The sequence below is a fragment of the Micromys minutus genome, assembly GCF_963924665.1.
Source record: "Micromys minutus genome assembly, chromosome: X".
NCBI lineage: Eukaryota > Metazoa > Chordata > Mammalia > Rodentia > Muridae > Micromys > Micromys minutus.
The window spans coordinates 53,577,073-53,649,161 of NC_137970.1; the positions used below are offsets into that span (position 1 = coordinate 53,577,073).

General features: G+C 36.4%; 1 pseudogene across 1 annotated transcript; it reads right to left on the reverse strand.

Annotated features, from left to right (window-relative positions):
- Positions 1–6,847: 6,847 nt before the first annotated feature.
- LOC308415357 (nucleolar transcription factor 1-like) lies at positions 6,848–9,117 on the reverse strand (annotated as a pseudogene). Its single transcript has one exon. The product of its transcript is annotated as a nucleolar transcription factor 1-like (transcript).
- Positions 9,118–72,089: the final 62,972 nt, after the last annotated feature.

Genomic DNA, 72,089 nt, shown 5'->3' on the forward strand with positions numbered 1-72,089 from the left:
AATTACCTTCAGTTAAATATAACTTTTCTTTCTCATCTCAAAGTATCTCCTAATATAAAAGCTAGAAATGCCCAGTTTAAAAAAGGGGCTACAGAACTAAACAAAGAATTCTCAACTGAGGAATATGGAATTGCTGAGAAGCACCTAAAGAAATGTTCAACATCCTTAGTCATCAGGAAAATGCAAATCAAAACCACCCTATGATTCCACTTCAAAATTATTTATATTTCTGTACCTATGAATATGACCTAGGTAGATATTCTGCTTTACAGAGCATAAGTTGAATAAACACATATACACATAGGTCAGCATAATCCAATGATACCTTAATAATTATTAGTATTCAAAGATCATTAGGCTTAATCTATACTCATCAAAATACTGACGGTGTCCATGTTACATTCTGTCCTACATGTACTTTATGCTTATGGTAACTAGTGGGATTTCAATGCATGCTATCAAACCTCTAAAAGAATTATGTAGTGACAAAAATATATTCATATAATGTTATGCAAAAATTACTTTAAAAATCTGTATATGTATCCCTCTTTTTTAAAAATAAAGTTGCAAGAGAGGAAAAAAGGATGTCAACAGAAAAAATTCAGTATCTTTAATATTATAATCATTATTATTATTAATAGTAGTAGCAGTATAATCATTATTATTATTAATAGTCGTAGCAGTAGTGTATGTGTGTTTCTGTGTGTTTGTGTCTCTCTGTGTATAAAAGCCCATGTGTAAAGATCCACAGATGACATATGTTATGTTAGTTCTTTACTTTCACTATGGATTCTGGGAGTTGAACTCAGGTCATTCCACAAGTGACTGACTTCATAAACCATTTCACTGGCATGCCTCCTCCCTTTATATGCAGATGAAAAATAAGTTATGGGAAGAACATTGTGAACTTGCTGCTGCTGGATTTATTACCCATTATTTCAGCTAGCTACTGTCACTAAACTTATATATTAATGAAATGAGATTTATCTAATACTTAAAAAGTACAGTCAGTGCACAGACTGAAATTTGCCTTTCTTGGCTCAGGAAAGTCTCAAGCTCCATAGCATGTTGTTCTCTTGGCTCCACAATGCATTTTTGCCATTAATGTTTCCTTTTCTTTTGATCTGCCATTTGCTCCCTAGTGCTAGAACTCAGAGTCTTCCCTTTTCTATGTCATATTTTTATACAATATTTTTAATAGTTTAAATGATACCTGCTGAAGGTAAGAATCTACCTGCTTAATATTTATTCTCATTTCAGGATTTTTAAGCCTGGAATGCTCTCATTTTAGAAATATCTTCTTTTACCTTCTTGCACCTATCAGCAGACAACTAATTCTTGAATTCTTACATCTTTATTTCTGTGTTATGAATAATTTTTTCAGCTATATGAACTGATTGTTTGTTTCTTCTTTTTCTAGTTTTAGCATATTTCTTTGTATGCCAACATCTTTCCAATTTCATCACCAGATTAGTTTACAATTGGCCACTCATATACCATACTTTATCTTTGGCAGAGATATACAATTCTGTTAACATTATGATTAAGTGTAACTTTGATCTGAAGTTGTTCAGGAGGGTATTAGGAAATTTTATTGATCTGGAGAAGTCTACAAAGGATTTATGAAATTTTAACTGGAGTAAACTGTCCGAGAAATGTGTTTTCTTTCTTACTCTAATCCTCTCTACTTAAGTCTATTTCTCAGCAACCATTAAAAACTCTTGCCTCTTTTCGTTTGTGATAGTGCAGTTTCTATTAATACATTAGAAAAAATTACCTCCCAGAATCTTAATACCTGAAAACGAGGGGAGGGGCATCAGTATACATACCTTCAGGCTTCTTGTTATTTCCATCCCTGCAGTTTTTTATTTTTTTTTTTCAGACAGGAACAATTATGGCTCATAGTTTTGATTGTGGGATAGTGTCTTAGTCAGGGTTTCTATTCCTTCACAAAACATCATTACCAAGAAGCAAGTTGGAGAAGAAAAGGTTTATTCAGCTTACACTTCCTCATTGCTGTTTATTATCAGAGGAACTCAGGCCTGGAACTCAAGCAGGTCAGAAAGCAGGAGCAGATGCAGAGACCATGGAGTGATGTTAAATACTGGCTTACCTCCCCTGCATTGCTCAGCCTGCTTACTTATAGAACCCAGGACCACAATGGGCTGGGCCCTTTCCCTTGATTACTGGTGAAGAAAATGCATTACAGCTGGATCTCATGAAGACATTTCCTCAACTGAGGTTCCTTTCTCTCTGATCAACTTCAGTTTGTGTCAAGCTGACAACCAGAACCATCCAGTATAGACAACCACCCCATTTCTCACTTGATGCCCTGTCTTTCTGCTAAATGTGGGCTTTATAAGTTCCCTCTCCCCACTGTAGGTCATTACACGTATGGTACTCCCTTTGAGTCTCTTACCTTCTAGGTCTCTGCTATATTCTGGAGGGTCTTTCCAATATCCTAGCCCCTGAGATTGCCTATTTCAATCTTTTCTGCTGGCGGTCAGGGCTTCAGTCCTTTCTCCCCACCTAATACTAGCTCATGTTCCCCTACCTCATATCCTTTTTCTCCCAGGTCCCTCCCTGCCACCCCCTTATGGTTGCTTTCTTCTCCATCCTAAGTGTGACTGAGTCATCCTTACTTGGGCCCTTCAGTTTGTTGACATTTTTGAGTTCTATGGACTGTATTTTGAGTATTTTGTACTGTTTTGACTAATATCTACATATTAGTGAATACATACTGTGCATGTCCTTTTGGCTCCGAGTAACCTCACTCAGGATGATATTTTCTAGTTTCATCCATTTGCCTGCAAAATTCAGGATGTCCTCATTTATAATGGCTGGGTAGCATCCCATTGTGTAAATGAACCACATTTTCTTTATCCATTCTTCAGTCGTGGGACATCTGAGTTTTTTTCCATCTTCTGGCTATCACAAACACAACCCTGTGGTATGGTGGGGCTTTCTTTGGGTATTTTCCCAAGAGTAGTATTGCTGGGTCTTTAGATAGATCTATATTCTTAGCAACCTGCAAATTGATTTCCAGAGTGGTTGTACCAGTTTGCAATCCCACCAAAAATGGAGGAGTGTTCCTCTTTCTCCACATCTTCATCAATATGTGTTTTTATCTGAAGTTTTGATCTTAGCCATTATGATTGGTATAAGGTGGAATCTCATGGTCATTTTGATTTCCATTTCTCTCATCACTAAGGACTTTGAGCATTTCTATGGGTGCTTCTCAGCCATACTTTCATAATGGAAATTATGGATTTGTTTATCACCTTTAGAAGAACTCTTTCAATCAAATTTTGTTACACTATTTTGGCAGTCATGAATTCCACTAATTACTGCCTTTCTGTTAAGGTATTTATGATGGCTAATCTCAGGTATAAACCCAATTTCAGCTGGAGTTAACTGGTACTCAAGACATTTGGTACACCTTTTAGGGATTTTCTTAAAATGATTGTTTGAAGCAGGAATACTCTATGTAATTTACCCTAAATCTGGGCCAAACATCCTTGCAGCAGCCTGCATTAAAGGACATGGAAGAAAACTGGTTTTTGCCTCACACTTTCAGGCAAGTTTTTCTGTACTGTTGCTGTGACCAGTATTAAATCCAACATCTTCAGGCATTGTATACTGAACATCAGCAGCTTTCCATGAATCTTCCAGGATTCCAGCACTAGATTGACACTATTGAGGCATCCAGACTTGTGGACTTAACAATTCATGGATTGTTAGCCTTTTTGTAATGAGATACACATTGTTAGATTACATGGTCTTCATCCTGTAAAACAGTTTAATTCTCTGATATAATAAATATAAACAATTTATAAACAATATATAATACATTAACTATATACTAGTTAATATATGACATATATGTGATTATATATATGATACATAATATATATGTGATGACATATGATATGTGACATGAGACATAATATTTTATAATATACATAATCATTTTGTGTATTCTGACAGATTCAGCATTTAATTATGCCTTTATTTCTGTCAACTATAATAATCATAGGTGATATTTTTCTGGGACTTCTAATATGTCAAGTTTTTGTCTGGGCCTTTATGGTTTCTTCTGTTATATATGCTATAAGCATAAGGAGGAGAACTCTCAATAAGACTTTTTTTCTGCTGAACACTTCAATTTCATTCTTTGTTTTAGATATAATATGTCATCATAAAGATTTACACTCCTTATGACAATCTGGTATCCTATAAGTATTCTATGCATATATCTATCTATCTATCTATCTATCTATCAGTTTTTATCTATCTATCTTACCCAATATTTGGAGAGTTTTTTATTTTAATTCAATAAATTTTCTATGCAAATTCCTTTATTTTCTTAATATGATATTCAAAAATCTAAATGGCTCTAATTAATGGTATTCCACAGGCAGTTGATATTCTTGGCAAGATATTCTAGTATCAAAGGGCCACTCTTCTGAATTTAGCTATACTTTCTTATTCTTGATTCAATCTTTTCTTGAATCATTTAATTATATTTTCATTTAACTTACTGAACATTTTACATGGAAGGTCTCTGATGGGTAATTTTCTAAAAGTCTTTCTTTGTTAAATTTCACATTAATACACCGTCTTTCTGACTTGAGGTAATTTCACTCAGCTTTATCTGTTTTCCCTTAGATGTCATTATCATTTTTATAGTTTTTCTCTAAATTCTTTTTCAGGCATCTAATCCACATTGACTATCTTGAGTTTAGTTGCTTGAGACATTATTCTTTTTAAAGTATCATATTATGTTCTATTTATTGTTTCCCCTTTTTGGACACAGGGTGTCATATAACCCAGGCTGACTTTGCAATCACTGCCTGAGGATAATCTTGTACTTCATGATCCTCCTGCCTGCAGTTTCAAAGTGCTGAAATTTCAAGTGTATATCATCTTATGTGGTTTTAGGTCTCAAAACCAGCACTTCCTGAAGACTAAGCATGCACTTTACCAACTGAGCTCTATCTTTATTTTATAGTTTTTTTTTGTGTGTTCCTGTGTTTATATTTGAAGAACTGATATATTAATTATCTTTACAATTTGATGCTATAACTTTACTGTACAATTTATTTAAGTATATATGTGTTTCAGTTTAGTTTATAATACAATGTAGTAAATTTAATTCTAGATATGAAGCTGTACAGCATTCATATTTTTAGGTATATTTAATGAATTTTTGATTAGCGTGTAACATGGCAGGGTCAGAGACAAACATTTTTTTGGTCTGTGAGCCAGTTAAAAATAAAAGAAAAGCTTGACATTTAGTTTGGTTGTACCCCACAAAAGAGGATTGTGTATTCCATGCATACCCTCTTCCACAAGGGGAACAGTGGCTATGAGTGTTTGCTTATATACTATCTAATGTATTTTCTTTATTTTACACAAAGGCATTGGGATCCTGGTTGTAGAATTCAGTAACAGAACATTTTAGCTGGACCATAGGATCACAGGCTATTCAACTGTTCTTTCCTCAAACCATGTTTTCAAGGATGTCAGAAGTAAGGTAGGTCTTTGCATAACTATCTTAGTTTCTGAAGTATATTAATGCATGTAAGAAATCATGAACAAAACACTTATGAGATTATACATATACACACACACACACACACACACACACACAGAGAGAGAGAGAGAGAGAGAGAGAGAGAGAGAGAGAGGTCAATGCAAGAATGAAGTAAACACACTGTTCTATCTGTTCTATGTGCACATTGAAAACTCTGAGCCTCCATCAGCTTTCTTATTTTTGATAGCCACTTGAGAATCTGGCCTTTTTCTCTCCATCCCTACAATCAGCCATATTCAATTTCCTGCTTTTATTATACTATCAGATATTATACCTTTAATCAAAATCTCTGTGACTGAGAACTGGATAAGTATATAAAGTGCTTGCTATGAAAGCATCTATGTGAAAGCTAGACACAGACACATGCACCTATAACCCCAGCACTGGGGAAGAAGGACTGGCTGTTTCCTCTGATTCTCTGGCCATATAGTATAGCTGAAATGGCAAGCTTTGCTCTCAGTAAGTGATCCTATATCAAAAAATAAAGTAGAAAATGATAGGGGAAGAGATCCAAAGTCAACCTCTGGCTCACACACACACACACACACACACACACACACACACACACGTGTCCCCCAGATACACAGCTTACATCACACTAACACACTTAAAAATTTTTTTTTTCGGTAGGAAACGTCTCGTTGACAGCTCGGAGCTTAAAAAAATATATACACACACACATATAAAAAACACTCTGCCCCTCCCCCATGAACGGGTCCAGGAGGCTCCTTCCTGCAGGGGCAGGGAAGAAGGTCACGGACACTGCCTGCTTTCTTGAAGGCAGCACCCTTCTCTCCCTCCAGTTCAATGTGGGGGGCCCAGGTAGCAAGCCTGTCTGGGAAGGAAAGCCTCCCCCCCACTGAAAATCCACCTTCCTGCAGGCTGCAGATGTGAAGGGCCTTGCCAAACTTTTTAGGACACATCCCCACCCCCAAATTCCCCGGTCCATTGTCCATGTTCGAACTGCAAGTGCAGAAGAGGGGGCGGGGTAGGCTGGTCCAGTGCTGGCTCAGTCTGATGGTTGCTGTCCCTGGAGAACCTCTGAAGCTGAGACTCCAAGGCTACAGAGTCCTAGCCTAGGCTCATGCAGCCTCCTACCCCACTGAATTTTTTTTTAAAGGAAAGAAAGAAAGTGGGGGAGTCTGGGAGTTGGGGACAGAACATAGGAAGAGACAAAGGTTGTCAATTGGGGAGGTGAGCTCTGTAGTGCCTCTCCTTGACTGCCTGCCTGCCTGGGGTGGAGGGCGGGCCTCAGTTGGAGTCAGAATCTGAGGAGTCCCCTGAAGATGAAGAACTGGAGCTACTGCCCTCAGACTCATTGTCTTCATCCTCATCGTTGTCCTCGTCGTCATCCTCGTCCTCATCATCATCCTCATTCTCATCCCCATCTTTGTTTTCATCTTCACTGTTTGACTCGGAAGAATCCCCGCAGTCCTCAGATGGGTCACCATTGTCATAATCTTCCTCTTCCTCCTTGTCATCATCATCCTCATCTTCCTCATCATCGTCCTCTTCAGACTCCGACTTAGACTATAGGGTGGTCCGGCTAGACTAGGGGTTTGGACCTCAAAGCTTAGTCATGTTCTCGGAGATGCATTCTTTGTATGCTGCGCAGTCCTGGGAAGAAAGGCTCTTGACCCACAGGTCCAAGTGGACCTTGTTCTGCTTCTGCTGCTCCTCTGCCTGCTTCTTACAGTGCTCCTACTGGCTCTGGGAGATACGCTGCCAGCGGCTGCCAATCTCTACCATGCGGTCCTTCAGCGGCAGGTGATTTAGTTCTCCATTGGACAGCAGCTCCTGGCAGAACTTCTGGTAACCGTTCATAGGAGGTTTCTTGGGCTCCCCCTGGAACTTCATCTTCTTGGAAGAATTTGTAGCAGCTGGAGGGGCCCGCATCTCACTTGATTCCCTCTCATATCGTTTTTGTTCTTCTGCTTCTTTCTTAATCCACATCAGCTTCTCCTTCTTCTCCATGTTGTTCCAAGTCATCTCCATGGCTTTTAAGGCTTTCACTCGGTCATTCTTGAAGCGGGCCAGATAGTCTCCGATGACGCTCCGCTGCCAGATTTCCTCAGCTCTCTTGGGCGACCCAAGCAACTTGCCCCTATCTTCATGCTCCCCGCCGGGCTTCCTCTCAGACTGTGCCTTCAGTGCAGCCTCCCCGGCCTTATATTTAGCCTTCTTCTTCTCGGACAAGTAGTTCCACATGCGGGCCAGCAGGCGGGTCAGCTCGCTTTCTGAGAGCTCAGGTCGTTCCTCCTGTAGCTGCCTTCTCTTTTCCTCTGAGAAGAACATGGCAGACACAGGGCGCTTGGGCTTCTCGGAACCACCTTTGCCACCTTCCTGTGAAGTCTTCTTGGAAGCTGGACTGGTGGCTTGCTTCTTATTGATGTTCAACCCCAGGACCTGCTGCTGCTCTTCCTCGGGCAAGCTCTCAAGGAACCGTAGCAGCTCCACCTCATAATCTTTCTTTTTCTGGTTGCATTTCTCGTGATAAGCATCTTTTTCCTTCTGAGAAAGCAGCTTCCACTGCTGGCTGCATAGCACCATGCGCTCTGTGCTGGGCACATCCTTCATGTTGGCCATGAGCTCTGCACAGTACAGGGAGTAGCTGTTCGGAGGTGGCTTGGTGGGTCGTCCATCAAACTTGTCCTTGAGCTGGAGTTTGGCCTTGGTGAGGGTAGATTTGGTGATACCTTCCTCACTGATGTTTAGCTCAGGGTGCTTCTGGACATAATCCCGCATAATCTCCTCGTACTCCTTCCGCTGCTCCGGGGCCTTATGAATCCATTTCAGCCTCTTTTTTGTCCGAGAGCTGAGACCACTGCTTTCCCAGGGAGTCCTTCACCTCCTTCGTAGTGGCATCCGGCTGCACTTTGAGATACACCTTCTTCTCATGGGTATACCACAGTTGATGGGGAGTTTTTGGCTTCTTAGGGATGTCCGACTTCTTGGCATTCTGGATAAGGTCAGGGTGATCCTCCCTGAATCGGGCCAGGTTTCGCTCGAACTCCTGTTTCTCCCTCTGGAATTCCTGAATATATTTCATCTTCTTCTCTGGAAGTTCCTTGTATTTCTTAGACTGGATCTTAGTCAGGTCCAGGTTGCTCATCTCAGGGTGGAGTTTCACATAATTGGCCCGCTTCTCCATGAAGAAGCAGAAGTAAGGGGTGAGAGGCTTCTTTGGAAAATCCGGGTATTTCTTGAGCTTTTTGCCTTTGTAAGGGTTTTTAACATGTTCCTGAGTATCAAGGATCAATTCTGTCAATGTACGGAACTTCCTTACCTCATTAGAAATCTCCACCCATTTGAGCTTGCACATATCTCCTGAAAAATCCTTAAATGCAACTTTTTTCCCAGTCCATATGTGACTCTGTGGTTTTGAACTTGGAGCTGTCCTTGGATGGGAGGTTGTTCTTCATGCATTCCAGCAAAATCAGCATATCTTCCTGAGACCAGCGGTCTTGGCCTTTGGGGGTGGCCATTTCCAGGTCTGTAGGACAGTCTGATTCTCTGTTCATTCTCCAGCTGTCCAGTCACCTCCTCGGTTGCGCTGGCCTGGCAACCCGGGATCAAAGCCACTTCACCCTGCGGGGCGTGGGCAGGGCTGGGGGCAGGGACGCCCGGGGCTGGAGCCACCGGGTGCGGGTTGAAAGCTAGCTAGCCAAATGTGTACTTTTATTATTTGTGTTTATGGTGATTTATCACTCAGTTTACTGTGTGGCTCTTAACCATACTAGGCCCACTGAGGTTATCAGTATCTAAGATATCAAACTTCAATACCAAAAGACCTGGCTTATCTCTTTAAATTTACTGATGTCTGTAAATTAGACCTTCATCCGAGGAAATTTTTTTATCTGAGATTAAAATAAAGAGAAATAGAAATTGTCTTCAGGAGCAAGTTCTCTCTCATCAGTTTGAATCTCCTTGTCATTCAGGGGTGAATGAGTCAGTGGTATGAAAATCTCATAAATATAGTCAGCTAGACTGTCCTAAAGAAAAAGTGAGTGTCAAAGAGCATTATACATACATAATTATCAGTTAGTATAGACAGATTTCATAGTACATAATATATTTAGATGACCTATAGTAATATATGTCCTGCAAAAGAAAGACACACACACACACACACATACACACACACACACACACACACACACACATTTAAAGGGAACCTAGAAAAATTGTGGCAACTTGGTAATTATAAGAAATTTGTGAAAAATACATTTCGAATTATTAGCTAAATAAAGAATTTGCAATTTAGACAAACAGAATGAGCTAATATATCTTTTCCAAATTGAAAGACATTTTCCACAATAATACACTTTTATCAACCCATGTGACTGTTATTTGCATGAGAGTCATTTTATTCATATTAAGATAAAATATACATAAAACACAAATACTGCTTTCTAATTGAACCTGAAATTGAAAATTATCAGGATTCACACTGAAGTATAGATGTTTGTTTAAAACTTATGTTACATCTTTCATAAGCAATTTAATGTGCTATTTTCTATACTAATATCAGAAAGTGTTTTATTTACAAAAGACAAACAAATCTCTTAGGCTGTGTTTAATGCTAGGGAGGCCAACTAATGGCATATCTTCAGGGCAATAGTACAGATTGACCAAGGAAGGAAGAGTTTGTACAAGAGATAAGCCAAAGTACAAGTATACAAACAGAAGTAACTGAAGAAATGAACATTTTAAAAGGTGGCTTAGGTAAGCAAGCATTAGGAACACAGGTGTGAAAAACATCAGAAATATTGATGATATTAAGGATATTGCTGATTTTGTTGCCATATAGTGATGGACAAAACCCTAGGAAACCTCTCCACTGCTTTCATGTATCTTAGAATCTCTAACTCCTTTTGTTTTGACGTTCTAGCTCAAATCTTCTTGTTATTTTTCAGTCTCTAGTCATGTTAATTTTGTATATACTCAATCAGCTACCTTAGTTGTATAAATATTAATATTCACTTGGAAACTGCACAGGGAAATCTTGACTCATGATGTTAGATTTGTATTGATCTTGCCTTTAATATAATTCAACTCAATCACCTCTTTTAGTGCATGAATTTAACAAACCTTGCAATATTCAAGTTCATATTCTAGTTAGTTCGTATATTCAAAAGATTTTTGTATTTGCCATATTTATCTTATTGGTTTGTACCATATGTTGAAATTACAGTGACAAATAATGTAAACTCTGTTACCTCAGAGTTCTGGGCATACAATCACATGTATAATCTAAGAGGTGGGAACATAAATGAAGATGTTACTTTGATAAGAAGTACATTAGGATGCTACCCAAGTTGTTACAAAGAATGGCCTCAATTAGATGTACATTTTGTTACTTTTGATCAGAGAAGTTTCATATACAGAAGTCATACTGAGACAGATTAAAGAGATGAGAATGTAAAAGTGGAAAACAATCAAATGAAATTCTGAGGCCCAATTAAAAGTATAAATGTAAAAGACTATTACCATCATTTCAAATAAAACAACAAGAATTCTATAAATTATTGTAATAGTAACAAACCAGCATTGTTTTATTATACAATATATTTTCTGCCATTAATTCTTGAAGTAATGATTTTAGGAAATGGAGACATCTATAATCCGAATATTGATTTGGTTCAGCTTCTGGAGCTTTAGCAAGCATTGAATATTTGCATCCAAAATAAATATATATGAATAGACATATAGAATTTGAGTCCATTCTTATAAATAATCTACATTGTGTGACACATTGTAGATAAAACCAAAAGTATGTGTTGAGTCATTATATGACTTTAGTCTTTTACTTGCTTCATATCAGAAGTACTAGTTATAGATACCTTAGAACAATATAGGAAAATTATGGATTTGATTTAGCTTATTTTTCAGCTTTTAAATTTTTTATTCAGTCTTACTAGAAAGAGCAATAATATTAAATAGTTTCTGTGTTGTAGAGCTTTTATGTAAAGAAGATATATGCACTCAACACTTCATTTTAAACAATGAGCCATTTAATCTCATTAAATGTATTAAAATATGTAAAGAATAACGCCACAAAGCATAAACAAGAGGGCACAAGGTTAATATCTTACACTCAACGATTAACAATTTCTACATGATTAAATAGAAGAAAAGAAACTGTGTTGGCTATGGTTAAACAGCATGTTATTAGAAGTGTTTGGGCAAAACATCATGCATACCCTAGAAAGAATTGCTGCTGCCTTCTAAGTTACAGACCAGGAGGAAAATTTAAAATATTCACAAATGCCAAAATACTGTATGGCCTTATATGACACAGAAAATTTTCAAAGGCATTCATAGGTAATATGATACGGTTTTGCCAAAATTTTGAATCCATTAAGGAGATACCAGGCAACTCAAAGAATACATCAAAACAATCATCCACCATGGTCAAGTTAGCTTCATCCCAGGGATTCAGGAATGGATTAACATACAGAAATTTATCAACATAATTCATTATATAAATAATCTCAAAGGAAAAAAAAAACACCTAATAATCTCATTAGATGCTGAGAAAGCATTTGACAAAACTGAGCAAAAGATTTGGAAAATCAGGAATTCAAGACCCATACCTAAACATAGTAAAAGCAATGTTCAGTAAAGCAGTAGCCAAAATCAAACTATGCAGAGAGAAACTGGAAGCAATTCCACTAAAATCATGGACTAGACAACACTGTGTTGTCTCTCCATATCTATGTAATATAGTATTAGAAGTCCTGTCCAGAGCAATTAGACAGCAAAAGGAGGTCTAATGGACAGAAATTGCAAAGGAAGAAGTCAAAATATCACTATTTGCAGATGATATGATAATATACATAAGTGACACCAAAAATTCCACCAGAGAGTGCCTATAACTTCAGCAAAGTGGCTGGACATAAAATTAACTCAAACAAATCAGTAGCCTTTCTCTGATCAAAGGACAAACATGCTGAGAAAGAAATTAAGGAAAAGATACCCTTCATAATAGTCACAAACAATATGAAATACATTGGTATGACTCTAACTAAGCAAGTGAAGGACCTACATGACAAGAACTTCAAATCTCTGAAGAAGGAAATTGAGGAAGATCTCAGAAGATGGAAAGATCTCCCATGCTCATGGATTGGCAGAATTAATATAGCAAAAGTGGCCATCTTGCCAAAAGCAATTTATAGATTCAATGCAATCCCCATCAAAATTCCAACTCATGTCTTCACAGAGTTAGAAAGAACAATTTGCAAATTCATTTGGAATAAGAAAAAACCCAGGATAGCAAAGACTATTATCAACAAAAAAAACGAACTTCTGGTGGAATCACCATACCTATCCTCAAGCTATATTACAGAGCATTAGTGCTAAAAACTGTAAGGTATTGTTACAGAGACAGGAAGTTAGATCAATGGAATAGAATTGAAGGCCCAAATATGAATCCTCACACCTATGGTCATTTGATCTTTGACAAAGGAGCTAAGACCATACTGGCAAAAAAAGACGGCATTGTTAACAAATGGGTACAGTTCAACTAGCAGTCAACATGTAGAAAAATGCAGATCGATTCATTCTTATCACCATGTACAAACTCAAGTCCATGTGGATTAAGAACCTCCACATAAAACCAGGAAAATAATAGAATAGAAAAGAAAAGAAGAAAAAGTGGGCAAGAGCTTGGAACTTAAGGGCACAGGGGAAAATTTCCTTAACACAACATCAATGCCTTATATTCTAAACCATTTGGTATATGACAGGAAGTGGAATAGGTGGGTCTTCAGGGAGGACTACATCCAGTTTTCTGAGGAACCAACAGACTGATTTCCAGAGTAGATGGACCAGTGTACAACCCCACCAACAGAGGAGAAGCTTTCCTTTTTCTCCACATCCTGGCCAGCATCTGCTGTCATCTGAGTTTTTGATCTTAGCCATTCTGACTGGTGTGAGGTGGAATCTCTGATATCTCAGGGTTGTTTTGATTTACATTTCCCTGATTACTAGGGATGTTGAGCAATTCTTTAGGTGCTTCTCAGCCACTTGGTATTCCTCACTTGAGAATTGTTTAACTCTGCACCTCATTTTTAAATAGGATTGTTTGATTATCTGGAGACTAATTTCTTGAGTTCTTTGTATATATTAGATATTAGACCTCTGTCAGATATGAGATTGGTAAAGATCCTTTCCCAGTCTGTTGTCTGCCATTTTGTTTTTTTGAGAGTGTCCTTAGCCTTACAAAAACTTTGCAATTTCATGAATTCCCATGTATCGATTCTTGATCTTAGAGCATTGGACATTCATGTTCTGTTCAGGAAATTTTCCCTTGTGCCTATGTGTTCTAAAAATTTCCCCACTTTCTCTTTTAATAGTATCAGTGTACCAGGTTTTATATGGAGGTCTTTGATTTGCTTGCACTTGAGCTTTGAATATGGAGATAAGAAAGATCTATTTGCATTCTTCTGCATGATGACTACCATTTGACCAACACCATTTGTTGAAGAGACTATCCTTTTTCCATTGAATTTTTTAGCTCCTTTGTCAACGATCAAGTATCCAAAGTGGGGCTGTTGATTTCAGGATCTTCAATTCTCTTCCATTTATCTACCTGCTTATTTCTGTACCAATACCTTACGCTTTTAAACACAATTGCTTTGTAATATAGATTGAGGTCAGTGAAGGTGATCTCACAGGAAGTTTTCTTGTTGTTGAGAACAGATTTTGCTATCCTAGGTTTTTTGTTATTCCAGGTGAATTTGCAAATTTCTCTTTCGACCTCTATAAAGAATAGACTTGGAATTTTGATGGGGATTGCATTGAATCTGTAGATTGCTTTAGAAGAAGATGGCCATTATTATAATGTAGATCCTTCTAATCCATGAGCATGGGAGATCTTTCAGTCTTCTGAGATCTAATTCATTCTACTTCTTCACAAGTTTGAAGTTCTTGTCATACAGATATTTCACTTGATTAGTCAGTGTCATAGTAAAGTATTTCATATTGTTTGTGATTATTGTGAAGGGTATCTTTTCCATAATTTCATTCTCAGGCTGTTCATACTTTGAGTAGAGGAAGGCTACTGATTTTTTGAGATAAATTTATATCAAGCCACTTTGCTGAAGTTGTTTATCAGCTGTAAAAGTTCTCTGGTGAAATTTTTGGCGGCACTTAAGTATACTACTATGTCATTGGCAAATAGTGATATTTTAACTTCTTCCTTTCCAATTCCTGTCTGTTTGACTTCATTTTGTTGTCTAAGTGCTCTGACCAGGACTTCCAGTACTATACTGAATAAATAGGGTGAGAGTGAGCAGCCTTGTTTAGTCCCTGATTGTAGTGGGATTGCTTCAAGTTTCTCACTATTAAATTTGATGTTGGCTATTGGTTTGCTGGATATTGCTTTTATTATGTTTTATTATGTTTATTATTATGTAACTTGGATTCCTGTTCTTTCCAAGACTTTTAACATGAATGGGTGTTAAATTTTTTCAAATGCTTTCTGAACATCTAATGACATGACTATGTGATTTTTTACTTTGAGTTTTTTTATGGTGGATTATATTGATGGATTTTCATATGTAAAACCATCCCTGCATCCCATGGATAAAGCCTACTTGATCATGGTGAATGATGGTTTTGATTTGTTCTTGGATTTAGTTTACAAGAATTTTGTTGAGTACTTTTGCATCAATGTTCATAAGAGAGATTGGACTGAAGTTCTCTTTCCTTGTATGGTCTATGTGTGGTTTAGGAATGAGGGTTTTTATGCTCTCAAAAATGAGTTGGGTAGTGTTCCATCTGAATCTATTTTGTGGAATGATTTGGAGAGTATTGGTATTAGGTCATCAATCAATGTCTGAGAGAATTCTGCACTGAACCCATGTGGTCCTGGGCTTTTTTGGGTTGGGAGGCTTTTGATGACTGCTTCTATTTCTTTAGGTGTTATGGAATTATTTAGATGGTTGACCTGGTCCTGGTTTAACTTTGGTATCTGGTATCTATCAAGGAATTCATCCATTTCCTTCAGATTTTCCAGATTTGTTGAGTATGTACTTTTGTAGTAGGCTCTGATGATTTCTTGAATTTCTGTAGTTTCAGTTGTTATGTCTCCAATTTCATTTCTTATTTTGTTAATTTGGATACTCTCCCTTTCTCCTTAGTTATTCTGGCTAATAGTTTATCAATCTTGCTCATTTTCTCAAAGAACCAGCTCTTGGTTTTGTTTATTCTTTGAATAGTTCTTTTTGTTTCTATCTGGTTAATTTCTGCTCTGAGTTTAATTATTTCTTTCAGTATTATCCTCTTGGGTGTATTTGCTTCGTTTTGTTCTAGAGCTTTCAACTGTACTGTCAAGTTGCTAGTGTATACTCTCTCCAGTTTCTTTTTGGAAGCACTCAGAGCTCTGAGTTTTCCTCTCAGTACTGCTTTCATTGAATCTCATAGGTTTGGCTATGTTGTGTTTTCATTTTCATTAAATTCTAGAAAATTCTTAATTTCTTTCTTTCTTTCTTTTTTGACCATGCTATCATTGAGTAGAGCATTTTTCAACTTCCATGTATATATCGGCTTTTTTGTTGTTATTAAAGACCAGCATTAGTCCATGGTGATCTGATAGGATGCATGTGAGTATTTCAAACTTATTATATCTATTGAGGCTTGTATTGTCACTGACAATATGGTCAATTTTGTAGAAGGTGCTGTGAGGTGGTGAAGAAGGTGTGTTCTTTTGTTTTAGGATGAAATGTTCTGTAGATGTCTATTAATCCCAATTTGTTCATAACCTCTGTTAGTTTCTCTGCATCCTTGTTCATTTTCTGCTTCCATGATCTGTCTATTGATGAAAGTGAGGTGTTGAAGTTTCCCACTATTATTGTGTGTGGTGCAATGTATGTTTTGAGCTTTAGTAGGGTTTCTTATAAATATGGCTGCTCTTTTATTTGGAGTATATATATTAAGTATTCAGAATTCCTCCTGATAAATGTTCCCTGTAATGAATAAAAAGGGTCCTTTCTTATCTTTTTTGATAACTTTTGGTTGAAAATCTACTTTAGTTTATATTAGAATGGCTACTCCAGCTTGTTTCTTGGGGCCATTTCCTTGGAAGTATTTTTCCCAATCTTTTACTCTGAGGTAGTCTCCATCTTTGTCTCTGAGATGAGTTTCCTGTGTGCAGCAAAATGCTGGATTCTGTTTATATATTTAGTCTGATAGTCTATATATCTTTTGTGGGTATTTGAGTCCATTTATGTTAACAGATATTAAGGAATAACGATTGCTGTTTCCTGCTATTTTTGCTTTTAGAGATAGAATTATGTCTGTGTGTCATTCTTATTTTGGTTTTCTTCCTTAGCTATTTTCTTGCTTTTTCTAGGATGTAGTTTCTCTCCTTGTGTTGGATTTTCCATCTATTATTCTTTGTAGGGCTGGATTTGTGTTCAGATATTGTGTAAATTTAGATTTGTCTTGGAACATCTTGGTCTCTCCACTTATGGTGATTGAGAGTTTTCCTAGGTATAGTAGCCTGGGCTGACATTTGTGTTCTCTTAGGGTCGGTATGATGTCTTTCCAGGATCTTCTAGCTTTCATAGTCTCTGTTGATAAGTCGGGTGTACTTTGATTGGTCTGCCTTTATGTTACATGAGCTTTTTCCCTTACTGCTTTTAGTATTCTTTCTTTGCCTTGGGCACTTGGCGTTTTGACTATTATGTGTCGGGAGGAATTTCTTTTCTGTTCCAATCTATTTGGAGTTCTGTAGGCTTCTTTTATGCTCATGGTGTTCTCATTCTTAAGGCAGGGAAGTTTTCTTCTACAATTTTTTGAAGATATTTATTGTGCCTCTAGTTGATATTTTTGCCCACTTCAATTCCTCTTATCCTTTGGTTTGGTCTTCTCATTGTGTCCTGGATATCCTAGACATTTTAGGTTAGGAGCTTTTTGGTTTTTGCATCTTCTCTGAATGTTTTCTCTATGTTTTCAATGTTGTCTTTGGCTCCTGATATTCTCTCTTCCATCTCTTGTAGTGTGTTGGAGTTCTTGCATCTGTGACTCCTGATTTCTTTTGTAGGTTTTCCATCTCCATGGTTGTCTCTTTTGGTGTTTTCTTTCTTGTTTCTATTTCTATTTTTAACTCCATCATCACTTTGGTTGTGTTCCTGTAATTCTTTGAGATCTTTGAGTGATTTTTGTGTTTCCCCTTTAAAAGCTTTTATTTGTTTATGTTTGTCCTGTGATTGTTTAAGGGACTTACTCGTGCTCTTCTCAAAGATCTTCATCACCATCTTGAGGTATGTTTTCAGGTCTGAGTCTTCTTTTTATGGAATGTTTGGCAATCCACTGCTTGTAGTGGTGGGAGAGCTGGGTTCTGATGATGCCAAGTTGTCTTGGTTTCCATTGCATAAGTTCTTTTGTTTTCCTCTTGCCATCTTGTTGTCTATGATGATAAGTGGTCTTATTATCAGTGATAGGTACCCAACTCTTCTATAGTCATGAGGGCCCATGGGCTCAGGAAGAAAACTGCTTTTGAGTGTTCGGCTTTTAGTGGGCAAGCAGTGAGTTCTGGTAGCAGTGACTCTGCTCTGTTTTTGTGGGCTCAGTTGTGGGAGCTCTTGTGAGGCTGTTCTGGAAGCTCAGCCCTTGTCCATAGGTCCTGAATACTACTGGCAGGGACCTGGTTCTTTCTCTAGGCCAAAACAAACTTTTTTCCAGTTAGCAAAGTACTTTCTGCCCTCTGAGAACTTCCGGTGTGCTCTCCCTGGGCCTATGTGCCAGGTTCCCCTTTGGTCCAGGTGTAAGAGGGTCATTGTAACTAGTAAGATTTTAATGGATACTATCAAACCTTTAAAAAATCAAGTACTGACAAAAATGTATTCATAGACTTTTATGCAAAAATACTTTTAAAATCTGTACATTTATCTCAGTTTTTTTTAAAAAATAAATTTGTTCAATTAAAAAAAGTATGTCTGTAGAGTTGAACTTCAAACACTGCCTTTCCTGGGAAGACCTCAGCTCCCCCTGACAAGGGCCTGTGCCTTACTGTGGGCTTGTGCATCTAATCTGTGAGCCCCGGCTTTCCTGGAGTAGCCCGAGTCCCTATATCAGAGGTCCGGCCCCACCGTGGGTCGCAGGAGCACGTTTTTTGCATGATCTGCCTAACCCTCTCTGTGCTTTGGTTACTCATAGCACAGTATCACCAGGCCTGTGTCCCTAGGTCTCCACTCTTCCAGGTGGCAAGGGGCCCAAGTGTTTGGTCCATGCCTACGGGCTTTCTGGGCAGATCCCGAGTCCCTATACAAAAGGCTCAGCCTCACAGTGGGCTGCAGGGGCTTGTTTTCCACGTGTTCTGTCTATCCCTCTCTGTGCCTTGGTTACTCACAGCACAATATCAACAGGCTTGTGTCCCTGGACCTCTGCTGTTCCAGGTGGCAGATTTATTTCTTTAAATAAAGACCTCCTTAAAGACCTCTGTGTTTGACTTTATTTTCCTGTATTTCTTTAAATGCTTTATTTATTTCCTCTTTAAAAGTCTTTAGCATCTTTATAGTATTGTATTTCTGGTAATTTTATTGTGTTTCCATTGCATTAGTGTATGCTGTGCTTGCTGTAGTGGGTAGCTGTGCTTTGGAGGTATGATGTTGCTCTGGTTAGTATTGATTGTGTTCTTTTTGAGGACCTTAAGACATATGGATTGTTTTGGTCCCTTGATGTTCTTGTTGTAGTAGGTAATAGGAGGGGATTGATCCTCAATGTCCCTGGTATGACAGGCTTATGATGGATATCCTTGGGTCATATGGTTCCAGCCCTTCAGTTCTATGTGATTCAGGAGCCTCGGTCCTAATGAAGTGGGCAAAGAGGTGGCAGGAGATGGGATGGCAGGCTTGACACAGAGAGCTCAAAGAGATGAAAAGATGGATGGATAAATGAAGCTTACCTGTATAGTTTAGGAGTCTGATGGAGGTGGAGAGGCAGGAAGAGGATAAAGTTCCTCCTAGATACCAGGCCTCTCAGGGAAGCTAGGCTTGGCTCAGAGGGCTCAGAGAGCAGAAAAGTTGGGTGTAAGAAGGGAAGAGTTCCTGGATGGTTCAGGCCTTTGATGGAGGTGGAAACGGGGCAGAGGGAGAACTTACTTGCTGACTTTCATAGAATAGTACGGATGATAATGCAAATAATTTAAATTATGGCAGCAGAAATCATTCAAAATGTAACTAATGTGCTAATGATTATGGCCAAATGAAAAAAATTATGGTCTAAGTAGAAGCAACACAAAGAGAAAAATAAAAAAAAGCACACACACAAGAAGAACAAAATATCCCAGATATTTTGCATCTCTGAGAACAACTAAAAGATAAACAATTTGCAGCAGAGGCTAGTAGTAATTATCCCATAATATAAAATGCCTTTAAAAGAAATGGCTGCCAGAAAGCTTATTCATGCACAGAGGACTTTATGCCTAAAATCCTCAATCAATAACTCCAATATCACAGTTTTAACAGCACTTCCTTAGCTGATTTCTGCTGTATATTGTGGACATCAATTTAACGATGTTTTCTGTTTGCCTGCTGCTTGTCTCTGCTATCTGAACTCATTTACAGACAAAATCACAGCGATGACAGATCATTTTATTGACTCTATAGAGCACACAAAATATTTCAAGTTTTGTGAGCTTTCAATAAGGTATACTTTGGTTTTTTATAAACTCTCATATTAAAACAATATGTAGAGAGGTATTCCTAATTTATTACTTGATGTTATATATGTAGTAAATTTTCAATATTCTTTAGATTTTTTAAAAACTTTTTAGTTTATGTTTATAGGTGCATTGCATCTGTGTATGCCTATGTATCATGTGTGCCTATACTGCAGAGGCCAGAAGAGGATACATGATGCCATGGAACTAATTTTAGGATTGATGGTAAGCTACCATATGGGTGCTCGAAAACTAACCTGAGTCCTTTGAAAAAGCAGCAAGTACTCTTAGTTGTTTAACAGTGCTTCCAACCCCAAGAATGTAAACACATTTATATAGAAGAATTTACATGAAGTTAAGATGCTGGGAGAATTTTCCAAAATGGTAGAGAATGCAGAAAAGCAAGCTGTAAAAGTTCTGAATAAGTTATAAAAGATGAGAAATAGACATAATGCATATTATATTAAAATTTCTAAGGTTATAGTTCAGTCAAGATTCTATTTCAATTAATGTCTAAATATTTATACTGTAATTAAATGTACCAGACTGGTATGACTCAACTTCTGAAGGTCCCACAAGCATACTTTCTCACCTTTAATAATGTAGCCAAAGGGATTAAAAGGGAAAGCACTTTGTACCTTGCCCTCCAAGGTCTCTAAATAGCAGAGTAGCTCTGTTGCATCATCTATCCTTTTGTTTACGGAAGCCTTGAAGACCTCTGTAGTCTTATATATCCAGTGGAATAGAATATCCAAAGTGAAAATAATTAATAATAATATAAAACGAGTAAACAAACAATGAGGTATACTTTAGAAGACTGTATAATCTAGTGGAATGCCAGGTCACATGATTACAATCAGTCCAGATGTAATCAAAAGGCTTATGTTTTTCTTAGCCATGAACATACTGCTGTTGATACATATACTTCTGATAACTGAACTCATGTATTTTCGATTTTACAAAGTGTGGTGGTTTAGATCAGAATACCCCCCCCCACACAAACAGGCTTATATATTTGAAAGTCTATTTCCTAGTTGATAAACTGTTTAGGAGTGATTAGGAGGCATGGCCTTGTTGAAGGAGGTATGTTACTTAAGTACCTATGTCTTTCTACTGAGAGCTGTGAATAAAGATATGGGCTCTTAGCTACAACTATTGGTCCAGCACCATGCCTATCTGCCTGCCTGTTTCCACACACCCTGCCATAATGATTGTGTGCTAACTGTCTAAAATGGTAAACAATCCCCAAACTAAATGCTTTTGTGTATTTCGGTACCTTGGTCATAGTACCTTTTCACAACCATGGAACAGTAACTAAGACAAAAAGTCTACAAAATCAGGCCGAGTAGCATTAAAATGAATCTCTAGATCTCCATAGTTACAATAGTTTAAATCTATTATAATCATAATAGCTATGTTATTAATCTCTGGAGTTTGAGTACAAAACAACTCTCTTAATTTTATCTATTCTTATTTATAGTTGCTACACACTCAGATGGGTCTGTAACAATTTTGATATATTTAATTCTTTATCACACTCCCATGTTGCAATAAATGTTAAAAAAATAAAAAAAAATGGTTTATGTCTCTATCAGCCTATAGATCTCACTATTCAGGCCCAATTTTAGTTTGGAGCAGCAAGAACCTCTGGCACACAGTCTGAACCGTCAAAATGGCCCAACTTGTCCATGCAACTCCCTTCCCTGGTGGTTTACTACCACCTGTTCTCTGCCACTATCCTGGAGTGTTTCTCTACCCCAAAATCAACAAACTCAACTCCACAGCCCAATAGGTTTATATATTCATCTCTCAATCCACAAACCATCTATACAACAAGATTGCATCAAATAGACAATTATACAAACTGCCCTTCTATATGAGATACTAGACCTATAAAATCCTTAATGTTCATAGATATTCAATGCCAATTAATATCACCTGGGTCTAGCTGTTACTTAGGAAACTCTGTCTTGCCACAACCTCTCCTTTCTCTCCTCTGACCTCTCATCTTCTGACCTCTTAGACCTCCCCTCTCTCCACCTCCCTCACCTTGTCCAGTCACTGGCTTTCCTTTATTTTACTAATTAAAATGGAATGGTTCAGATGAAGTCACCTCTTGAGTATGTGACTTAGCAGCCTTGCTTGGGGAAGTAAAATTAACATTAAAATACAAACAGCTTCAGGAAAATTTACATTTTCTCCTTTTTATCCCATTAAAAAGCCTTTTTTTCCCAACATAAGACGAATATAACTGTTACTGTTTTATAATTTATAAGGTATAAGACAGCCTTAACATCTAGCCTATCAATTTTGTCTATTAAATAAAGCACCCTTTTATCTGTCTTGAAAGACTATAATTCTATAACTGACTTATATCTCGATTTTAGATTGTATGTCATCGAAAATCACCTTTTGAGATCTCCATTAACTTTCTTAATGCCAAACAGCTGGTTTGGCTATGAGCCTACCAGTATTATAAACAATGTCAGACATCTTAGAATGATATTACCTAATAATGAGAAGCACAAAACAGAGCTTCTAAAACTGCCAATATAGAGAGACTACTGCTGATCACTTGGACAGTCCCATATCTCTCAAAACTTTGGGGCACCAGTCTTCAGCTTTCTGGCCCAGGATAATATCTGACCAAACTTTTTAATGCAGAAATCTGAAGGACTGATAACTTTGGCTTGGCAAAGATTATCAGTCGACTATTTTGCAAACGTGTCCCTTTCTGGATAGTATTGTCTGTAGATTAGTGAGGCAATTCTTGCCAAGTCAATGACTTGCCACAACTAGAGCAACTCTTTTGATGCTCAATTTCTTCTTAGAATCTAAGAAGAGGTGCTGTCAGGAGCAGACAGGTCTCTAGTCAAATGATCTGTAATTTAAAATTTTTATAAATATCGCATTCTGTAGACTTCTGACACCTTTGAAGATTATCTATCTACATAAAGTATCTCTGAACTGTTAAGCCTTGACTAGTCTTGGCTATCTTAAATTGAAATTATCCTTTTCATAAAGCACCCTTTTAATGACTCAGAACTATGAGCTTGTTATCTAGCCCCCAACTAGTATTGTTTAACCAACTAAACACAATGTTTAAACTTTAAATCTGTATAAAATCAGTTTTTGGTACTGCAAGGATTATAACCTTAAGTCTATACCAATTAAATTCTTATCAATGAAGATATGACTTTATCTTAGTTACCAAAATAGGATTTTGACTGTATAATCAAATTTGGCTAATCTCTCCCTGTATGATTATGCCCATTTCTACATTTTTTTTAATAAAAATCAACCTTACAATAAACACTTTCACCCCTTCCAAAGTTCAGGGAATCAGGCGACAACTCATCTTAAGCTTCTTCAAGCTGAATATATGGGCACTGAGCATTTAGAAGTGGAGCAGGGAATGAAGAAGCCAGAGAGGCCTCAAGAGGATCAGCCACACTGATGGTTGTTGTGGTCTCTCATGTCTGGAATCAGGCTTGTTCAGCATTCTGATGACAAGCTTTATCATAATTGTACATTCTGAAACAAATATAAAACTCAAAAGAAAACATTTTAGTATCACGAGATGTTTTGTTTGATCTTTTAAAATTCAGTTTCTCAGGTGGTCTACCTCTATCAAATCTAATCCAAATAACTGTGGAAAGCACATATAGTCGAATCATGCTTTTTAAAGACACAAAAGACAAAACCTTTCTCCCAAATTAGCATGTCCTTTAGCTGGCAACTAGAGTATCTTGTATCTTGCATTCTCTCCCACAGAAACAATATGAACACAAAACTCAACATCATATATATATATATATATATATATATATATATATATATATATATATATATATATTGAAACAATATAAACAATTAAGATGATTATAAATCTGCACTAGCCGGCATCTGATGAGCCATATGACTTTAGCAGGACAATTCACACACACACACACATACACACACACACAATCAATTACAAATCAATAAGTAAGCAATGTGTAAAACCAAGACCTTGATTTATGTATTTTGATCTGTCTAGCTCTCAATCTGAAGTATCAGATCTTTAATTATTAATAACCTCCCTAATATATGTCTGTATATACACTCTCTGTGACACATATCTCCATCAATGAGAAACCTTTAACCTCAAAAATCACCACTCTTTCTCTTGGAGTCAGTGACTAACCTTATTTTTCTAATTCTGAACCAACTTCTTATACATTTACTAAACACTTCTGTAAATCTAGGACCTTAGCCCATAGTATTTCGATCTGTCTTTCCCTCAGTCTGGAATATCAGATATTCTTTATCAAACCCTAACTTAATATTCATCTGTATTCACTCTTTTGTTGTACAGACTTATCTTAGTTCTGAACAGCTGGTGAAAATTCCCATGTGATTTGTGTAAATTCTATACTCTATTCTTCTAACTAGAAAAACAAACTTGACTTGTATCTTAATTCTTTATACCATCTTAAAACAAACAATTGACCTTTTTAATTTTTGAAAACATTTTTTAAAGAATCAAATAGTTACTAATCTCTCTCTTTCTCTCAATCTCTCTCTCTATCTCTGTGTGTAAAGTTTTGCTAGCCGGTATCTGACAAGCCATGTGGCCATAGTGGAATAATTCACTTTAAATTTTGAAAACAATTTAAAAAAAATCAAATAGTTACCATCCCCCTTTTCCTCTTTCTCTCTATTTCTCTATCTCTCTTTCTCTCTTTTTTCTCTATTTCTCCATTTCTCTCTTTCTCTCTTTTTCCTTTTCTCTATCTCTGTGTATACCTGGGTCGCCTGACATTTTAGGCACAGGACACTGCAGCCTGTAGGCTGAAGACTGATGCTCCAACGTTTTGAGAGATATAGAACTGTCCAAGTGATCAGCAGCAGTCTCTATATATTGGCTAGTTTTGGAAGTTCTGTTTTGTGCTTCTCATTATCAGGTAATATTAGTCATTCTGAGATTTCTGACTGTTGAAGACTGGTAGCCTCTTAGCCAGACCAGGATTTGTCATTAAGAAAGTTAATATAGATCTCAAAAGGTGATTTTTCAGATGGTGTAGAATCTAAAACCGAGATATAAGTCAGATAAAGAATTTGCAAGAATCGGTTTGCAGGAATTTTATGAAGTATTTTTACAACAATGTTAATGAGGGAGATTGGTTTGAAGTACTCTTTACTTATAGGGTCTTTGTGTTTTAGAAATAAGAGTAATTGTGGCTTCGAAGAATGAGTTGTGTAGTTTTTCCTCTGTCTCTATTTTGTGGAATAGTTTGGGGAGTATTGGTATTAGGTCTTCTGTGTAGGTCTGAGAGAATTCTGCATTGAACCCATCTGATCCTTGTCTTTTTTTCGGGGGGTGGGCTTTTGATGACTACTTCTATTTCGTTAGTTGTTATGGGATTGTTTAGATGCTTAATCTGATCCTGATTTGACTCTGGTATCTGCTATCTGTCTAGAAATTTGTCCATTTACTCCACATTTTACAGTTTTATTGAACATAGACTTTTGTAGTAGGACCTGATGATTTCTTGAATTTCTTCATCTTCTGTTGTTAGTCTCTCCTTTCATATCTGATTTTGCTAATTGGGATACTCTCTCTGTGCTGTATAGTTAGTCTGGCTAAGGGCTTATCCATGTTTTAGATGTTCTCAAAGAACTAGATTCTGTTTTTGTTGAACTTTTTATTGTTTGTTGTTGATTTCAGATCCAAGTTTGATTATTTCCTGCTGTCTACACCTGCTTCTTTTTATTCTAGAGCTTCCAGGCATGGTGCCAACCTGTTAGTGTATGCTCTGAATTTTCCTCTTAGTACTGCTTTCATTGTTTCCCATAAGTTTGTGTATATTCTTCCTTCATTTTCATTAAATTCTAAAAAGTCTATAATTTCTTTCTTTATTTCTGTTTTGACCCAGTTTTCATTGAGTAGAGCATTGTTCAGTTTTCACATGTATATGGGCTTTTCATTGTTTTTTTTTTTTGTTGTTGTTGTTATTGTTTGCTTTCTTTTGATTTGTTTTATTTTGTTTTGTTTTTGTTATTGTAGACCAAACTTAGTATGTGGTGATCTGATAGGATACATGGGAGTATTTCATTGTTCTTGTATTCATTGAGGCCTGCTTTCTTACCGACTATATGGTCAGTTTTGGAGAAGTTTCCATGAGGTGCTAAGAAGAAGGTATATTCTTTTGTTTTTTTGGATGAAATATTCTATATATGTCTCTTAAATCCAGTTGTTTCATAACTTTTGGTGGTTTCACTGTGTCTCTATTTAGTTTCTGCTTCCATGGTCTTTCCATTGATGGGACTGGGGTGTTGAAGTCTCCCACTATTATTGTGTGTGTTTCAATATTTGCTTTGAGCTTTAGTAGAGTTTCATTTATGAATGTAGGTGCCCTTGTACTTGGAGCATAGATGTTCAGGACTGAGAATTCATCTTTATAGTTTTTAACTTCAATGAGTAAATGGTGTCCTTCCTGATCTTTTTTATGACTGTTAGTTGAAAGTCTATTTTATTCGATATTAGAATGGCTATTCTATATTGTTTCTTGAGACCATGTTCTTAGAAAATTTCCCCAACCTTTTACTGTTTCCTGTATGCAGCAAAATGCTGGATCCTATGTACATATCCAGTCTTTTAGTCTATGTACTCTTATTGGGGAATTGAGTCCATTGACATTAAGAAATATTAAGCAGTATAATTGTTGTTTCCCATTATTTTTGTTGTTAGAAGTAGAATTATTTTTGTGTTCCTTTCTTCTTTTGGTTTTGTTGCAAGAGGACCATTTTCTTGCTTTTCCTAGGCAGTAATTCCCCCTTCTTATATTGGAGATTTCTATTTATTATCCTTTGTAGAGCTAGATTTGTGGAAAGATATAAATTTTGTCTTGTCTGGGAATATCTTGTTTTCTCCATCTATAGTAACTGAGATTTTGGCTGGATATAGTAACCTAGGCTGACATTTGTGTTCTCTTTAGGTCTGTGTGATGTCTGTCTGGGATCTTCTAGCTTTCATAGTTTCTTTCAGAAGTGTGGTGTAATTCTGATAGGCCCCTAAGATTCTTTCTTCCATATCTTGTATTCTGTTAGTGATGCTGGCATCTGTGACTACTGACCTATTTCCTAGGTTTCCTATATCCACAGTTGTCTGTCTTTGTGTTTTCTTCATTGTTTCCCTTTCTGTTTTTTGATCCTGGATGGTTTTGTTAAATTCTTTCATCCATTTGCTTATTTCTCCCCATATTTCTCCATGGGTTTGTATTTGTTTTTGTTTGCTTCTCCTATATTTCTTCAAAGGAGTTATTTGTGTACTTCTGGAAGCCCTCTATCATCAGCATGAGGCACGATTTTAAGTCCAAATCTTGTTTTTTGGTGTGTAGTGATATATACTGCTTGCTGTGATGGGAGATCTGGGTTCTGATATTGCCAGGTTGCCTTGGTTTCTGTTGTTTAGATTCTTGTGCTTGCCTCCTGCCATCTTCTTATCTTTGATATTACTTGTTGTCTCTGAATGGAGCTTGTCTTTCCTGTGTGCCTGTGGGCCGTGAGCTGCAGATGGAGATTGGTCCTGGGTGTTCAGCACTCTATGGGCAGATTATGAGTTCTGATGGTGATGGTCCAGTTCTAGCTCTGGGTGCAGATGGAAGCCTGAAGGGCACAGATACAAGCAGTCAATGGATACCTGTGCCCTGAGAGTTCCCAGAGGTATCTTCCCAGATAAGCAGTGGAGAGACAGTGTGGGCTCACCCATGGGCTCAGTACGGGAGTACTCCTGCATCTTCCCTGGGTGCTCAATTCTCTGCCGGTATGTCTCTAGTTCTGATATCAGTCTGCCTGCTCTGTGTGTGGCTCTGGGCACGGGTGGATGATGGACCAGGATTATTTACTCTCATTTTTATGAGAACAACTTTTCTTATGCTTATATGTGATGAGAACATCTTATTATGAGTGTTTTTATCAATTAAAATACTATTTTTAATGTTAATCCTTTCTAACATATTTTATTCCTTTATTTCAAAGACACTATGCATTTTATTTGCAACTTTAATTTTATAATTTGATAATCCATGTGCAAAATTTTTTTGGAGATCTTAGTTTCTCTACTGGAATTTTGTTTTCTTTTTTTTGTTTATAAAATTTTGTGACTCAAAATAGTGAACAAAAATTTATGAAATTATAATTGAAGTTTGAGTATATCACACACTTTGGGGGGAGTGCTTATGGTACAGAAGTATGTTGAAGATTAAAGTGCAATTGTTAAAGAAGTAACCTAACACAAGGGTGGTAGTTGAATGGGTTTCACTACTGGCTAAACTGGTACTCATTCCATAGACCAGCTTGTCCTCCAATTTAAAGAGCTTCTAGGAACCCTAGCTCCTGAGGGCAGTACTACACATGCTGATATGTTTTTAAATAGACTATAGAGAGCCAGAATATGGTGTGTCAATTTAGATTCAAGATAGTGGAACAGATGTTGCATCATACGGTTTTCTTTCATTAAAAATTAAAAGGTAGCATGTTAAATTTATATTATTAATACCACTGGTTTAAACAATTAAGAAAATTACTTTTAACCAAAAACATACAGGTTTTGCTTTATTTTGCTGACCTACATTGTCTCAAATCATAGGTTGATTGCATTACTAAATTTTGCCAAAAAATTCATGCTAGTTTTGCTTAGCAACACTTTAAGTAACTGAAAAGAAACAAGAATTAGAAATAAACTCATAACCCAGAAATCTGGTCCAATTGCACTTATTTTTAACTTTATTTTAAAAAACAAAGATAAATGTACAGATTTTTAAGCATTTTTGCATAAAAGTATATGAATACATTTTATAATGTTGTAATTAAGTATTTGTGGGTACATATACATACACATATGTATATATGTAACAATAATATAATAAAAGAGGTTATTAATTTGAGGGGATAGGAGAGAAATTGGGAAGGGCTGTAGGAAGAAAAGGGGGATATGATACAGTTCTATTTTAATTAAAATATATTCTTTTTTTTTTTTGAACTTCACACAGTCTGTGAGTTGTTTCTGGGGTGTTCAGAGCTTTCTGGGGTTAGTATCCCATTATCAGTGACTGCATATTATGTCTGTTCTTTTGTGACTGGGTTATCTAACTCAGAATGATATTCTCTAGATGCATCCATTTTCTTAAGAATTTCGTTAAGCCATTGTTCTGATAGCTGAGTAGCACTCCATTGTGTAAATGTACCACAATTATTGTATCCATTCATCTACTGAAGGACATCTGGGTTCTTTCCAGCTTCTAGCTATTATAAATAGAGCTGCTATGAACATTGTGGTGCATGTGTCTTTGCTGTATGTTGGAGCATCTCTGGGGTAAATGCCCAGAAGTGGAATAACTGGGTCTTCAGGTAGTACTATGTCCAATTTTCTGAGGAAGTGCCAGACTGATTTCCAGAGTGGTTGTATCAGTTTACAACCCCACCAACAGTAGAGAAGTATCAGTTTACAATTGCAGTTTTAAGGTAATTAAATTTCGAAATCTACCTCAAGTTTGAATTTACACAACTAGAAACTTCAAGAGGGTAGAACTATAATATCTAATATGAGTTTTGCAAAATATAGACAAACATATCCATATATAGATGACACTACTATTAACAACATGTTTTAACGTCTTAAGGTCCTTTGTGTAAAAGTAATCATTATTTTCTAGTGAAATATTTTCTCCTGACACTCATTTCACATTAGAACCTGGGAACAAAGAGACAGACAATTCTTGAATTAATAAATCCACAGTAGCTAATACTTTATTTTCTAATGACTGTAAATGAATGGGGCATTTCAGTAATGACTATGTGCTCAGCAAGTAGGGAGGCTCATTGTTTTTTAATTGTATATATTTGGTAAATTAGTTTTAAAGGTCACATTGGTATTCATTAACAGCGGCTTCGATGCAGCTCTTCTGAATTATACTTTTATTAATAAAATCCAGTATTCTAACTTTGATCAAAGAAAGGATAAGTTATAATTGTCATCTTAGTTTCATATAAGTAGAAGCTAATTTATGTAAGCATTTTGCAAAAAAAAATTCTGTTTGCTATGTGTATTATTAGAATCCAAGCCTCATGGTATAAATTAACATTGCTTTTTCTCTTTTGATTATATCAATTTTGCCTAATAAGTGTATTTTTGGACATCGATATGGTTTTAAAGCCTACAAAGAACCTAATTATGTGTTTTGAATATATATGGCTGTCACAATGAATAACTACAGACTTGGTCACTTCAACCAAGAAAAAATTATTCTCTAGCTTCTGGGCACTAGATCGAAGTTTTTAGTTCTAAATAGTCATTCTGAGATTTTTAATGAGTACAGTTTTGAGAGCTATGTCATTTCACCCACTACTATGTTTATTTTTTAAACTCATTGCAGCTCTGTTCTAAAGAGGAGGTAACAGAAATCCCAGAGAGCTAACAGTTCTTTAAGTATACATCTAAGTACAACAGTTCAAGGACCAATACTGAGACTAGACAACACATGATGACATGTCCTTTTATACATACCATTATAGAAAATTGTGTACCCTATGGATTGTTGACAAAAATTGCTGTGTGCAAAATAATGTCTGAAAGTCATCTCTAATTATGTATCTCTCCTCTTTTGCTCCAGAGATGGTATTCTTCATCTCCCTATATTGTTGAATCCCATTTTAAAAGATAAAATAGAATAAAATAAATCCCACTAGATCACCTTCTGCCTCTTTAGTCAGGGTTTATATTGACACTCCTGCCCCCAATATTTCCCTCATCCTTGGTTGGTTATATATGATAGAATAAAGTGTTGGCCATTTGACTGGTAGAATTAAAAATAGTCCAGCTTGCCCACAATGATGAAATTTTACAAAATGATATAAAATTCTACTGCTAAAACAGTAGAAATCTTTGGCAAACTGCAGTTCTTTGTCACCCAGCTTAAGTAACACGTATGTTGGATGGGTAATGGAGACTTTTACACACTATTATCTAGTATTTTCATCAATAACTATTTGATCACTCTTGAAAGTATTTAAGAAACTTTGGTTTTCACCTGTACTCAGAAACCTCAAGGGTTTTTTGAGTTCTAAACATTATACAATGAAATTCCTTCTGAGTACTCAATTACACAAAGTACTAAAGACAAAACAGAAATAAAATTTTTGATAATTTCAACCTAATTATAAAACATTAATAGGACCTTGACTTAAGCCATCTTCAAAATAACTTTGGAATGAGACAAATTTATTTTCTTCAGATACCTCAAACACAGTCCAAAAAGGAGACTTGTGATGCAGTTTTCTTTTTTCTACATATAATGTAACACATGCACACAGTTGGTACCCAATAAATCATTTGTTGTTTCATTAATATCATTGTGTATCTTGAAATAATACTACCAGATTATAAAATATATCCAAATCTAGAGTGCCCAAGTATGAAGAAGTGATATTAGTATTTTATTGAAAGAAAAATATACTTAAGTTAATGAAAATTTATAAATATCCACTGACATTTAGGACATTCTGAAATTTTTTTTTAGCATTAAGATGTGGCTACACGAGACCTGGCCCATCCACAGCTGGACCGGCGGCCTGCCCACGCAGAGGTCCCTGGGAGCTAGAAAGAACAGAAGTAACACTTTCTATCCTAAGCAGAAGGATCCACAGGAAACAGGTTCCACACAGAGGCAACAAGATCACCTATAATCACAAATAACAAGATGGTAAGAGAACTTAAGCAATGGAAACCAAAAAAACCTGGCAACATCAGAACCCAACTCTCCCACCACATTGTCAAGCACACCAGAAAAACAAGACTCAGACTTAATATCATACTTCATGGTGATGATGGAGATCTTGGAGAAGCACATAAATAACTCCCTTAAACAATTACAGGAGAACCAGAAAAAAATTCACTAAGAGAATTACAGGAAAACACAACCAAACAGATAAAGGAATTGAAAACAGAAATAGAAACAATAAAGAAAATACAAAAAGAGACAACCCTGGAGATGGAAAACCAGAAAAAGAAATCAAGAGTTACTTGCACTCCCCCAGAAACAACTCACAGACTGTATGAAGTCCAAGAAATAAAGAAAACAAAACAAAACAAAAAAAAATTTACAAAACAAGAAAACTTTAACTATTTCCATGTTACATTTTGTTTTACATGTACTTTAGCTCATTGTAACTATTAAGTTTTCAAGGCATACTATCAAACCTTGAAAAAAATCAAGTACTGACTAAAAATATATTCATATAGTTTTATGTAAAAATTATGTTAAAATCTGAAAAAAAAGTACTGACAAAAATGTATAATTTTAAGCAAAAAATGTTTATAATCTGTACATTTATCTTTGTTTTGTAAAATAAAGTTGTTTTAAAAAAGATTTATTTTCATGCTTTTATTTTTATAATCAAGCATCAACAACAGACTACAAGAGACAGAAGATGGGATCTCAGGGGCCAAATACAACATAGAAAACATAGACAAAACAGTCAGAGAACATGAAAAACTGAAAAGCTCCTAATCCAAAATATCCAAGGGATCCAGGACACAATGAGAAGGCCAAACCTAAAGATAATAGGTGTAGAAGAGGGCAAAAAATATCACTGAAAGGCACAGTAAATGTCTTCAACAAAATCAAAGAAAACTTCCTTACCTTTAAGAATGAGATGACCATGAACATACAGGAAGCCTATAGAACTCCAAATAAATTGGACCAGAAAAGAAATTCCTCTGGACACATAATAGTCAAAACACTGAATATTTGAAACAAAGAAAGAATCTTAAAAGCTGTAAGGGAAAAAGGACAAGTAACATATAAAGGCAGACCAATCAGAATTACACCAGACTCCTCAACAGAGACTTTGAAAGCTAGAAAATCCTGGACAAATGTCATACAAACCCTAAGAGAACACAAATGCCAGTCCAGGTTACTATATCCAGCAAAACTCTCAATTACCATAGATGGAGAAATCTAGATATTCCAGGACAAAACCAAATTTACACAATATTTGTCCATAAATCCAGCCGTACAAAGGATGATAAATGGAAAAATCTAACACAAGAAAGGAAACTACACCCAACGAAAAGCAAAAAAAAAAAAAAAAAAAAAAAAAAAAAAACCAAAGGAGGAAAATGAGTCTACCTTTAACAACAAAAATAACAGGAAACAAAAATCACTATTCCCCATAAATAGAAATAGACTATCAGACTGGATAAGTAAACAAGAGCCAGCATTTTACTGCCAAAAGGAAACTAATCTCAGAGACAAAGACACACACTACCTCATAGTAAAAGGCTGGGAAAAAAGCCTTCTAAGCAAATGGGCCCAAGAAACAAGCTGGAGTAGCTATCTATTCTAATACCAAATAAAATACATTTTCTACCAAAAGTCATCAAAAAAGATAAGGAAGGACACTTTTTACTCATCACAGGAAAAATCAGTCAACATTAACTCTCAATCTGGCATATTTATGCTCAAAATACAAGGGCACTCACATTTATAAGAGAAATCCTATTTAACTTCAAAGCATGTATTACACCACACACAATACTAGTGGGGGACTTTCAAACTCCACTCTCATCAATGGATAGATCATGGAGACAAAAATTGAACAGAGACACAGTGAAACTAGCAGACGTTATTAACCAACTGGAATTAACAGAAATTTACAGGACATTTCATCCAAAAACATTAGAATATACTTTCTTCTCAACAGCTCAAGGTGCCTCTACCGAAAGTGACCATATAGTCGGTCACAAAACAGGCTTCAACAGATAAAAGAAGATCAAAATACTCCCATGAATCCTACCAGATCACCATGGACTGGTCTTTAATAACAACAAAAACAACAAAAAGCCCACATACACATGGAAGCTGAACAATACTCTGCTCAATGATAACTTGGTCAAGGAAGTAATAAAAAAAATAAGTTTTTTTTTTTTTTTTTAGAATTTAATGAAAATGACACCACTACATACCCAAACCTATGGGATACAATGAAAGCAGTACTGAGAGGAAAACTCATAGCTCTGAGAGCCTTCAAAAAGAAACTGGAGAGAGCATACAGTAGCAGCTTTACAGCACATCTGAAAGCTCTAGAACAAAAAGAAGCAGATACACACAAGCGGAGTAGACAGCAGGAAATAATTAAACTCAGAGCAGAAATCCACCAAATAGAGACAAAACAAACCATACAGAGAATCAACAAAACCAAGAATTTGTTTTTGAGATAATCAACAAGATCAATAAGCCCTTAGCCAGATTAACTAGAAGGCAAAAAGAGAGTATCCAAATTATCAAAATCAGAAATGAAGGGGGAGACATAACAACAGAAACTAAGGAAATTAAAGAAATCATCAGGTCCTTTTAAAAAGCCTATACTCAATAAAACTGGGAAAGCTGAAGGAAATGAATAATTTTCTAGACAGATACCAGATATAAAAGTTAAGTGATGATCAGATAAACCATCTAAAGAGTCCCATAACACCGAAAGAAATAGAAGGAGTCATTAAAAGCCTCCTGACCAAAAAAGCACAGGACCATACGAGTTTAGTAGAGAATTCTATTAGACCTTTAAAGAAGACCTAATACCTATACTCTCCAAAATATTCTACAAAATAGAAACAGAAGGAACATTACCTAACTCCTTCTTCGAGGCCACAATTACTCTCATATCTAAACCACACAATGACACTACAAAGAAAGAGAACATCAGACCAATTTCTCACAGGAAAATTGATGTGAAAATACTCAAAAAAATTCTTGCAAACTGAACCCAAGAACACATCAAAACAATCATTCACCATGACCAAGTAGGCTTTATTTCAGGGATGCAAGGCCATGACCAAGTAGGCTTTATTTCAGGGATGCAAGAATGGTTCAACATATGGAAATCCATGAATGTAATCCACCATATAAACAAACTCAAAGAAAAAAGATGACATGGTCATCTCACTAGATGCTAAGAAAGCATTTGACAAAATTCAACACCCCTTCATGATAAAAGTCTTAGAAAGATCAGAAATCCAAGGTGCATACCTAAACATAGTAAAAGCAATATGCACTAAATCAGTAGCCAACATCAAACTAAACAAAGAGAAACTTGAAGGAATCCCATTAAAATCAGGGACTAGACAAGCTGTCCACTGTCCTCCTACCTATTCAATATAGTACTGGAAGTTTTGTCCAGAGAAATTAGACAAAAAAAAAAAAAAAGAAAGAAATCAAACAGATTCACATTGGAAAGAAATCAAATTTTACTATTTGCACATAATATTATAGCATACTTAAGTGACCCCAAAAATTCCACCAGAGAACTTTTAGAACTAATAAACAACTTCACTAAAATGGCTGGCTATAAAATTAACTCAAACAAATCACAAGCCTTCCTCTACTCAAAGGATAAACAGGCTGAGAAAGAAATTAGAGAAGCAACACCATTACAATAGTCACAAAGACTATAAAATCACCTTGGGGTGTCCCTGACCAAGCAAGAGATGGATCTGTATGAAAAAAACTTCAAGACTCAGAAGAAGAAAATTTAAATAGATCTCAGAAGATGGAAAAATCTCCCATACTCATGGATTGGCAGGATCAACATTGTAAAAAACGGCCATCTTGTCAAAAGTAATTTACAGATTCAATGCAATCCTCATGAAAATTCCAACTCAATTCTTCATTAAGTTGGAAAAAGCAATTTGCAAATTTAACTGGAAAAACAAGAAACCAAGAATAGCAAAATATATACTCGAGAATAAAAACACTCCTGGGAGAATTACCTTTCCTGGTCTCAAACTATATTACAAAGCAATTGGGATTAAATATGCATGGTATTGATATAGAGATAGGCAGGTAGATCAATGGAACAGAATTGAGGACCCAGAAATGAAACCACACGCCAATGATGACTTGATCTTTGACAAATGAGCTAAAAACATCCAATGGAAAAGGACAGCCTCTTCAAGTGGTGTTGGTTCAACTGGCAGTCAGCATGCAGAAGAATGCAAATTGATCCTTTCCTATCCCCTGGTACAAAGCTCAAGTCCGAGTGGATCAAATATCTCCACATAAAACCAGGTAGAAGAGAAAGTGGGGAAAACCTTTGAACAGATAGGCACAAGGGAAAGTTTCCTGAACAGAACACCAATGACTTATGCTCTATGATCAAGAATCGACAAATGGGACCTCATAGAATTGCAAAGCTTCTTTAAGGCTAAGGATACTGTTAAGAAGACAAAATGGCAGCTTACAGATTGGGAAAGGAACTTTGTCTGATAGAGGGCTTTTATCCAATATATACAAATAACTCAGAAAGCTAGTGTACTGGCTGGTTTTGTGTCAGCTTGACATAAGCTGGAGTTATCATAGAGAAAGGAGCATCAACTGGGAAAATGCCTTCATGAAACCCAGCTGTAAGGCATTTTTCTCAACTAGTGATCAAGGGGGGAGGGTCCAGCCCATTGTGGGTGGTGCCATCCCTGGGCTGGTAGACCTGGGTTCTATATGAAGCAGGCTGAGTAAGCCATTGGAAGCAAGCCAGTAAGTGACATCCCTCCATGACCTCTGCATCAGCTCCTGCTTCCTGACCTGCTTGAGTTTCAGTCCTGACTTCCTCTGGTGATGAACAGCAATATGGAAGTGTAAGCTGAATAAACCCTTTTGTCCCCAACTTGCTTCCTGGTCATGATATTTAGTGCAGATATAGAAACCCTGACTAAGACAGCTAGCTTATAGAGAATTAAATAATCCTATTAAAAAATGATGTACAGAGCTAAACAAAGAATTCTTAACTGAGGAACATCAAATGACATAGAAGCACCTAAAGAAATGCTCAACATCCCTAATCATCAGTGAAATGCAAATCAAAACAACCCTGGGATTCCTCCTCACACCAGTTAGAATGGCTAAGATCAAAAACTCAGGTGACAGTAGATGCTGGCCAGGATGTGGAGAAAGAGGAACACCCCTCCACTGTTGGGGGGTTGTAAGCTGGTACAACCACTCTGGAAATCAATCTGGCTGTTCCTCAGAAATTTGAAAACCCAGCCACTCTACTCCTGGGCATATACACCAAAAATGCTCCAACATATAACATGGGCAAATGCTCCACCATGTTTATAGCAGCCTTATTTATACAAACCATAAGCTGGAAAGAACCTAGATGTCCATCAACAGATGAATAGATACAGAAATATTTACACAACAGAGTACTACTCAGCTATTAGAAACCACAACTTCATGAAATTCATATGCAAATGGATGGAACTAGAGACTACCATCCTGAGTAAGGTATCCCAGTCACAAAAGAACGCACATGGCACGCACTCACTGATAAGCGAATACTAGCCTCAGAAAGCTCTGAATACCCAATACCCAAGAAACAATTAACAGACATTATGAAGCTCAAAAAGAAGGAAGGCCAATATGGGAATGCCTCAGACCTTCTTAGAAAAGAGAATAAAACTCTCATGGGATGAAATGTAAGGTCAAATAGAGGAACAGGGATTGAAGAAAAGATCACCCAGAAGCTGCCTCACCTGGGGATCCACCACATACGCAGTCACCAAGCATTATAGCTGGTCCAAAAAGTACTTACTGGCAGGAAACAGACTAAGATGCCCCCCAGGGACTATGCTAGAGTTATATAGATACAGCTGAACATGTTTGCAGCTAACCATCGGTCTAAATCCAGGGAACCCAATGAGGTTGCTAAAGAAAGGACCAAAGGAGCTGAAAGGGGTTGCAACCTCTTGGGAAGAAAACATTATCAACCAACCAAACCCTCCAATAGTCTCATGGGGTAAAACACCAACATCTGTGTGGACTTTGAGAGACCTATTGATCCAGTTGTTTATGTAGCTGATGGTAGCAGTGTCTGGCATCAATGTGAGAAGAGACTTCTGTTCCATAGTGGTCACATTTTCCAAATGCAAGGGAATGACAATGCAATGGGGTGGAGAGGGAGCTCAGAAGGGAGTGCACCTTTGTGAAGGTAACTGGCTGGCGGGGCAGGGGATATAGGAGCAGGGCAGGGCAAATGGATGCCATCTCAAATGTAAATACATAGTATCTAATCAAAATGATGTGGTTCACAACTGTATTTCTAATGCTGATTTCTCAAAACATCTTACAAAGCACATTCTTTATGCTATACCATTAAAAATAAATATCATTTTCTGTGATTTTTCTTGACTGTAGTACTCTTAGGGGTAATGAGAGAGTATTTGTATATTATGTACCATCCTTTTTTGACCCGAAACTTAACTTGATCTGTTACTAGTGATGTGACATTGGAATATAATTTATCGTCCTTGTATTCTATTCCATTGTTACAATATTAATTTTTAAATTGAAAATTGTTATAAATATTATGAGATATTCTAATATAAATAATATCTATTTTATAAAATTTGTGGTGTTGCAAGTGAACTATTATATATCAAGTATTTTTTAAAAGTATCATAGTTAAATCTCTATTGCTATGAAAAAAATCAGCACGACCAAAACTAACTTGAGAAGGCAAGGGTTTTATTTCACCTTACATCTTATAAGTTCATCACTGAGGAAAACCATGGCAGAAACATAGATGCAGGAATAGGAGCAAAGGCCATGAAAGATCACTACTTTTATAAGAAAAATGCAGGTATTACCTGACAGCCAGCCTACTTGGCACAATCTGCTTGTGGATAAAATGCATAGCACACCATGCTCCAGATGTCAGAACACTGAATTCTGAAGTACCATGAGAAACTAGTGGCTGGCCTGTAGAGGAATCACCGCCCTCCATGTCTTCATGTCTCCACATAGATATCATACTGGTGTACATGCTCAATATTTAATCCGAGGTAGTGTGCTAACCAAGCACAGATGATATGCTTCCACTATAAATGTTATTGCTTACGTAGAATAAAGCGGATGCTGTTTCCTGAAACTCCCTGGAGTGGTTTATGTCTGTACCATTCACTGATCCATGGGCAGTGAGTGTTATCTTGTTGGGGGATGCCCAAGTAACAATGGCAAGTATTTGGGGCTTGATCTAAATGACTTGTTCACTGAGACTTTTTTAAACGTATGTAACCACCAGCCCAGGGATAACACTACTTACACTGACCCGGGCCCTCTCAAGTCAATCCTCAATCAAGAAAATGCACCATAGGCTTGCCTAGACAATCTGGTGTGAGGATTTTTAAAAATAAGTTTACCTTTTGCAAAATGCTTCTATCTTGTGTCAAGTTGACACAAAACTAAAGAAGCAAACCATGTCTAGCATCTATAAATAATTTATTTCAGCAATTATTTCCCGTATTTCAACTATCAGTCCATTTTCTGAATCACTTTTATGTCCATTGTGTTATTTCTCTAGACATTTTGTTATTTCTCTAGAGCACTGGGTCTGTTTATTCCAATTCCTTCCATCTTCTACCCAGCTTGCTAATGTCAACTAACTGATAAGTTAGGCACATAATTTGGTCTTTTCTGCTCTAATATTCACCCAGACATGCAAACCAACCCCCCCCCAAAACAAATCCTAAATGCCATGCTCTCCTTTAGCACTGATTCAATATAACACACACACACACACACACACACACACACACACACACACACACATGAATATTACACTTATGACAAACCATTTGGGTTTCCTTGATCCTGTTATGTTTACATTTATTCATGGTTTTGGTTATGCTATTTCCTCTGCTGAAGTATTGCCTACCATAATATTTATTAGTTTTTTATTAGGTGCCTAGTTTCCATCCACCTTTCAAGATGATCTCTAAGATAAATTTCTATAAAAATTTTTACCTATGCTACAAAGATCAGTTTTCTCTTCCTATATACTATGTTATAATATTTATATTTTTCTATATAGAAATAAACACACCTTAAATATAATAAGTAATTTAATATGACATGTTCACAGTATATTAACATTTTTTGGATGATTGCTTTATTCATACTGGCCATCTCATAAACTATGGTAGTATCTATTTCATGCCACTTCAGTTCTTTCTTTAAACTTTTAGGTCATTATTGTCTCTTTTGACTAAATTATTCAATTATTTTATATCTGAAAAATTGACTTTTGTTTGGAAGTATTTTTCAGAGTAAAAAAAAACCTCCATGTTGAAAATTTTTAAATATGTTAGCTTCTGGCCAGTGTTGCTCCATTGTCTTCTAGACTGTTACTTCCAATGAATTTTATTAGAATCTTAGTCACTGTTTGGCTACCTTGTCCATTTTACGTGTATGGGTTTAACCTTGCACTAAAGTTGTAAACCAAATTAAATATTATTTATTCATATACCTTCCTTTATATATGTACAATCAGATTTCAAAGAACTCCCATTATATGCAAACCACTCTTTTGATTGTTTTATATTTCACTAATGCTCAGTCATTTTTTCCAAAAACAATCTTTACCTCTGTTTTGTTTTGAATAATTGTTTTTCTTACATTTTCACCTTCTCTAGTATTTTACTATATACTGTAGAATATAGTGCAGTATGTCCTGATCTTTTGTTTCAGGTATTTTAATTTTATATCTAGAGGCTTGTGTTAGGTCATTTCACATGCTCTCTTCCTAATGCTGTGACCATTTAATGCTGTTCTTCATGTTGTGCTGACCCCCAATTATAAAATTGTTTTTACTCTTACTTCAGAACTATAATTTTCCTACTGTTATAAATCATATTGTAATTTTTTAGAGACAAAGGTTTGCCAAGGGAGTCATGATCAACAAGTAGAGAACCCCATCTCTGTGTGACTGTTTATCCTTGTATAAATCTGCTGTGTAGTTTTATCATGTTTAATAACATTAAATCAAATGTCAGTGGTCACTTTCAATGAGTTTCCATTTAATTTATCTCTCTCCTCATCATTTTCTTACTTTCTCCTAATGCTTTGTAAAGTTGGTTGTGTTTGGCCAGATGTCAGATATTGCTGTTTGCACTTTCAATTGTTATTTTTCTATTTCTATAAATAATACTGAGCTTTATTTATTGATTTATTGCATTGGGAAAAGGTAACCTTTTTTTCAGAAGCTTAAGATTTGTTAAGCAAGTATAACATCTATTCAAGTGTTACCCAAGTAAGATCTTTCTGACAATCTATACAACTTTCAATGAGTAGTCAAATAAAGACCATTGCAATATACATTTCTTAAAATGTAGTTTAGATATTGTACTGCTAATATAACCATCCGGTCAACTTCATCAAATTATCTTCTCAAGCATCGTCAGTACTCAACTTATTTCACCAGGAACACTTCCCATTGTTTTCTAGATCACTCTTTATTGCTCTCCCCTTTCTATATACTCTTGTCTTCCAAATTCTGTTTTCTTTCATTTTCTGTCCTTCCTTGAATCTTCATCTCTCGTGTCCTCAGCTAATTGTCTGTGCTCTGTGTGGAGTTTTGTCTCTCTTCTTCCACAATCTATAAAGTCTCATGAGGAAATTAACAAGAACTTCATGTCTTTCCTCAGATTTCTAATGTTTTAAAATCCAATTTTTTATACTTTATCCTTGTTGAAACTGTTGATATTGTTAAAGACAATTGGTAAATGGGGCTGGAAAGAAGGATCAGTGTTAATGAGCAGTCAACACTTTCAGTGGAATTTGATTTGATTCCCAGCACCCACATGGTTACTCAAAATCATTTATAAGTACAGTTCCAGGGAATTGATTTTTTTCTAACCTCTGTGGCACCAGACACACACAGTAAACAGCAATACATGTAGGCAAAATACCATACACAGGAAACAAAACAAACCTACACATTTGATTACTGAATCAATTCTTTCTAATGACCCTCAGAGAAATTGTCAAAATGAAGACATGCAATATTTAGAGACTTTTTATATAGATCAGATATAACAGTCCAGAAATTTATAGTATCAATCCCTTGCAAGTCATAGTCTATATTACAACAGAATGGGAAAAGATCTTTACCAACACCACATCAGATAGAGGCCTAATATCCAAGGTGTACAAGGAACTCAAAAAGCTAGACACCAGAGAATCAAATAACCCTATTAAAAAATGGGGTACAGAGCTAAACAAAACGTTTTCAGTTGAGGAACACCGAATGGCCGAGAAACATCTGAGGAAGTGCTCGACATCCTTAGCCATCAGGGAAATGCAAATCAAAACAACCCTAAGATTCCACCTCACACCAGTCAGATTGGCCAAGATCCAAAACTCAGATGACAGCAGATGCTGGCGAGGCTGCGGAGAAAGAGGAACACTTCTCCACTGTTGGTGGGGTTTAAAGCTAATACAACCACTCTGGAAATCTGTCTGGTGATACCTCAGAAAATTGGATATAGTACTACCTGAAGACCCAGCTATTCCACTTCTGGGCATATACCCCAGAGACACTTTAATACACAACAAAGATATATGCACCACAATGTTCATAGCGGCTCTATTTATAATAGCCAGAAGCTGGAAGGAACCCAGATGTCCTTCAGAAGATGAATGGATACAAAAATTGTGGTACATATACACAATGGAATACTACTCAGCCACCAGAAACAATGACTTAACCAACTTCCTAAGAAAATGGTTGCATCTAGAGAATATCATCCTGAGTGAGATAACCCAGTCACAAAAGAACAGACATAATATGCAGTCACTGATAGTGGGATGCTAACCCCAGAGGCTTGCACTCCCCCCAAAACAACTCACAGACTGTATGAAGTCCAAGAAATAAAGAAAACAAAAAAATATACATATATTTACAAACAAGAAGCCTTTGACTGTTTCCATGTTTTGTTTTGTTTTGCATGTACTTTACGCTTATTGTAACTATTGGGTTTTCAATGCGTACTGTCGGGCCCTTGAAAAAAATCAAGTACTGACTAAAAAAAATATATTCACATGGTTTTATGTGAAAAATTATTTTAATGTCAGAAAAAACAGTACTGACAAAAAAAGTATAATTTTAAGCAAAAAATGTTTAAAATCCGTACATTTATCTTTGTTTTGTAAAATAAAGTCGTTTAAGAAAAATAAAATAAAACATAAAACCAAGCTCAGTAGGTAAGGAACAGACCCCCCCCCCAAAAAAAAAGCATATAAACATCAAAGAGAAAAAGATAGTTTGGTCTTGTTGTGTTTACAATTGGAACACAGAAAAGGGAGACTGAGTGTACTGGTTGGAGAAATGGTCTAAGTTAACATCTGATTCTTCTGAATCCATCACAGAATCTGATGCTTGGTTTTCTGATCAGCAAGAACTTTCTCAAGAAAGACCTGTATTCAAACAGGTCAAACAGGTGTAGTTGTAATGGGAAAGATATAGGAAACTAAATTATTTGGACAACATTTTGGTAAAGTTTTGGAACATACAAAATAATTTTAAGTAAAATTAAAAATCATTACTCTTTTCCCTCATGGCTACTTTGTAGCCTTGAAAGGTGATCTTTTTAGTCCACATAGTCAGAGTGTGGCTTCTCTGAAAGATCTGAACTATCATGCCCAGTGACATTTCTGTTGACTCATAATATTTGCAATGCTGTTAACATTTTTACCTACATATACAGTCTTGGCAATGAAAACAGAAACCTAGCTTTTGAAAAGCACTTTGTGAACCTGTGATATATTATCTTCCTGGGAAGAAGCCGAAGGGACTAAATGTCCTTTTGGGACACAGTCCAGGTAGGAAATATCATTCTTCAAATCAGCCCATTAGGCTTCAATAAAATGAAAATGCTGTGGTGCCTGTCATGATGCTCACCTATACTAATTACCTCAGCTCCATTTGTGAAACATCAATTTCCTCTCCGTGTGTACTTGAACCTAAAGAAAGTAGCTGCTGTAAGAAAAAGCAACTAATAATTTATTTATAATTAAAAGAATGACAATATAAATTACTTGTGAATTATGTTATCTAAAACACAGTTGTAGTGTAGGGATGAAGATATTTGCAATGGGGTCCCTCTTCTTTTTCCTTTCACCAATTACAAATAACGTACGTCCCCAGAGTTGGTAGGAGGCAGAGAAAATTTAAAGTTAGGTAGAGTTTTGATAGAGGGCTTTATGTACAGGATGTACTGGTTGATTATAGATTTTCATGTATCGATGTATTAAAGAAGCCAAAAATGGGTAAAATATAGATAGACATGCAGCTAATTTTGAATAAACTACAAATAAAATTTTCTGTTTTTTCTGAAACTTTATGCTAGATATTATTCACATCTTTTACCAAAAATTAACATATTTTGTAGAATATTAATATGTTTGGACTGTCTTGGTTTGAAATATAATACTAAAAGGACCCCCTGTCAATTAGAAATGGATACATACAAAAACTACTCATATCTGACCCAAGATTCAGAGAAAGTGGCTGCCAGTCCATTAGATTTGCTGTTTGTACTGACTATGTACTTTATTTAAAGTCCTTAGCAGTCTTTTTGATTATGGATTTTTGTAATGAAGGAATACACTACATCAGAAAGACTTATAAACTTCAAAGTCATTTGTATACTAACAGATGGAAGCTTTCTGCTTATTGGGCATTTATTGATATGCCTCAAATTAGATATATTTTACCTCTATAACTCCACATTAGGTACATGGAGTTAGTTTATGTTATTATACATTAACTTTCACAAAACTGTATGAGGTGGATAGGGTAATAGTCTTCTTGCTTCAATGATGGGAAAAAGAAGGTTCAGAAATGTAAATTTACATAAGATTGTAGAATAGATTCAGAGAAAACTAAAGAGGATAGAGGAGATCATGCATAATCTAAAGAATACTGTCATCTCTAAAGCAATTCGCACTTTCCTTTCTACCTCTTCATTGGTTTGCAAACACAATTTAATTTAAATTAAATGTATTTTTAGCCTGTAGTAACTACAGAAACTTGAAAAGCAAAACAAGAGTCTTCACAGGATTGGAGTTGTGGAGCAATAAAGAGTATAATAACAAGATATAAATAATCTGATCAACAAAATGGAAATGGGGGCCTAGTTCCAGGGAGACTAAGGGAGCTAAATATATAAGGCAGTGGGAAGAATGTAGAGAAGCATGTAGGATCCAAGTGCTCTAACAGGGTAAATGAAAGTGGGGAGGAAAATGAAAACAAAACTGGAAGGAGGGTAAGGGAATCACTGGTTACAACTGATTGTGTAGGGGAAAAGAAAAATGGATCCCTCCTTAGTAAAGGGCAAGGAAGGTAAGTACAAGAAAAGGTAGACAAAAATAACATTATGAATGGCTGAGAAAGTTTCACAGAATTATATTATTGACTATGTACCTTTAAAAGTCCCACAATGCATGTAACTAAGTGTATATAAATGTACATATATACGTTTGTGATGGTTTGCATATGCTTAGCCCAGGAAGTAGCAATATTAGAAGGTGTAGCCTTGTTGAAGGAACTGTGTCACTCTGCGGGTGGGCTTGGAGACACTCCTAGCTGCCTGAGGATGATTAGTCTGTTCCTGGCTTTCTTTAAATGAAGTTGTAGAACTCTCACCTTTTTCTGCACCATGCATGCCTGGATACTGCCAATCTCTTGACTTGGTAATAATGGATTGCACCTCTGAACCTGCCAGTACCAATTAAATGTTGTCTTTTATAAAACTTGCATTGGTCATTGTGTCTGTTCACAGCAATAAAACCCTAACTAAGACAGAAGTTGGTACCATAGACTGGGGTATTGCTGTGATAGGCCTGACTATGCTTTTGGTTGGAAGAATGTGGATTTGGGGACTTTGGATTTGGAAAATTGTGTAAGGATTTAAATGGAGCTTAATCGTCTATTCTAGTAGGAATATGGAATACTTTGTTACTGAGAGTGATTTGAAATGTGCTGACTTAGCTCAAGCAGTTTCAGTGGAAAATTTCAGTATATGGCCAAGAGACTGCTTTCGTTGTATTTTGGTGAAGAACATGGCTGCTTTTTGCCCTTGTCCAGAGTCTGCCTGAGTTTAAAATGATTTAGATTAATTGCTTTGAAAAAGGAAGTCTGAAAACAGCATGGTGAAAATTCTGTTGTGTGTTTACTAAAGCTCACCCTTATAAAGAACATTTTAATGAAAAGGTACAGGTTGAGAAAAGAAAAATACAAAATATGTGGTGTGAACATTAAAATGACACCAGGAAGTAAAATGAGGCTTAATCCTAGTTCAAGAATTTTAAATTGAATTAAAGAAATAAGGACCTTGGGTTAAGACCCTACCAAGTCAAATTAGCTCTAGGCAACTTAGTACAAACCTTTAATCCCAGGAGTTAAAAACAAGTAGATCTTTGAGTTTGAGTCCAGCCTAGAACAGAGCAAGTTCTAGATAAAGAAAAGCTTAAGCTTTCTGTGTGTGGTGGCACACACCTTTAATCCTAGGAGACTGGCATAAAGATTTCTAAATTCAAGGTCAATCTAAAGAGCAAGATCCAGGACAGCCAAGCTTAGGTAGTGAAGAAGTTAGAAAGGAGGAATCTAGGGATAATATAATAGAACAAGTGGGAATATTCCAGCTCCTGCAAGCAGCAGAACTCGGCAGTTTCGGCCATGTGGCTCTGGCTTTCTATTCAAGAGAAGAAAGAGACTACTGGGACTATTGATGTTGATTAGCTGGAGCTAAGAAATTAGTGATGATTAAGAAGAGATCAGCATCACTGAGGTGAAATCTTCTGGGAAGTGTTTTCTAAGAGGACAGAAAACTGTGTTCCAGAGATAGCCAAGGTTGTACCTCATTCTGCAGCTGTACTTGGTAATGTGTAAGAATCACCCAGGTTGTACTGGTTTTGAAGGCATGAAAGTGTCATGAAGAACATCTGAGGCTTGGGATAGTGAGAGGCCATGGAAAGCCATTGGTGAAAGTGCAGCCTCAGTTGTAGTTGTGAATCCAAGATTGAAGGGGTCATGCAAAGGATTTGAGGCTTGGGACCATGAAGGGAGCCTATGAGAGTCTATTGGTGAAGCCTAGTTGCAATGGATGACCACAGTATGTTAGAGATGCCAGTAACCATGGGATGATCACCAGGAACAAAAGCAAAGGTGTAATGGGACAACCTGAGCTTGAAGTGCTACAGAGGGCAGAGCTGAAGAACTAAAACCAGCCCTTGGAGAGCCCAGAAGATCCTGTGTGGATCCCAGATATTGAAATGAGAACCCTAACCCAAAGATGTTAAAGATGCCAGAGTGATGGGAGAAGTTGTTAAAGATGCCAGAGTGACAGGAAAGCTGATAACAGGGAGGGGAACCAGCCCAGGAGAAAGAAGTTTGTTGCAGTCACCAAAGATGAAAAAGAGTTGAAGATCTGAAGACTGCTTAGACATTAGGTATGAAGATGACAGAATTTGGAGTTTGCCCAGCTGGTTGACTGACTTATTCAAAGATTAAAATTAAGTGATTGGATGGATCTCTGAAGAGACTTGGAACTTTGAACTTTTAACATTGTTGATATTGCTACAGACTATGGGGACTTTGTAGGTTGGACTAAATGTACTTTTTATTATGTTATGTCTAGGTATGGACCCCGTAGACTCATGTGTTTGAAAAAGCCTATGGGGGCCAGGGAGTGGAATGAGATGATTTGCATATGCTTGGCCCAGGGAGTGGCACTAGTAGAAGGTATGGCCTTGTTGGAGGAAGTGTTTCACTCTGGATATGGGATGGAGACGCTACTCTTAGCTGCCTGAGGATGATTAGTTTTTTCCTGGCTTCCTTTGGATGAAGATGTAGAACTGTCAGCTGCTTCTGTACCATGCCTGCTTGGATACTGCCATGCTCTTGACTTGATGATAATGGATTGCACCTCTGAACTTGCAAGCCAACCCCAATTAAATGTTTTTTTTTAATAAAACTTGCATTGGTCATGGTGTCTGTTCACAGCAATAAAACCCTAACTAAGACAACTTTTAATAAATTTTTCTCATCTTAGATGATGGTTTGTCCTCCATGAATTAGTCTACCTAACAAAAATCCCAAAATGATTCATGAGAAGTCCCCTTTTGAGTTGTTGGCCCGGTCTTTTTAAGAGATTCCCAAAACATACAACCCATTACGGTTGCCCTTGGTTACTCTCCAGAGAGGGAATAAAAGTCCCCTTTACATTGTCTCCATTTTATCGGATATTTTATTTTTATTGGATTTTTATTTTTATTGGACATTTTTACATTTCAAAAGTTATCCCCTTTCCCAATTCCCCCTCCACTAACCCCTATCACATCTCTTCTCCTCCTGCTTTTTCAGAGTGCTTCCCCCCACCCACTTCTGTCTCACCACCCTAGCATTCTTCTACACTGGGGCATTGAGCCTTTAGAGGACCAAGGGCCTCCCCTCCAACTGATGCCAGATAAGGTCATCCTATCCTACATATGCAGCTGGAGCCTTGGGTCTCTCCATGTATATTCTTTGGTTAGTGGTTTAATCCCTGGGAATTCTTCTGAGTGTGGTTGATTGATATTGTTGTTCTTCCTATGGGGTTGCAAACCCCTCCACTTCCTTCAGTCCTTCCCTAAACTCCTTCATTGGGGTCCATGTGCTTAGTCCAATGATTTGCTGCGAGCATCCACATCTGTATCAGTAAGGCTTTGGCAGAGGCTCTTGGGAGACAGCTATATCAGACCCCTGTCAAAAAGCACTTCTTGGCATCAGCAGTAGTATTTGGGTATGGTGATATTGCATATGGGATGGATCCCCAGGTGGGGCAGTCTCTGGATTGCCTTTTCTTCATTCTTTACTTCACTCTTTGTCCCTGTATTTCTTTTAGACAGGAGCAATTCTGGGTTAAATTTTGGTGATGAGTATGTGACCCCATTCCTCAACCAGGTCTAACCTCTGTGTATGATTTCTACAGGTTCTCCCTGCTCTCTAGGAGGGTATTTTAGCTAATGTCACCCCAGTTTGGTCCTGGGGGCATCTTGTTTCACTGGCATCTGGAACTTTCTGGTGTTATTCCCTGTTCACTATCCCTTATTGCTACATATCTCTGTTGAATTTCCTGATCCTTTTTACATCACTCCTGTCTCCTCCTATACCTGATCCTGCTCTGCTTTTTCTCCTCTTCTCCTCTCATTCTCCTTCCCATCCTCTACTCCTCATGATTATTTTGTTACTCCTTCTAAGTAGGACTGAAACATACACACTTTGGTCTTCCTTCTTCTTGAGCTTTATATAATCTGTGAACTATATCATGGGAATTCCAAGCTTTTTGTCTAATATCCACTTATCAGTTAGTTAGTACATACCCTGTACCTTCTTTTGTGAGTGGATTACCTCACTTGGGATGATATTATTCCTAAAAACACCATGTTTCAGAAATAAGTCCCAGTGGTTCCTCACCTGGAGTTGTCCTGAATTCCTATTCCCTGAATACTAAAGTTAATATTTCATAAAGGCGCCATGGTAGTGACCAAAGGAGAGAGACAACTAACAGTCTGATCTGACTATGACCACCACATCAAGGACCAGAGTAGCATGATAACCCTACAAATTCAGCAAGGGTACACACATATTGACAGTAACCAATGGCCCTCTAATTGGGGTTAATACCTGTATAAGAAGAGCCACATATACCATGCCAGGATCCTCACTAACTAATCATAGATAGTGAAATCATCATTCTCAAAGGAGAATATACAAACATGAATTTACTAAAACAGCATATTCCTTAACAACAATCTGTAAAGATATCATCTTATACACACATATAAAAGTAGCCTTTACCCTGTGTTTCAGGGTTTCCATTGCTGTAAAAAGACCAATGACTAAGGTAACACTCACTAAGGACAACATTAAATGGGGCTAGCTTAAGTTTTCAGAGATTCAGTCCATTATTATGGCAGGAATCAGGGCAGCCTACAGGCAGACATGATGCTTAAGGAGCCCAGATTTCCTCATCTTGGTTGCAGCTAGTAAAAATTGTTTCAGGGCAGCTAAAAAAGGGGTCTCTACTGCACGGTGTGGAGCCTGAGCATAGGACCACAAAACCTTCCTACACAGCAACACACTTTCTCCAACAAGGACCCTCCTACTACAACAAGGACACACATCTTATTAGTACCATTCCTGATAGCTAAGACTATTCAAACTACTGCACATCAAGGAAATTTTACTTTGCAACAGACGGAGAGCAGTACAAACCCATAATCAATCAATATAGAGAGTCGTGGAGCCCAGTTCCAAAGGATACATCTATAAAACTTTCTTACACTTAAAGATCAGAAAGCACTATAGAACGGGAGGGGATAAATATTGTAAGAGCCAGAGTATCACAGACTTTGCTATTTGATGGTATATGCTAGTAACATCAGAAGTTACACTAGTAAAGTTTCACTAACATGACCACCCAAATGTGAGGTAAGTAAGGAAGATATCAATGAAAACATGAAACTGGTTGAGAAAAGAAAGCTAAGAAGGCCTCAACCCTACACTGTTTAGGTTAATAAAAATGTGATAACCTCTTAGAGTGTCATACTCCTAGACTTTAAATCGTTAATAATTCAAGAGCTAAAAATGCAGCCTTGTGGCAATCTTGATATTTAAAAATCATTATGCTTAATCTTTACACACCAAGAAAGCTTTGACTATTTCCATGTTACACTTTGTTTTATATTACATAATGCTCATTTTAACTAGTAAGTTTTCTTTTCCTTAAACTTTATTTTAAAAAACAAAGATAAATATACAGATCTTTAAGCATTTTTGCATAAAAGTATACAAATACATTATTAAGGTTGTAATTAAGTATTTGTGGGTAAATATACATATACATATCTATATATGTAACAATAATATAGAAAAAGAGGTTATTAATTTGAGGGGATAAGAGAGAAACGGGAGAAAATGGGAGGGGCTGTAGGAAGGAAAGGGGGATGTGATACAGTTCTATTTTAATTAAAATATTTTTTTCTTGAACTTCACACAGTCTGTGAGTTGTTTCTGGCATGTTAAGAGCTTTCTGTGGTTAGTATCTCATTATCAGTGACTGCATATTATGTCTGTTCTTTTGTGACTGGGTTATCTCACTCAGGATGATATTCTTTAGATGCATCCATTTTCTTAAGAATTTCATTAATTCATTGTTTCTGATAGCTGAATAGTACTTCATTGTGTAAATGTACCAAAATTTTTGTATCCATTCATCTACTGAAGGACATCTGGGTTCTTTCCAGCATCTGGCTATTATAAATAGAGCTGCAATGAACATTGTGGTACATATATCTTTGTTGTATGTTCAAGTGTCTCTGGGGTAAATGCCCAGAATTAGAATAACTAAGTCTTCAGGTAGTACTATGTCCATTTTTTCTGAGGAACCGCCAGACTGAGTTCCAGAGTGGTTGTAACAGTTTACAATCCCACCAACAGTGGAGAAATGTTCCTCTTTCTCCACATCCTTGCCAGCATCTGTTGTCATCTGAGTTTTGGATCTTGGCCAATCTGACTGGTGTGAGGTGGAATCTCAGGGTTGTTTTGATTTGCATTTCCCTGATGGCTAAGGATGTTGAGCACTTCCTTAGATGTTTCTCAGCCATTCCATATTCTTCGATTGAGAACTTTTTGTTTAAGTCTGTACCCCATTTTGGTTCTCTGGTGTCTAGCTTTTTGAGTTCTTTGTATACCTTGGATATTAGGCCTCTATATGTGGGGTTGGTTGCATCTAGAGAATATCATTCTGAGTGAGATAACCCAGTCTCAAAAGAACAGATATAATATGCAGTCACTGATATTGGGATACTAACACCAGAAAGCTCTGAACACCCCAGAAACAACTCATAGACTGTTTGAAGTTTAACAAAAAAAGAAAAAGAAAAGAAAAAAAAAAAAACATTATGCTCAATCCTTACACACCAAGAATATTTTGACTAATTCTGGTTACATCCTGTTTTACATTTACTTTATATTCATTGTAACTAATAAGACCTCAATACACACTATCAAACATTTGAAAAAAATCGAAGCACTGAAAAAAATGTATTCTTTTGTACTTATATAAGCATACTTTTATGCAAAAATGCTTAAAATTTGTACATTTATCTTTTTTTAAAATATAGTTGTTCAAAAAAAAGAAAGGAAAAGAAAAAGAAACGTAAGTTTCTTATCCTGCCCTTAACTCAAATTGTGTAATAAAGTAAAAACACTGCATAGTAGCAGTTATAGGACTAGGTCTAAGACTTTTATTATTTTTTGTTTGTTTGTTTGCTTTGTCTGCTTTATCATTTTTATTGGTTCTCCTCTGTATTTACATTTTAAATGTTATCCCCTTTCCTGTCCGATCCCCTCTTCCGCTATCCTTGCTTCCATAAAGGAGATCCCTTTCCCAATTACTCTCTTCCACATTAGCACCTTGGCATTCCTCTACACTGGTAAAACTAGCCTTTACTGCACAAAAGGCCTTTCCTCCCATTGATGCCAGACAATGTTACCTTCTGTTATATATGCAATAGGACTTTAAGTGACTAGAAGCTCTGGAGGGTATGTTTGATTGATACTGTTTTTCGTGCCATGGGGCCGAAAACACTTTATGCTTTCTTCTCTAGTTCCTTCATTGTGTTCTCCGTGTTCTGTCCTATGTTTATCTGAAAGCATCCTCCTGTGTATCAGTATGACTCTGGTAGAGCCATAGAAGTGGTATACATCTCAGGCTCCTGACTGCAAGCACTACTTGTCATCAGTAATAGTAGATGTGTTTGGTGGATAGAAATGGGATGGATCCCCAGGTAAGGCAGTCTCTGGATGATCTTTTCTTCAATCCTTGCTTCTCTATTTGTCCCTGCATTTCCTCCCACGAGAATTTTGTTCTCCCTTCAAAGAAGGACTGAGGCATTTATACTCTGGCCTAACTTCTTTTTGAGCTTCATAAAAATTCTGAATTGTTTTTTGGGTATTCTCAAGTTTTGGGGGTAGTATCTGCCTATCAGTCTCTGAATTGTTTTTTTGGGGGGTATTCTCAAATTTTGGGGGTAGTATCTGCCTATCAGTGAGGGCATACAATGTGTGTTCTTTTGTGCCCTGGTTACCTCACTCAGGATGATAGTTTCCAGTTTCATCCATATGTATAAAAATTTCATAAAGACATTGTTTTTAATAGCTGAGTAGTACTTCATTATTTGAATGTACCACAATTTCTGTACCTATTCCTCTCTTGAAGGATATCTTGGTTCATTCTAACTTAAGGCTATTATAAATAAAGATGCTATCAACATGGTCGAGCATGTGTCCTTCTTAGATGTTGGAGCATCTTTTGTGTATATGCCCAGGAATGGTATAGTTCAGTACTCAGGTATTGTGACTAATGTTCTGAGCTCCAGAGTGGTTGAACCAGTTGGGAATCCTACCAACTGTGGCCAATGTTTCTCTTTCTCCCCATCTTTGCCAACATTTCCTGTCATCAGAGTTTTTAATCTTAGCCAGTCTGAATGGTGTGAGGTGAAATCTCAGTATTTTTTGTTTGATTTAGATTTCTCTGATTAGTAGGGATTCTGGACACATCTTTAGGTGCTTCCTAGCCATTTAGTATTCCTCAGTTGACGTTTCTTTATTTTCCCCTGTACCACATTTTTAATAGGACTATTTGGTTTACTGGAGTCTAACTTCTTAAGTTCTTTGTATATATTTGATATTAGCCATCTACAGGATGTAGGATTGGTTAAGATATTTTCCCAATCTGTTGGATACTGATTTGTCCTATTGACAGTGTCCTTTTCATTACCGAAGCTTTGAATCTTTATGAGGTCCTATTTCTCAATAATTGATCTTAGAGCATAAGCAATTGATTTTGTGTTGAGGAAATTTTCCCCCGTGCCTCTATGTTCCAAACTCTTCACCACTTTCTCTTCTATTTGTTTCAGTGTACCTGGTTTTATGTGGAGGTCTTTGATCCACTTGGACTTGAACTTGGTACAAAGAGGTAAGACTGGATCAATTTGCTTTCTTCTGGATGTTGACTTCCAGTTGATACAGCACCATTTGTTGAAGAATCTGTCCTTTTCCCATTGAATGTTTTCACCTTCTTTGTCAAAGATCAAGTGATCATAGGTATATATGTTCATCTCTGGATTTTCAACTGTATTCCATTGTTCTGCCTACCTGTCTTTGTAACAATACCACACAAATTTTAACATCATTGATCTGTAATACTGATTGAGATCAGGATTGTGATTCCCCCAGAAGTTATTTTCTTGTTGAGAATAGTTTTTGATATCCTGTGGTTTTTGTTATTCCAAATAAATTTGCAAATTGCTCTTTCTAATTCTATGAAGAATTGAGTTAAAATTTTGATATGGATTGCATTGAATCTCTAGATTATTTTTGGAAAAAATGCTATTTTTACTATATTAATTCTGCCAATCCATGAGCATGGGAGATCATTCCACCTTATGAGGTCTTCTATTTCCTTCTTCAGTGACTTGTTGTTCTTGTCATACAGATCTTTCACTTGCTTGGTTAGTGTCACACCAAGGCACTAAATATTATTTCTTGCTATTGTAGACGGTATTGTTTCCCTAATTTCTTTCTAAGCCTGTTAATTCTTGGAGTCAAGAAAGGCTACTGATTTCTTTGAGTTAATTTTATATCCAGCCACTTTGCTGAAGTTTTTTTTTTTTTTTCTTTTTTTTTTTTTTAATCAAGTTTGGAGCTCTGTGGTGGAATTTTGTGGGTCAATTAAATATAGTATTACATCATTGGCAAATACTAATATTTTGACTTCTTCTTTTCCAATTTGAATCACTTGACTTCCTTTTCTTGTCTAATTGCTCTGGCTAGGACTTCCAGTACTATACTGAACAGGTAGGGAGAGAGTGGGCAGTCTTTTCTAGTCCCTGATTTTTAGTGGGATTGCTTCAATTTCTCATCATTTAGCTTGATGCTACCTACTGGTTTGCTGTGTATTGCTCTTACTATATTTAAGTATGGTCCTTGAATTCATGATCTTTCTAAGACTTTTAACAGAAAGGGTGTTCAATTTTGTCAAATGATTTCTCAGCATCTAATGAGATGATTATGTGGTAATTTTCTTTGAGTTTGTTTATATAGTGGGTTATGTTGGTGGATTTTTTATGTTGAACCATCCTTGGATCCCTGGATGAAGCCTACTTGATCATGATGAATGATTGTGTTGATGTGCTCTTGGAATTGGTTTGCAAATGTTTTACTGAGTATTTTCCCATTAATGATCATGATGAAAATTGGCCTGAAATTCTCTCTCTTTTAAGGGTCTCTGTGTGCTTTAGTTATGAGCATATTTGTGGCTTTGAAGAATTAATCAGATACTGTTTCTTCTGTTTCTATTTTGTCGAATACTTTGGAAAGTATTGCTATTAGGTGTTCTACGAAGGTCTGATAAAATTCTGCACTGAACACATTTGGCCCTGGGCTTTTCTTTGGTTGGGAGATTTTGATGACTGCTTCTATTTCTTCAGGCATTGTGCGACTGTTTAGATTGTTTATCTGATCTTGATTTAAATTTGATACCTGGTAACTGTCTAGAAAATTGTCCATTTTCTCCAGATGTTCGAGTTTCGTTGAGTGTAGACTTTTGTAGTAGGATCTGATTATTTCTAGAATTTTCTCAGTTTCTGTTGTTATGTTTTTCTTTTCATTTCTGATTTTGTTAATTTGCATATTTTTGTGAGCTTTATAGTTATTTTGGCTAAGAGTTTATCAATCTAGTTGATTTCTTAAAGAACCAGCTCCTGGTTTGTTGATTCTTTGAATAGTTCATTTTGTTTCTACTTGGTTTATGTCAGCACTGAATTTGATTATTTCTTGCCTTCTATTCCTTTGGGTATTTTTGTGTCTTTTTATTCTAAAGCTTTCAGCTTTCAGGTGCACTGTCAAGCTGTTAGTATATGCTCTCTCCAGTTGCTTTTTGTAGACAATCAGATCTATGAGTTTTCCTCTTAGCACTGCTTTCATTGTATCCCATAAGTTTGGGTATGTTGTGCTTTCATTTTCAATAATTTTTTAAAGTCTTTAATTTCATTATTTCTTCCTTGACCATGTTATCATTGAGTAGACCATTATTCAGCTTCCATGTGTATGTGAGCTTTTTGTTGTTTTGTTTTTATTAAAGACCAGCCTTAATCCATGATGTTCTGATAACATGCATAGAAATTTTTTTGTATCTGTTGAAGTCTGTTTTGTGAGATTATAAGACCAATTTTGAAAAAGGTACCATGAGGTGCTGGGAATAAAGTATATTCACCCAATATTATTGATATTTAGTAAGTACCATTTCAGTCTCCAACTATATGAGAATATTTTTTTCAAGGAGAGAGCTGATTTAAATACATACATATATATGTACTTTTCCCTGGAAATTCTCTACATATACATTTCTGATGTTATCCCTTTCTCACAATCCCATCCTCACTTCCCCACCATTTCCTCCATGAAGGTGCTACCTCTTCCAACCAACCTCTTCCATCTCAGCACCTTGGTGTTCCCCTACACTGGGAAAATGGCCCTTCTACTGTATCAAAGGCCTATCCTCTGATTAATCCAGAAAATGCTATTCTGTGCTGCATATGCACCTCAGGCCATGGACCTTTGAATGTGAACTCAATGGTTGGTGTTTTATTCCTTGGGAGTTGTGGTGGATTTGAATAGTTGATAATTTTGTTCTTTCCATTGGGTTGCAGACTCTTTCAGCTCCTTCAGTTCTTTCTCTAACTCCTTCATTTGGGTCTTCATGTTTACACTGATGGTTAGCTGCAAGCCTCCTCCTCTGTATTAGTATGGCTCTGAGAGAACCTCTGAGGAGGCATCCATATCATATTCTTGCCAGTAAGCACTACTTGGCCTCAAAAATAGTGCTTGGGTTTATTGGACACATATGGGGTATATCCCCAGGTGAGGCAGTCTCTGGATGATCTTCTCTCCAATCCCTGCTCCTTTGTTTGTCCCTTTATTTCCTTCCAAAAGAACATTTTGTTATTCCTTCTAAGAAAGACTGAGGCATTCACATTCTGGCCTTCCTTGTCTTTGAGCTCCATAAATTCTATGAATTGTTTCTTGTGTATTTTGAGCTTATTGGGCTAGTATCCCCTTTAAAGTGAGTAGATACTATGAGTGCTCTTTTGTGACTCACTCAGGATGATAGCTTCAAGTTCCATCCATTTGCCTAGGAATTTCATGATGTCATTGTTTTTAATGGCCGAGTAGTAGTCCATGGTGTATATGTACCACAATTTCTGATGAAATTTTTATATATGACATATTAGTAAGATGGTCGTATGCCAATTGTTTTTTTTTTTTTGTGGATAACCTTTTGGGTTCAAATATAATCTCTTGTTACATCTATGTCATTGACAAATTATTGCATATACTTTAATCTGATTTTTTAAAAAAATATTTTTTTATTTTTATATTATGATTACATCATTTCCAATTCCCTTTCTTCCATCCAAATCTTCCCATCACAACTAGCTCTCTTTGAAATAAATTAAGTAGTATTCTCTAGAGAAAAAAACAATTGGTTATACAGTACAAAGTAATCAGGTAATCTCTCTCTCTCTCTCTCTCTCTCTCTCTCTCTCTCTCTCTCTCTCTCTCTCTGTGTGTGTGTGTGTGTGTGTGTGTGTGTGTGTGTGTGTGTGTGTAAATAATAAACCTTGGCAAGTTATATACATATTGATATGTATAAACAGGGGAAAAGAGGCCATAACTATAAAAGATTAGATTTTTATTGTTAAGTCATCTTTCATTATGGATACATATCAAATTTTCTTTATTTATTCATTAGTAGATGTATAGTTTTATTTCCAGTTTTAACTATTATGAGTAGTGTTTCAATGAATGTTTAAAAATGTCTCTTCAATATGCCAATTCAATTTTCTTTGGATATATAATCATTACTGGAAATGCTGGATTGTATGGAAGCTCTATTTCTAATTTTTGGAAGAATTTCTATACAACAAAGACTTACTATTATTTATTTCTACAAATAGATTATAACTTTGCAATTTTTGCATTCTTGTTAGTACTTATAGAATCCACCTCAAAATTTATGTATGACCTATTTCATAAGACATTATGTTACATGCATAATAACTGGCAAAGAAGACAAATATAGTAAGTAACTTAAAATAATTAAAATCAAAGGAAAAGGAACTGGAATAATAAAACAAGCTATGGTTGTACATGCCCTTAATTCCTGCTCTCAGAGAAAGAGGCAGGCAGATCTCTGTGAGTTTGATGTCAACATTATCTACAAAGTGAGTTCTAAAACAGCCATGATTGCTAATTAAGATACTTAGTCTCAAAAAATGGTAAAATAGAGAACTTTTTAATGATATAGATTATGATTTATTAGATGAAACTACTTCATAGATGACAATCACAAGATAATATTTATAATTAACATTTTGATATCATGCACTTCAAAATAGGTTAATAAATATTCTTCAAAATATAACAACCTAAAATCACACAACAATTTGGTGATTATAAAATATTTTGTTCCTTTGCTGGGGTCATAATATAAAGTCTGTATGGATCTGTATAAAGTTAATAAAATGTGTTATAGCTGAATATGCTGTTGCATACCAATACTAGGAAATCAGAGGCAAGAAGAACTCTGTGATTACAGGGACAGCTTGGACTATACATGGAGTTTCAGCACAGTCAGTACTACATAATAATACAAAAGTACACTCATGGTATATACTCACTTATAAGTAGATAGTAACCCAAAAAGCTCAGAATAACTAAGAAATAATTTACAGAACTTATTTTATAAAATATTATTGTAACTCACAAAATTTGTTACATAAAAAATATATGATGAATACATGCTTTTATTTTCCATTTCTTTTTCATTTTTTTTCTAAGAAGGACTGAGGATTCCACATTTTGGCTTTCCTTCCTTTTGAGCTTCATAAGGTCTGTCTGTGAGTTATTTCTTTGGGTATTCAGAGCTTTCTGGGGCTAGGATCCAATTATCAGTGACTTTATATCATGTGTGTTTTTCTGTGACTGGGTTACCTCACTCAGGATGATATTAACTAGTTCCATCCATTTGGCTAGTAATTTAATGAAGTCATTGTCTCTAATAGCTGAGTAGTACTACATTGTGTAAATGTACCACAATTTCTGTATCCATTCCTCTTTTAAAGGACATCTGAGCCTTTCCAGCTTCTGGCTATTATAAATAAGCCTCTTATGAACATGATGGAGCATGTGTCCTTATTATATATTGAAGCATCTTTAGGACATATGCCTAGAAGTAGAATAGCTGGGTCTTTAGGTAATACTATGTCCAATATTCTGAGGAACAGCCATACAGATTTCCAGAGTGCTTGTACCAACTAAGAACACCAAGAACAGTGGAGTAGTGTCCCTCTTTCTTAGCATCCACACCAGCATCTTCTGTCATCTGAGCTTTTGATCTTAGCCATTCTGACTCGTATGAGGTGGAATCTTAGGGTTCTTTTGATTTGCATTTCCCAGATGATTAAGGATGTTGAGCATCTCTCTAGGTGCTTCTTGGCCATTCCATATTTTTTAGTTGAAAATTCTTTGTTTAGCTCTGTACCCCATTTTTAAATAGGATTGTTTGATTCTCTGGAGTCTAACTTTTTTTATTTTGTTGTATATATTAGATATTAGACATTTGATCAGATGTGTGATTGGTAAAGATCCTTTGTCAATCTGTTGGCTGCTGTTTTGTTTTCTTAACAGTGCCCTTAGCTTTACAGCAACTTTGCAATTTCATGAGGTTCCATTTATTGATTCTTGATCCTATGACATAGGCCATTAATATTCTCTTCAGTAAAATTTCCCCTGTTCCTATGTGTTCTAAGCTTTTCTGCACATTCTCTTCTAATAGTTTCAGTGTACCTAGTTTTATGTGGAGATCTTTGATTCACTTGGAATTGAGCTTTGTACAAGGAGATAAGAAAGGATCTATTTGCATTCTTCTGCATGCTGACTTCCAGTTGAAACAAAACTATTTGTTGAAGAGGCTGTCCTTTATAAATGAATGTTTTAGCTCCTTTGTCAAAGATCAAGTGACCGAATGTGTAAGGGTTCATTTCTGGGTCTTCATTTCTGTTTAATTTTTCTACCTGCCTATCTCTGTACCAATATCATGCTGATTTTTATCACAATTGTTTTGGAATATAGATTGAGTTCAGGGATGGTGATTCCCACAGAAGTTTTCTTGTTGTTGAGAGTAAATTTTGCTGTCCTAGGGTTTTTTTTTTTTTTTTTGTTGTTGTTGTTGTTGTTGTTGTTATTCCAGAACAATTTTCAAATTGCTCTTTCCAACTCTATGAAGAACTGGGTTGGAATTTTGGTGGAGATTGCATTGAATCTGTAGATTGCTTTTGTTAAATGGCCATTTTTTACAATGTTGATTCTTCGAATCCATGAGCATGGGAGTTCTTTCCATATTCTCAATTCTTCAATTTCCATCTTCAGAGATTTTAAGTTCTTGTCATACAGATCTTTCACATGCTTAGTTAGGGTTACACCAAGTTATTTCATATTGTTTTTGACTATTAGAAAGGTTCTCTAATTTCTTTCTCAGCATCTTTATCCTTTGAGTAGAGGAAGGCTACTTATTTGTGTTAGTTAATTTTATATCTAGCCACTATGCTAAAGTTGTTTATCAGCTGTAAAAGTTCCCTGGTGGAATTTTTGGGGTCACTTATACTTTCATGTCATTGGTAGATAGTGATATTTTGACTTCTTCCTTTTCAATTTGTATTCCTTTGACTTCCTTTTGTTGCCTAATTGCTATGGCTAGGACTCCAAGTAGTGTTTACTCTGTCTTTATTTTGTGGAATACTTTAGAGTATTGGTATTAGGTCTTCTATGAAGGTCTTATAGAATTGTGCCATGTACCCATCTGGACCTGGGTTTTTCTTTGTTTTTGAGGCTTTTGATGACTGCTTCTAATTTTTTTAGGTGTTTTGGGGACTCTTTAGATTGTTTATTTGATCCACATTTAGACCTGGTATCTTGTATCTGTCTATAAATTTGTCCATATCCTCCAGATTGTCCAATTTTATTGAGTATAGTCTTCTGTAGTAGGGTCTGATGATTTCTAGAATTTCCTCAGTTTCTGTTGTTATATCTCTTTCATTTCTGATTTTGTTAAATTGGATACTCACACTGTCCCCTCTAGTTAGTCTGGCTAAGGGTTTACCTATCTTGTTGATTTTCTCTTGTTGATTAGGTTTTGTTGATACTTTGTTCAGTTCTTTTTGTTTCTACTTGGTTAGTTTCTGCTCTGAGTTTGATTATTCCTGCCATCTACTTCTCTTTCTTGTGTCTGATTCTTTTCCTTCTAGAGATTTCAGTTGTGCTGTCCAGCTGCTAGTGTTTGTTCTCTCCAGTTTTTTGGAGGCACTCAGAGCTCTGAGTTTTCCTCTCATTACTGCTTTCATTGCATCCCATTGGGTTGTGTATGTTGTACTTTAATTTTCATTAAATTCAAATATCCTTAATTTCTTTCTTTATTTCTTCCTCCACCATATTATTATCAAGTAGCTCATTGTTCAGTTTCCTCGTATTATGGCCTTTTTGTTGTCTTTGTTGTTATTAAAGACCAGCCTTAGTCCATGATGATCTAACAGGATGCATGGGAGTAATTCACTCTTCGCATATCTGTTGAGGTTTGTTTTGTGACTAACTATTTAGTCAGTTTTATAGAAGGTGCCATGAGGTGCTGAGAAGATGGTATATTCTTTCATTTTAGGATGAAATGTTCTATATATGTTTGTTAATTCCAGTTGGTTCATAACCTCTGCTAGTTTCCCTGTGTCTCTGTTCAGTTTCTGCTTCCATGATCTGTCCATTGATGAGAGTAGGGTATGAAAGTCTCCTACTATTATAGTGTGGTACAATATATTCTTTGAGCTTTAGTAGGTTTTCATTTATGAATGTGGGTGCTCTTGTATTTTAAGCATAGATGTTCATGATTTAGTGTAGATTGTCCTGAAGTGGTTTGTATTTTAATTTTAATTACTCTTCCACAAGAAGGGCTGCCTAGTCATATGACTCCAACTGAACTTTCCCATTTTAATTAGTAAAATAAAGAAAAGCCAGTGATTGGGAAGGTCAAGGGAGGTAGAGAGGCCTGAGAGGTCTGAGGAGGTCAGGGTCAGAGGGTGTAGGTTGTAGCAATATGGAGGTTCTCAAGGACCAGTTAGACGCAGGTGGGATTGATTGGTGTTAAAAATCTGATATTAAGGATTTTATAGGTCTAATATATCATATAGAAGGGTGGTTTGTATCTTCGTCTATGTGACATAATCATGTTGTGTAGAGGGTTTTTGGATTGAGAGTTGAATATATAAGCCTGAATGGAAAACTCTCAGGATGCAGAGTTGTTTTTGTGGGATTTTGGGGTAGAGAAACACCCCAACACAAAGGCAGAGAACAGGTGGTGGAAAACTTCCAGGAAAGGGAGCTGTACAAACAGGTTGAGCCATGGTGGTGGCTCAGACCCAATGCCACAGGTGTGCTTGGCTCCATATCAGGGTCGGGAATGAGGAGTGAGATATCAGGGCTGATAAAGACATAAACCCATTTTATATTTATTAATATTTACTGCAACAATTGAGAGTTCATCTTGATAGATTTTTTTCTGTGATGACAAAAAGGTGTCCTTCCTTACCTCTCTTCAAATCTTTGTATGAAAATCTATTTTATTTGATATTAAAATGGCTACTCCAGCTTGCTTTTTTGGACTACTTGCTTAGAAGATCTTTTTTTCTCAGCCTTTTACTCTGAGGTAGTGTCTGTCTTTGTCTCTGAGATGAGTTCCATGCATGAAGCAAAATGCTGGATCCTGTTTATGTATCCAGTCTGGTAGTCTATATCTGTTCATTGGGGAGTTGAGTCCATGGATGTTAACAAATATTAAGGAATATCTTAATTATGGATATTGTTGTTTATTTTTATTTTGTTTTTAGAGGTATAGTTACGTTTGTGTGTCTTTCTCCTTTTATTTTTCTTGTATATATATTTTTTCTTGTCCTAGGGTGGAGTTTCTGTCCTTGTGTTAGATTTTTCATCAATTTCCTTTGAGGGGCTAGATTTGTAGTGAGATATTGTCCTGGAATATCTTGGTCCTTCCATCTATAGTAATTGAGAGTTTTGCTGGATAATGTAACCTAGGCTGTCATTTATCTTTTCTAAGGCTCTGTATGATGTCTGTCCAGGATATTCTAGCTTTCATAGTTTCTGTTGAGAAATATTGTATAATTCTGATTGGTCTGCCTTTATATGTTACATGTCCTTTTCCCCTTACTGCTTTTAGTATTACTTCTTTGTTTTGAATGTTTGGTCTTTTGACTACTATGTCAGTAAGAATTTCTTTTCTGGTCCAATCTATTTGGAGTTCTGTAGGCTTCTTGTATATTCATGGTCATCTCATTCTTAAGGGTAGGGAAGTTTTCTTCTATAATTTTGTTGAAGATATTTACTGTGAATTTTAGTTGATATTCTTCACCCTCTTCTACATCTATTATCCTTAGGTTTGGTCTTTTCATTGTGTCCTAGATCTCCTGGGCATTTTTGGATAGGAACTTTTAGATTTTTGCATCTTCTCTGACTATTTTGTTTATGTTTTCTTTGGCCCCTGAAAGCCTCTCTTACATCTCTTGTAGTCTATGAGTCCTGATTTCTTTCTTAGGTTTTCTATCTCTTGGGTTGTCTCTTTTTGTGATTTCTTTATTTCTTTTCTATTTTCAATTCCTTCACCTGTTTGTTTGTGTTTTCTTGTAGTTATTTGAGGGACTTCTCCTGGTTATCCTGTAATTGTTTAAGGCAGCTATTCATGTGCTTCTCAAGGATCAATATCATCCTTTTGAAGAACAATTTTAAGTCTAAATATTGTTTTTCTGGAGTTTTGGGAAATCTACTATTCACTGTGGTAGGAAAACTGGCTTTTAATGTTGCCTTGTTATCTTGGTTTCCATTGCTTGGGTTCTTGTGCTTTCCTCTTGCCATCTTGTTGTCAGTGATTATAGGTGATCATTTTGTTTCTGACTTGTGTTTGTCTCTCCTGTGGGTCTAAAGGCCCTTGGGATTAGGAGGGAGGTTACTTGTGGATGTTGGCTCTTTGTGGGGAGGCAATGAGTTCTGATGGCAATGATTCAAGCACTATTGCTGATGCCATATAGTGCTCACTGGAAGGAATCTGATATAGATGCCTCCTCTGAGACTCTGTCAGTACCATACTGATACAGAAGAGGATGCTCATAGCTAACCATCAGACTGAAGAAGTGGACCTCAATAAAGGAGCTAGAGAAAGGACTGAAAGAGCTGAAAGGGTCTGAAACCCCATAGGAAGAACAAAATGATCAGGGACTAAAACACCAACCAATGAGTTTGCATACAGAGACCCATGACCCAAGGTGCATATGTGTCGGTCTAAAGTGTAAAAGTTCGAAATACAAGAAGTTGATGTCAGCTGAAGCCCTGGAGATGATTATACAAATAACTATCAATGGGTAGATGCTTTCTGAACTCCTGATTTTAAATCAACTTTGCCTGGATTCACCACAATAGGGCAGAAGTGCAAGGCTCCTGGCATGCTCCAAACCCCACCTCCACAGAAGAGAGTAATGTAGACTCCAGCCAGATCAGCCACTCCCTAATTCCCTCCCCTGCACACACAAGTAGCATTTGAAAAACAATTATGGCCAATCTTAGAGGAAATCGAATGGGAAGCCTGTGGTTGGATCCTGGGCTGTTTGAAAAGAACAGAACAAAGGAGGGGGGAATGAAGACACAATTTGAAGTTTTCTCCTCAGTCTTGGCTCCTTTGTGGTACTTACTCCTAAATCCGCAGCAAACTTTCTTTTCCAGAGCCCTATTGTAGACCCTGGCTGGGGTTCATAGCTTAGCCAGCAGGGATTTAATCTCACCACCTTGATGAGCATTGGCCTGCCAGAGTTCAGAAGCCTGGCAGCACCCCACTGAGATTTGTTCCCACACTTCCAGGCTGAACTCAAGCAGGGTTCACCAGAAGCTGCCTTCCCTAGGACTTGTAGTGCGAAGCTACCTTTCTCTCCCACCCCCCAGCAGAGTGGCGACCCACCATAAACACAACACAAATGCAGCAGAGGATATCATTTTTGACATCAATTGGGGAGAAGTCTCTCTGGTCCAGTGAAGGCTTCTTTTACCAGTGTACTGGAATTCCAAGGTGCTGAGGTGGGAGATGGTGGTTGGGAGAGGGAGCACCTTCATAGAGACAGTGGGGGGGATAGGAGTGGGAGAAGTGGAAAGTATTTGAAATAATAACATTTTTTAATATGTTCAAATCTCAGGTGACAGCAGATGCTGGCAAGAATGTGGAGAAAAAGGAACACTCCTTAATTTTTGGTGGAATTACAAGCTGGTACAACCACTCTGGAAATCAGTTTGGGTTCCTCAGAAGATTGGAGATAGAACTACCTGTAGATCCAGCTATACCACTACTAGTCATATACCCAAAAGATATTCAAACATATAACAAAGACAAAATCTCCACCATGTTCATAGCAGCATTATTTATAATAGCCAGAAGCTAGAAAGAACGCATATGTTCTTCAACAGAAGAATGGATGTAGAGATTGTGGTACATTAACCCAATGCAGTACTACTCAACTATTAGAAATAATGACGTCATGAAATTCCTAGAAGAATGGATGGAACTACATGCTATTATCCTGAATGAGGTAACCTAGTCAAAAAAGAATGTTATGCAGTCAATACGTGGCTACTAGTCCCAAAATTCTGAATACCAAGAAACAATTCAGAGATGTTATTAAACTCAAAAAAAGGAAGGCCCAAATGTAGATGCCCCAGTCCTTCTTAGAAGGGAAAAACACACCCAGGGGAAAAATTTCAAGGACAAATAGAGGATCATGGATTGAAAAAAAAACCAGAGGTTTCCTTACCTAGTGATCTACCACATATGCCACCACCAAACCCAGGCACTATTTATGATTCCAAGAAATCCTTAATGGGGGGAGCCTGCTATGGATACCTCCTCAGAGGCTCTGCCAGAGTCACACAGATACAGTTGAGGATGCTTGCAACTGATCATCAGACTGAGCACTGTAATCCTATTGAGCGAGCTGGAGAAAGGGCTGAAGGAGCTTAGAGAGTCTGCAACCCCATGGGAAAAGTGATCAACTAACCAAACCCACCACAAATCCCAGGGACTAAAATACCAACCAATGAGCACACAAGGAGAGATCCATGTCTCCATTTGCATATGTAGCATAGGATAACATTGCCATCCATGGGAGAAGAGACCTTTGGTCTAGTGAAGGCACATTTTCTGAGTATAGGGGAATACCAGGGAGCTGAGGTGGACGATGGGTGTTAGAAGAGGGTGCACCTGCATGTAAGAAAGTTTGGGTGGAGGCGTGATGGAAGTGTTGGGAAAGGGGATAACATTTGAAATGTTAATACAGAGAATATCCAATAAGAAATCATAAAAAAGTAATGTTCAACATTCCTAGTCTTCAGGGAAATGCAAATCAAAACAACCCTGAAATTCCACCTCACACCAGTCAGAATGGCTAAGATCAAAAACTCAGGTGACATCAGATGCTGGCAAGTATATGGATAAAGAGGAACATTCTCCACTGTTGGTGGGGTTGTAAGCTTGTATAACCATTCTGGAAATCAGTCTGGCGGTTCTTCAGAAAATTGAACAATCAATAATGCCAAAGGGTCCAGCTATACCACTCCTGGGATTATACCTAAAAGATTCTCCAACATATAACAAGGACACATGCTCCTCCATGTTTATAGCAGCCTAATTTGTAATAGCCAGAAGCTGGAAAAACCCAGATGTCCTTCAACAGAGGAATGGATACAGAAAAATGTGCTACATTTATACAACGGAATACCTACTCAACTATTAAAAGCAATGCCTCCATGGAATTCTTAGGCAAATGGAAGGAACTTGAAAATATCTTCCTGAGTGAAGTAACCTAGTCACAAAAGTATACACATTTATGCACTCACTGATAAGTAGATATTAGCCCAAATGCTAGGAATACCAAAGATATAATTTACACACCACATGAAGCTCAAAAAGAAAAAAGACCAAAATGTGGATGCTTCAGTTCTTCTTAGAAGGGGAAACAAAATTCTCATGAGAGGGAAAACAGGGACAACGTTTGTTGCAGGAATTGAAAGAAATGCCATCCAGGGACTGCCTCACCTGCTGCCACAAAATTCAGTCACTATTGTAGATGCCAAGCAGTGCTTGCTGATATAGATGTCTCCTGAGTGCCTTTTCTAGAGCCTTACTGATGCAGCAGATGAGGATTCTTGCAACTAACCATCTGACTGGTCATGCGGACCTCAGTGGAGGAGTTATAGAAAGGACTGAAGGAGATGAAGGGGTTTGAAACCACTTAAGAAGAACAATATCAACCAACCAGACCCTGTAGAGCTCCCAGGGACTGAACCACCAACCAAATAGTACACATGAAGAAGGGACCCGTGGCTCCACCTGCATATTTAGCAGAGGATGGCATTGTCTGGCATCAATAGAAGGAGAATTCCTTGGTTCTGTGAATAGTGGAGGGTGCTAGAGGGGGAGAGGTGAAGACAGAAAAAAGAGATAACATTTGAAATGTAAATGTATAAAATATCTAATAAGATGCATAACTAAACCTATTTGAATCTAGTTAAGAGTTTTGATAACTGGTACTCCATCATATTTCATCTGTATATCTATTTCTGCATAAATTAAATTCTCTTTGCCAGACCTATCATGTTAAACTTAGAATTTATGTAGCTAAAGATATATTAAATATATTAAACATAAATATATGTTTAAAGAGATGCTATGTCAATAATGAGAATAATAAAAGTTAAAACTAAGATTAAAATGTATATGTATTAGAATACAATAATAATAATAATAATATTTCTTTATCATTCCATCTGATATCCACATACCTTGAGGCCTCTATTATCAAGAAGCCATCTAGATGCAACCCTTCAACCTTTAGACTTCCACAAATAAATCTTTTTTTATTAATTTGAAATAGATCTAGTCTATGTTAGTCTGTTATTATTAGGAGAATTTGGACTAATTCATTCAAAAAATATATCAAATCCAGTGCATGTAATAGTTAGTGAATAAATAATGTTAATATTTATAACACCAGTTAAAGAAGATAGAAAAAAATCAGTAGGGTTTATTATATATTTGCTATGTTCCTAGAATAAGTAACATATGGTTTTATACTTTTCTTACATTGCTTCCATAGCGTTTCTCTATTCATATCTGCAATTTCTTGTAATGTGGGTCTATTGACACATATAATAAATTTCAATATTCATTACCAAGAATATATATATATATATATATATATATATATATATATATATATATATATATATGTACATTAAGAGAGAGAGAGAGAGAGAGAGAGAGAGAGAGAGAGAGAGAGAGAGAGAGAGAGAGAGAGAGAGATCTTTCATAAGGCATATCACTGATATCCTTGAGATCAAACCTCAATGATAAAAGAGAAAAATGGCTGAGCCAAACAAAGCAAGTGTTTATAATATCAAATTTCACTTTTGAGTTTTTCTAATGACAATAGTAGGTTCAGGAAGAAGGCAACTGGAAAATTTGCAAGGCTGCAGGACAGTATTTATTCAGTTGCTAAATATGAGCTCTTTCATATAACATGAATGAATAATTTTGTCTTTGAAGCTTAAATTATGGGTGCTTAACTATCATGCTTACTGTCTTTGTTAAGCACCTACATTTTCAAGCCCTTTAACAGTGTAGAAAATGAAAAAATTATTTTTCAAATGATTTTGAGTCTATTTTATCAAGATATAATTCCAAAAAAGAACACCATTACATCTAAAAATAGTTCATATTAAAGAGGTAAAATGTATTGGATTGTTATCTTTCATTATATATTTAACATATCCAAATCATTTTACTTACATTGAGTGAAAGTAGGTTGTAAGGAATAAAATATTTTTGTTCTCTACACATCTCCATCCTGGATCCAGGAATTTTCAGAGCTATAGTTCAGTGAAAAACCAGTTCTATAAAGTGAGACTATTGTAGTATTTAGGAAAAAGAAACGTTTTTCAACTCAAGAGTATGTTTAGTTTGTGGTAGATGCACTGTTGCACACTTATGTCAATACTTGTAAATTATATTGCTTTCTGTTTCAAAACAACAACAACAAAAAAAACCCCTCTATTCTATGGTCTGTCTGCAAATGAAACTTACTATTGAAACTGTAGTTCCATTATCCTCCTACTGTGACTGTCTAGATCAATTGCTTGTCATACTTTATAAAAAGCTATAAATAGAGATTCAGTGGCTTGGTTACTTGACAAAACGAATAGATTTATATTATTTTTTAAGTGGTGCATTCCCCATCATTCTTTTTAAATATCATTTGAAGAGGATGGGCATGAGGATATGTGGAGACTATAGCTTATTGTAGTTGGCAAAACACATACATATTGGGGTGAGCTCCAAATATGTGCCTTATGACAATGGTGTTATAAAGCCTTGCGAAAGTAACAAAGGAAGGTGGACATATCAGTACACTACTTTGAGCTAAGCACTCAGAAGACTAAAGTAGAAAGATAATAATTGGAAGATGCCCTGAGTTCCATAGTAAAACTCCATATCCAAGCAAAAGAAATAATAAAATATAATACAAGAGAAATGTGTTCTTGCTGTAAAACTAAAAATTATTTTAAACATTTAACAAATAGCAGTACAGAAACTGGGGCACGGGGGACTGTGTGGTAACAAGAACCTGAGTCAAAAGCCTCCTGAGCCAGTCCTATCCTCCATCCTCCTACCTATTGGCCACCATGCTCATTCAGACTCCACAAGGAGTCTGAATCCAGAATTTAAGCCTGAATCCCAAGTAGAATATCTCAGAGCCAGTCCACCACCCTTCTGGACTCTCACTCCACCCATTGCTGGGCTCCTTGTCCATATGAAGGTAGACTCAGACCCTCATTAAGAAACACTGGGAGTCAGTGCACCTCCCTCCAATGTCACCCCTCAAAAAAACTTATCCTATCAACCATTTAATCCTCCATGGTGACCAAGTTTGGGTGAAGTTGAAATCTTGGTTTTCATTGCTGTGATAATGACAATAACCAAAACAACTTGGAGAAAAGGGGCCCTACCAGTCATGAGTAGTGGCTGAGGTTTTCAGTACTAGGCATGAAGTCCCTCCTACTAAGTGGGCCTTAAGTCCAATTAGGTCACCATTGATATAACTCAGGATATAACTGCCACTATTGTTCCTTTCAGTATATCTTGTCATTCTGATCATTGTTTCTTGGTGTTAACATCTGAGTCCTATGATTTTAAAAATAACAACTATGATATTCTAACAAGCTGTTATTGCATTCCTGTTTGAGCATTTGGCTTTTCCCTAAAATATCCAGAATGCTAGTGTTCCTTTGAATTCTTAATTCTGTAGTGTAATCTTCAAAGATAATCTTTAGAATATTGTAAAAAAGAATACTAAACATTGCTATGAAAATTTCTGCCATCAATTCTGGAGCTTAGTAAGATAATTGGAGAACAATTCCTACAGCCTCCAATCCCAAGCATTAGTCGTCTGTTTTCTAGTAATCACTAATTTCTTAGTAATAATGCTTAAATCCATGAGCTGAAATTTAAAACACACTGTTACTCATGCCAATCCAATTAAACACCAAAGTGTTGCCATTTACATTCCTCCAATTAAATTACAGAAAAGCTTTATTTAATTGTATGGATAATTCCTACTAATCCATAAGCTAGCTATCCTTCAGGAACTAAGCATTAATGTGAGAGGGTGGTGAGACCAGTAGATAAGAGCAGCAAGGGAAATGACTGGTGCTTAAACTAATTGTGACTTTTGAGTTTTCTTGTAATCATAATGAAAGGCTTTTTTCTTTGTAATCCTGACAATAAGGCTCTTTTCAGTATGTAAAACCAGGGCTAGCTGAGCTAAATTAATTACATAATTATAGCACCTTTGCTCCTCATACTGATAACTAAAATACTGTTTTTAATAATAAGGACAGGGAGAATGAATTAACCCTATGAAGCATTAGGCTAGTACATAAGTCATAGGTAAGACTGTGGACCTTTAAAAATATTGATGCTTAATTCTATTTGTCCATGTTAGATCAAATTATCAGAGTACACAAGATTACCTTAGGAAAAGCATTCAGCATTTAGTACATAGTAATCTTAACATAAATTCAGTTCTTCTATTTTTTCTTTACCTAAGTAGAATGAATAACGTCTTTTCTAGGGCTTTGGAATTGTCAATTACCTTTAACAATCTTAATTTATGGTTTCTTGTACAAGTTTTATGAGGGAATATTATTGGTAGGGAGAACAAAAACAATATAAATGTCTGAGGCTTTGGACTGGGATTAATCTTGTTCTCTTTCAGTGTCTTAACTGATTTTCAGTCATAATGGTATCAACCTACAGTTGTTAGATGTTCATTTTAAGAGGATTTTAGTGATAAAGAAGCACTGATTATGAGTTAAACTGATTAAGAGTTAAGAGTACTCTCATCTAGGGTGTCTTCTTTCAGTGACTAATTTTTCAACACTAAAAAAATGTATAAACATATCTTGCTTCCTACTTCTTCTTCTTTTTTTTTTTTTTTTTTTTTTTTTACACTGTATTGGTGATCTAGGTCATCAAATTGCACTGCGCTTTCTCTCTCTCTCTCTCTCTCTCTCTCTCTCTCTCTCTCTCTCTCTCTCTCTGTGTGTGTGTGTGTGTGTGTGTGTGTGTGTGTAATGTTCCATGTGATTTGGCTGTTCTTATGAATTGTGTAACCTTGTAAGGCCAAAACATATGTCAGA